This window comes from Botryllus schlosseri, chromosome 7 (genome assembly GCF_051294905.1).
Source record: "Botryllus schlosseri isolate E-star chromosome 7, Bs_hap1, whole genome shotgun sequence".
Taxonomy (NCBI): domain Eukaryota; kingdom Metazoa; phylum Chordata; class Ascidiacea; order Stolidobranchia; family Styelidae; genus Botryllus; species Botryllus schlosseri.
Window position 1 is genome coordinate 15027332 of NC_137242.1, and position 72089 is coordinate 15099420.

Genomic DNA, 72089 nt, shown 5'->3' on the forward strand with positions numbered 1-72089 from the left:
CAGTACATTATCTACAACAAGTTGAAGACAGAATTTTATGTTCTCTGCATCTTATTCTCATATGACTCTACTTGAAACGGGCGCCAATCGTTATTTCACAATTCTTACTCAACATTGGGGCTCCGCCGCCATAGCCATGGGCTTATATATACCATGTTATCGTGGGTTGTAGCTAGAATCAGTACCAAAACAGCAATTCGTCCCCCAGTCAAAACGTTGGTCTTTGGCCCCCATAGGGTGGTATTTTAAAAGACTGAATTTCGTCAATAATATTGATAATTGCATTATATTACTATTAATTTTTCATCACCTCTCAGCACCCGATGGTGAGATTTACCTGTGGAGCTGGGGGCACTTAATTCATAATTATAATGTCTCGTATCTTGTTATAATTACTTTAATGCATGTTGTTAATTCGTGACCTCCGGTCTGTTACATTATCAAAAGATATTGTTGTATGCAGAACGTAGCAGACTGAAAGAAAAACTTTTGTGAGACGCACACACAAATTGTCATGTCTTTAATGCTCTGTGCGTGCTCGGGTGGCATCTGCATAGTGGGCTCAGATTGGAAGGATCGGACTATTAGTCACGCCCACCCAGTGCGGCTATTGACAATGGACACATACCCTAAGTTTCGACCTATAGTTCTTTCTTTAGTAGCACACTTCGTTAAGTCGCGTGTTGGTCGAAACTGCATATGTCTTTTGGTGAGTCGTGGCACGATATTGACTGTAACATAAATGCCTAAAATTACTATAAATTAAGGTTGCATTTAAAACAAAAAGCAATTTAAGGCAAACATGTATGAAACAAGGCCCTTATTTAAAACATGCTTTTGAGCCATTACGTCACGAATATTCATTTGGGACGTCATAGTGGATTGACATTGACAATTGAAAATATATAGGGTAAATATAGTTCCTTGGACGAAATATCTATAGTATAACTGTGGAACAGACCGTTTTGAGGGTTCCAACCATCCTATATCGATGAACGTCGGCGAAATCAGGTGGTAATTGTCCGTAGGCTCATACAAAATGTTTTTTGGAAAGTATTTACACAATTATGGCATAATTTTACAACTTAAAAAACACAATTTAGGTTTTTTGAATGCTATTGTTAAAAACACTGTTTGAAACATGTTTCAAACAGAGTGTTTCAAACAACTATTTGTTTCAAATGCAACCCTACTATAAATTATGTATGCTTTCTTTCTTGAAGGGGAGACGTATGCATTTCAAAATCAAGCTATCTAGAGAGAATTTTCAACATAATTAAATCTCTCGAAAATACTCTATAAGTTATGTCTGTTTACGAAATACTTTTGAGTACCGTTCGTGCTCGTTCCCCACCCTATTGGGAAATTTGGGGTGCGGCAGTCTAGGATCTGGCAAGAATGTAAATCGTTGAGTGCGATAAATCGTCCTTTATAAAAATGGGCAATTGGTACATTATGACGTAACAAGAAAATGACGCATCTTTTTAAAGGAAGTCTGTTATCTCATCAGACCTTTTCAGCGCAATCCATATATTGTCTTCCAATATAACTTCTAAGATGTAAAATGAATGTAATCGTGAGTAATCGTGATTACTTTTCCAATGTAATCGTAATCGTAATCGACTACTTCCTGATTTTGCTGTAATCGTAATCGTAATCGCGTCATTCAGAAGTAATCGTAATCGCAATCGATTACATTCACAAAGCAATCACCCCATGTCTGCTTCTGATGTGTAGGCTATTAATCTCATGGCCAAATATCTTCAAATACAGGAGCAGAAAAACTATAAATATAATATAAATATATTAACGAATGTGTCTTGGTGATTGAAATGTCGGAACGCCGAACGGCCCATGTTGTTACATCGTTGGAGCGTACCACTACGGTACTTGGTACCTTGACGTGGCCTTAATAACATGGTTTAGCGACCAAAGATGTAACTAACAGATTGCCAATGGCTGCCTCGTTGCCATAACTACTTGCTTAGTTAGCGAAATATCAAGGTGCGACTTTTCAATCTATTAGCCTACTATTCCCCTGATGCGCGATTAGTTTGTTGCGTCAATGGTTCTAACAAATTCGAGCTCCAATCACTTCATCTGCGGTCAATTTATTTGTGATAGGACAATGGAGGATCAGCAAAACACGCAATCATTGAGTGATTCCTCATTCTCACATGTCACCCCAGCGTGTCGAGAACAATCCGAATATATGCAATATCAGCTATTTTATCAACACCGTTACTTGGTGACTTGAAATTGACTCGCAAATTTTGCTCCGAGTCACGAGTCACATTTCTGAAAGTCAAGACAATTTTGAAAAGTGATTCGAGTCAAGTCAAGCCATACGAAAAAAGTGACTCGAGTCAAGCCATGACTCGAGTCATCCGAACACTTGACACCTCATCCCGGGAAGGCGAGAAAGGGCACACTAAGTTCAGAACTATTTGGGAATGGAACAAAAAATCGTTATTCGCAGAGACAAAAACGCAAACGCGAAACCGTGGTATGTTGGCTACGGTACATGAATCATGGTTACACGAAGAATATAATTCACATATTTTTGATCGCACCATTGTATGCCTTATTCTGAACCAAATGGCCCCAGATCCATCCCAACCCGTTCTTCAGAGAAAGCCGAATGATGATAATTAAAAAATAATGAATCTAATTCCCGCATCGACTGAGTACGCCGCATAAAGGCTAAAAACAATGGGAGGGGCCAATTGACTGCTATTATTGTTATAGCTAGCTTTGTTGTACTGGTTTTTCGTCCAGAACCCATTTTCAGAAGTTTCCATGGCTAGCCCCCTCCATATTTTAAATTTAAGGATTGTACTCTAGAGACGAAGGGTAAATGCGTTTGTTTTTTGTGATATTTCGTTTGCACCACTGAAATAATTGGGCGTGGGGCATGCGAAGAAACTGAAAGGCTAACAGGTCTGCACCAGCATTTCGCTCTCCATGCAATTCCAGTGCGTTGGGCGCCTATCAAGTCGTTCGTCTGTTAATCTAAGATATGACGGAGCAATTTAAGCTGGACGCTGTACTACATTACGTTATATCGAAGGTTTATTAGAAACGCATGTTTCGGTGGTAGCTAGGTAGCCTGTTTACAACGAAATAGCCAGGGATAATTTTAATTTGTACAACGAATACACAATAAAGGTATGTGTGTAAAAAGGTGTTGCAATCGTAAACCCATCCCGAATTACTCTATAGATTTAATGATATTACAATCTCGGAGCGTGCGTTTAATGTGGAAGAAATCTACGAACGCATCCTCTAAGTACGAGGCCTAGTGCTAATAGACTATACGGTTACCAACTTACCATACGTCCAAGGATATGTCCTTCTTTTTCAGGAAATTGAAAATGTCCTCCGACGACGCCTAAATGTCTTCTTTTTTGGCAATACGTCCTCCTTAACTGCTTTTACAGCTAAGATAACGGACAGGTTCAACGGAAAATCAACGTAAATAACGTGAAATAGCTAATATACGGACAACGGACATTCGAGCAGGTCAGTCGGGAATCGGGAGCCGAATGAAAGTGACGGTTTTTGTTCAGTTTCCAGTTTCGATCAACTAACAATTATGATTTCGTAAAAGTGTCCTCCTAGGCTCCTTTATCGGTATTGTAACCCTAAAACAGAGAAGATCTAGGCTACTCTAGTAGACCGAGTGGATGAAAAGGCCGAATTTTGATCCAACTAGCTGTGCGGGAATCAAGAACTGGGCATGAGACGGTGTCCGGCGCCATGATAATTTCGCTGTGAGCGGCCATAATCGAAAACACTTTTTCATGGCTTGCCATGATGATATATTTGTGACTGGCGACAGATTTTTCATTGGCCAGTGATGCGAGTGGCCACAAGAAAGCTGTCGCCCCTATTGATTTTTAAGTCAAATCCACAAGATTGCGATATAATGAAAAAGATACGAGGGTGCCGAAAGGACTTTCAGTAGCACAGTCTTTAGATCTGTTGTCCACCTTGGACTATTGAATGTAAATAAGGCGTGTGCGGTGTGCACTTTTGATTTATGAAAGGATAAACAAAGGGAGCTACATGTGTCGATTTGTCAGATTGTGGTCCGGGCTGACTAGTATGGATTCAGTATAAATTTCATGTATTCGATTGTAGGGGAGATGTGGTACCGATGGATCAAAAATTGCAAAATGATCTCTGGCACTCACATCTTCAGCCGAAAATAGCGGATCTTTTGCTGTCTCAACACTTCGATACAAGCTCTACCTATCGCGGACATTTTCATGAATATCCGCCCTATCAAAAAATATTTATAAGCGTTTAAAATTTGTTGCTCGAACGTGTCATCGGTCCCCACCCGGTGGGTCCAAAGGCACACGGCCATGGGACCTATGAGAAATACTCTCAAAAACTGAAATTTGTTAACTTATTTTGTTGTGCAGTATAAGCTAAGCTACAGCAAGCTAATGAAGAATGTTTCGTCGCGACCTTCAAGAATAAAATAGATTTTATCAACTCAAATGTTGGCATAAAATCATGTTTTGATTTACGCCTAAACTTACAAAATTAATGCCACATACATATTACCCGCAAATCGACATTTCGACTTTCAAATACCTCGTAATAGCGATAAAACACCACAGGTAACTATGATTTACAGCCTATATATATGTAGGCGAGTTTCCGTTGTTAAGTGATTAGTTCGTTCGTCTGTTTTGCTTGATTTGGCTATGGTACCATAGGTCCCCCAACCCATAAATATTGCAATTGACTTGAAAATAGCCCACTCGAGGATGGTATTGATTCAAAAAATATGTGCCATTATATACCCTGATACAAGCCCTATATACTTCACATCAAAAATTATGGCGCGTTTGTTAGTCTGATAGGTGATATAGAAAAATGAAAATGTCGATCCAAATTTACTTTACACCCGGTAAAACGTAAATCATTCGTCACAGACCCCATAACTCACGCAGGTCGAATTTTTTGCATGTGAGGAAAGATTCTGTCAGCATCTAATTGTAGACAAATTCACGGAGTGTAATCAGGAAATTATCATGGAGAATTTTTCAAGTATTTTCGGTCCCAGTGATCCATCGGTACCACATCTCCCCTATATGGAAATGTGTAGAACTATAGATGCTATTCCACAATACAGGTTCGGCATACTTGATACAGCGATGCATTTTCTCGTATTCCGTCCTGATCACATGGTTGCTGTTCTTCGAGGACGCGCGACGCGCGGTTTTGATCCCGAAGTGCAGTAGCCTAGTCGTTGAAATTTGTGTAACCGCAGAGGAACTGATGCATAATAACCTGGCAATTCGAAAAATGTATCTTGAAATTTGAAAAATGGATAGAAGCTATTTTGAGTCCACCGCGACGACTTGTGGTGAATTCTTGCAACTTTTATTGTAATAAGCATTTTTAAGTGTTAGGCAGAGGGGATCTATAAGGTTGTAGGAGATGAAGACTCGAAAAAAAAAATGAGCAGTTGGAAATGGAGAAAAAATGGTTGGAAACCGCTGTACTCAACCATAATTGTGAAAGGTAGCACCCAATTTTCCAGATAATTTTACAAATATGTTGAACAACCCTGAGTCGTCTACCGCAGCGGCGAGGTAGCATAGTAGTATAAATCCACAGCTGCAACACCAATGGGTTTGATGGTCCGAGTCTGACCGAGATAGACTCTAGAATTCCTTATTAAGTGTTGCCTCCTCCTCGCCATCTCATCCGTGTAAGCGGCGTCTTATAAAGCCTAGAAGTGGGTCATGCTACAAGTCGGCAGCTACGGAATAAAAATAAGAAAATTGGTCTGATGTAGCCTAAATGACCATAGTATAGTCGATAAACACCATGAAAAACAACAACAACACACAAATATATTAGAAATTTTATATCGCAATTTCAAAATGCAAGTAGTTAGACGCTTGTCCATAACGAGATAAAACATATAATTTTAAATAGGTTTTGCTTAATTAGACGCTTGGGAGTATTTTCCTGCATGGTGTCGTAATAGAAAGTTCGTGGTCTGGTGCAAGTGTTTGAATTTAAAAGTATACTACAACTCGTTTCGTATAAGTTACATAATACGGTATATGGACACTTTTAAAGTAGGGTTACCATACGTCCTCTTTTAAGAGGACTTGTCCTCTTTTTTGACTTTTTTGAAAGTGTCCTCGGAGGACGCCCTTTTGTCTTCTTTTTTGAGAATTTAGGTCAAATTTATAGCGAAATGCGACTGATATGCCGTAAATCAGCACCGGAGGGACCGAGAAACGAATGTTCCCTCTAAGCTGCGCACGTGCGCAAATGCGCAGTGCTGACACGGTCTCTGCGCACAAAAATCTAAGTTGCGCACAAAAAATCCCAAGTGATGACCTTTTTTTTAGTTGTTACGTACTGTTTTCCAAGGGTCTGCGCAGGGAGTTGGTGAGTGTGTGCAGACTCGTCCAAAATTAGAGGGAACATTGCGAGAAACGTATTCCGGGCTCTGAGTGAGAAAGTTGACCTTTTTTTTAGTCAACCACCTAGCAATGTGGAGAGAAAAACGATATTTTGAGCTCTGAGCGGAAAGTTGACCTTTTTTTTAGTCAACCGATCACAAAGTGGGAAAAATTCACCGATTTTTGAGAACTCTTCTCCGGTTTTGCAAGTCTCAAATTTCTGAAAAAGTGTCCTATTTTTAGATTTCCAAAATATGGTATGGTAACCACTAACCAGTGGTGACTTTTGGGGTGGGCGAGGTGGACGGTCGACCGCCCCCCCTGGTCGAAGGGCCCCCCGTCTTTTGTTTTCGTGCTTTTTTCAAGGGTTGTAGCGAATAGACGTAGAAATCCTTGTACCAATCAAGAAGATGATTCAGTTCAGATTAGTCAATTATCAAATCTCCGCATTTGCTATTAAACTTCCATATAGTAGGGTGGTCGAATACGGACACCTTTGAACAAGGTTGTGGTTTTCGTTGTTGTTTTGTTCGAGTTACGTGGATTTATCTTGTGACACGCGTTGTTCATGACTGCTGCAAGTGTCTGTCGCGCGTAGCGCCGCTCCATCGAAGTATTTGTAATTATTTTATTATTTTAAAATATGTTCCAAAATGGGGTAAATCGGACACTAGGTGGGGTGAAACGGACACGCCATGAAAAGTACAATATGTAATTATCTGGTGAATAGCCTACTTTACACTTGACAACTGGCACGACCTTCATAACTATCAGCCCACCCAATGAGAGGAAAATAATCTGCGTATCCATATTTTCTAGGGATGGTGTGAACCTCTCAAAGGTTCAGGTTCGTGTGAACGCGAACCTTTTTGAAAGGTTCTGTGTGAACACGAACGTGAACCTCGTGATATCACGTGACGTCATATTGCTAATTCCAACCCGATCTTCCAATGAAGTGATAGCCTATATTAATGTACACGATGCCTAGCGAAGACTCGGTCCACATAATGCCACAATGCTGAAGTACATATCGGCGTTTTTAACGTCGCTAAATGTATCAACCGCGGTAATCAAATGATATAATAATTGCATAAAATCAATGCACCCCGTCGCTTTGCCAACAATTTCTACTAGGACTTCCCACGGAATATAAGCTTACGCCTCAACGGTCTTAGCCAGACCGGACGGTGTGTTCGGAGTCTGAGTATTGCTACATTGATATTGAGCAGAGTGTACAACGGGTTTCTATTCTCGCTACCGATACCACAAACAACAACAAGTTATGCAGCAGTAGCAAGCACCTTAATCGCACGGATTTGGTTTTAATGCTACAGTAAAGATATGAAGTCAAGATTGACCCCGTACGCCCGTTCGATTTTTTACATCAGAAGACGATATGAATGTCATTGATTGGTTGAATAAGCATCATTCGCTGACTACGTATATATCGCTCGTGATGTTGTGTGATTGCGGGTCAAGCTCACAGCAGAGAGTCACTAAATATTCACAAACGGAAAGCTGGTTATTCCAAGAAGATTTTTGCAACAAAGCAAGTAAAACTTTTAAGGTTGTCGAGGTGCATGGTGCATGCTCGTTTAGCGTTGATTTTTATGCTGCCAGCACCATGCCTGAAGTGACCCGCAGTTGAAATGCAATAGAGTTGAGTCAAAGATCTTATAATGGAGTGAAAATTACAATTTACCAAAAGGTTCACAGTGCAGAACCTACCAAGGTCCTGTTGTGAACGCGAACCTCTAAATTTCCGAGGTTCACACACAGAACGCGAACGTGAACCTCACGTTCACACCATCCCTAATATTTTCCCATCTCCTGTTTACCTATTGAAGAATCAGTCAAACGATGGAAATTGCATGCTCTAAGCAAGTCGGAATGCATTTGAATGTCAAAACTTGATAACTTCAGTAAAACTGCGATAACAAAAATAACATAAAAATATCTCTGAATATATAGATACATAAATAAATAAATAGAACTACTAAAAATGAACATTGTAATGCCGCTGAGCACTAAAGCATAGAACTAAAGCAGTAAACAATCAAGTAGAATATCTGCAAGTTTTAAGAGCCAATCATGAGTAGTAGAGATAACTTCAAAGAGAACTATATAAAATGCTAATATAAATAAAATAATAATCCGAAACATTTATAGAAACCATATACCAAGTGTTGACCTGTAATAGAGAAAGAACAAACATTTTAATTATAGAAGCAAATAGGCTTGTTGCTTATGCACAATTGTCACCCATAAATGTTACTACACCTCTACCATAGACACCAGCACGTATATCATGGTACCATGCGTCACAAATTTGACATTGAATCCCACCCTCATTCTCCTCATCCTCATAAAAATTACCACCACATGTACCACAATTGTTTTCTGAACTTACACTTGAGGTAACTGCATTGATACTAGCGCAACGATTTTTCTCAACTTGCTTGACTGGCTGAACTGGTTTTGTTGATTGAGCCTTCTCCAAGGCACTAGGCTCATTTCTGTAAGTCTGACCTGTCAGTACTCGAATTCCTGTCTCAATTGACTTCTTTCTTGTTTTTCTTTTCTGAGTGGACACTGCAAATGGTAATATATTCTGAAACGAACTCGCTGCTGCATTTTCATGGTCCAAAGAACGAGATGAGTTGGTGTTGACATCTCTACAGAAGCTCGTTGAAATGGTGGAACTACAGCATGCGTCTTCAGTCGGCATAGGATCAGAGCTTCGGATCAGTACATCAGTTGTTTTTGATGGCTCATATGCGACGTCAGGAATTACTGATTTTTCAAGAGGAAAGAGCCCAGTTGATTTAAAAGACTGTACAGCATTCCTCATTGTGGCCACTTTCATGTACGACTTGCAGAACAACTCTGGAAAATCCAGCCTTGAAATACCCATTCCGGAATTATTTCGTAGGTGCATTCTAGCAGCCTCCTTGTAGTAGTCTTTGAGCGGTTTAAAATGGATTTTATCAAGCGGCTGAAGATAATGACTGGTATGCGGAGGAAGACTTACAATTTCTACATTGTTCTCCGCAGCATACGCAAGAGCTTTTCCACATCTTGTATGCGACCCATGGCCATCAAGAATCAGCAATGTTTTGCCAGACACATTTTGTTTATGCATCACAAAATGAACCATCCACTCATAAAACAAATCACGATTTATGTAGCCAGTTTCACTGTATTTTACAATTGTAGAAGGAGGCATGCCACGTTCCAAGCGAGAATTGGGTCTCTTCCCCTTGAATATTACCATTGGTGGAACGTAGTGACCAGCTGCATTTACTGCCATTGGCACAGTTTGCAGTTGGCCCCGCTCTCCACTTGTTATTTGGCTACAGTACCGGGAACCTTTACAACCAACAACATTTTTCACGCCAGGAATCAAACTCAGTCCTGTTTCGTCAGCATTATATATCCGTTCTGGATTCCCTAGAATCGCATATTTCGTCATTAATTCTTGAATTAATTTGAAAAACTTGTCCACAATTGGCTTGTTCAAGTGGATGGCCCTTTGAATAGATACGGCTTGTGGCTTTCTGATTGTCAGAGTGTCCTTGTGTCGTCCGCGAAATCCCCTCCACCAACCCAATCCAGCCATCTTTTTGCCAGTGGAGAAATTATGTGGAATATGATTTTCTTCAACAAATTCAAAAGCCAATTTTCCTATGTCTTCAACAGTAAGTGGGAAACCTCGTCTCTCAAATTCTAAAATATGAGTCAAAAGTTTTGACTCATTAGCCTCCCCCAACAAACAAGACCTGCCTAGCTTTTTCGAACCTGACTTTTTTGTCAAATCTCCTGACAAGTGGCGGGTTAAAGTTGTCCTTGCTATGTTAAAACTTCTAGCTGCTGCCTTAATTTTTGATCCTCTGGAAACCTCATCTATTGCCTTTTTCATATCATTTTCATCCCAACTCGCTCTATTACTCTTTCTTTTAAAATTTCGCGGCATTTTAGCATAAACGTATAAAGATATCTGTAACATGGGGTAATATGGACACATGTAAAATGGCTTCAAATTACAATTGAATACAGCTACCAAATAACACCAATAACATCCTTTATGTATGTTATTATTCAGGTAACAAGTCTAAATTTGTTACAGCAATCCGCCATATAATTCGACGACATTTGGAAGATGTGGGCCCCAAATGAAGTTTCACCCCCTCTACCAGTCACATCTAGCTGCAACAGATACATCACATATTTAAAATTGATGAACTGGCGGTAAACCTCATCCAACGCCCAAGTCGAATTTATAATCTACACTGCTCCGGCTTGAATTACACCGAAAACACGAATATGGTCGCAATCACATACATAATTCGGCATACAGGTCCGGATTGCACGGCTATTCTACAGATATGTCACTCTTCCTCCCCGGCGAAAGCGTCAACAGTCGCTAATGCGACCAACACACAGCTAAATCGATACCTTGTCACGACAATCATGAAGTGTGTAGGAAGTTGAAGTTGGTAGGCGATTGCATACTTATATGGCCCCCCCGGAAGTCCCGCCCAGGGCCCCCCAATTGTAGGGCCACCACTGATGGTAACCCTACTTTTAAACAAACTTCGTTAAATTCCGACATTGCTATGAAGGACGTATAGTTTAATAGAGGCTAGCAAACAGCAAAGTCGCATTTCTTTCGAAGGAGACCGATAAATCCCAATTAGGTTAGTGGTCTTTAACACGACTTTGCGAGCTTGTAGCAGAAACTTCAATACACAATGCATCAATGCCCGAGTAACTATAACGTAGTTCAATTGTCATGGCAACTTTTTTCTTTTGAAAGTTTGCAGTGAGCGTTATAATTTTTTAGTGTGCTATACGACAGAGATGAGCGGATTTGAAATTTCTATGTCCTAATCCAATCCAAATACGAACCTTCAAATCCTAATCCAAATCCCAATCCATAACATTTTGATATTCAAGTCCATGTCCATTCCTAATCCGATTCCAACTGGAAATTCAGAAAAAAAGGACTAATTTATTATACAATGGAGGGATTCGAAAATTTTCTTTCACAACCAACGATTCACTTGATTCAAGATAACCTAGTAACCATAAGTACATTAATAACTGATCTGAATAAAGTTTGTCGCCATTCGCCAAACAACATTTCAATCTCCCAGAAAATAGGTAATTCCAATCCAAATCCTAAGCCGTCCTGAAAAAAAGTCTAAGCCAAATCCGATAAAATTTCACAAATCCTGTTTTTTCAAAACCTAATCCTAATCCATGCTCATCTCTGCTATACGAGCTAAACAAGTTTGGGAAACAATGATTTGAACCATGGAGTGATGGACCAGTTTTCCATGATTTGAACACACAGTATCGATACGCCCAGGAAGGTGAAGCGATATGTGTATTGTATTTCCCAGGACTGTGACGTCACCGACGCCATATGCAGATGTTCACAGTGAGATTTTTAAATACCCGTCTGTGCTCGCCAGAGATGAGCATGGATTAGGATTAGGTTTTGAAAAAACAGGATTTGTGAAATTTTGTCGGATTTGGATTGGATTTGGATTATACATTTTTTTCAGAACGGATTAGGATTTGGATTGGATTTACAAATTTTCTGGGAGATTGAAATGTCGTGTGGCGAATTGCGACAAACTTTATTCAGATCAGTTATTAATGTACTTATGGTTACTAAGCTATCTTGAATCAAGTGAATCGTTGGTTGTGAAAGAAAATTTTCGAATCCCTCCATTGCATGAATTAGTATTTTTTCTGAATTTCCAGTTGGAATCGGATTAGGATTGGACATGGACTAGAATCTGAAAAAGGTATGGATTAGGATTTGGATTTGGATTTGAAGGTTCGGATTTGGATTGGATTAGGACATAGAAATATCAAATCCGCTCATCTCTGGTGCTCGCACCATCACTATCGGCCCAGTGCAACAAATGAATTTGTCAACCTCTGTAAGAGGGATATCTAGATGTCGCCGCTTTCTGACACCAGACGAACGAGAGGAAAAATATTAGTCAGGGCTGATTTAACGTATCGTCATTATGACGGACAAATATAGCAACTGCCTAAAGAGAAACGTCGGGATATTCATAATTCCAATAAACCGAAAGGGAGCATATAGGTTTCGGGCTCCGTGTAATAATATAGCGTTAATGAACTATCACAACTTCGAAAGTGAATATTTTTTTGGCATATTCGCAGCGGATGAATATCGATCTCAGCTGATACATGCAATGATCGGAATGTGACCCGTCAAACATCACCGGTAAGGTCTGCTGCGTCCGTGTCCGTGCGGTCATATATGTTTATTAGATTACCACTAGCATATAGTGCGGCTTTGGCGAAGAAAGCAAATTTCCCGCGGAAAGGATCGTTTGTATCTTGGAAGACAGGAATATTCCATGAATTGGAGGTTGTCAGAATAAGGTACAGTGATAGCTCAAGTAGTATATTAGACCTCTATGGGCTCTATCTATTATGTGTAACGCCGGTTGCTTACGGTACTGTTTTTCTATACCGGTACCGTACCCAAAGTTGTTATCACACAATTTTAGGAAGCGTCCAATTTTAAGGGCACAAACTTCTTAAAGTTCCGACAGTGCAATTAAACGATACTTGGCACGTTGGCAGTGTAATAAAGGCTATAGCAAACAGTAAAGTCGTATTTCTTTTGAAGTATTCCGAACAATCACAGTGATGTTACTACCGTATGCTCTTTAACAGGACTTCGTGTGATTCGCCATGCAGGCTTCAATAGAACCACGTATATGAATTTATATTATCGAAAATGCAGCAAGAAATGAATTTTCCAATAATAGATTTGAGTTACAGACATTTTTCATTATTAAATTTTATTTTATTCTGATTTTTGAAGGCTCATTGTTTGAAGTTTTACCGGTCCTATAACAGTGTTGCGATGACTCAAATCAACTTTTTCGTATGACTTGACTCGAGTAACTTTGTTCCAAAATGACTTGACTGGACGTTTCAGGAATGTGGATTGACTCGTGATTCAGGTCAATTTTAAGTGATCAAGTAATTGGTGTCAACCAAATTGCTGTATCTCTTGCGTGTCCGGATTGTTTGTGATGCGTTTGTGCAACCTATGTGAGCAATCAGTCATTTAATGAATGCCTTTACGTGAGTCTTACCGTTCCTCCATTGTTATATCACAAATCGAATCAACACAAACGAAGGGATCAGAGCTTAAAGTAGCCTATCTGTTGTTGTAAACTAGTAATAAATTAATATTATGTTTCAGGCAGTGGTTTGCATTGACTTGACGATTGATTGACGATCACGAGGACATCCTAGCATTGCTGTCGCAGTTGTGACAGTGGGAAGGTGGGCTTTGACCTTGCTTTTTGTTTCCCCGGTGTTCACTATTCAGTATTAATGAAATTTAGATTGAATTGAGCTGCTCAAGTATTTGAATATTTGACTGGCGGTACTATACTTGAATATTCTCATTTTGCCCTCAGCAATGTAAGTTAGATTTGATTTTGACTCTAGTTCACCGAACTTTATTGATATGTTCGGCTCATGGCGGAACTTGATTATATCAAGTCCATTTTGATCGACAACGCATGTCCAGATTATGTAATGTACTTGAATGATCTATTATGAAGAAAATTTTGCAATTTGGAAACACGGACTAGGCAAATCCCCTGTGTATGTACGATCAACAGTACAATGGTGATATTATATCCTTCACACTCGAGTGGTGTTTATGACCAAGACCTTTATGCCTCAGACCCACAACTATGGACGTCCTGCTCTTCAAAAGAGTAATATTACATGTAATTCCAATGCCACTGTGATAGTCCGTATTTGTGACGCACATCTGCAGTTGTCTGAACAGGTGAAATGTCATAGGTAGTCCGTATCTAAGCACTTCTACTCCTCGAAGCACTCCCAGTAGAATTCGCCGGCTCGTACTACTTCAAGTGCATTTTACACTACCTCTACTACTGGAGTCTTCAGTTTTTTAGGCATATTTATCTTTTTACTTATTTGTAAATCACAATTTTTACTTTTACTGGAGTAGAAATTTACGGCGTTACTTCTACTTGTCTATTTCGGCCACCTTTGGAAAGATCATGTGTACAATTTGATAGTTCAATCAATCAACCTATCGATCGTTCTGCATTTGTACGGCGGCGTAGAGAAGTTGGAGATTCTGGTTCCTATAACCAGGTCACAGCGTTCAATTCATCAATCGGTCAACATCTAGTGAACTATCTGGTCTGTGCCAGGAATTACAATGATGGCATGTTTTTACTGTGATTGCCAAATTTAGAGCTGAATTTCATTTACCTGTATTGGGGTCAATGATGATAAAATTGAACAACCTGATTTATGCCGTCAGAAGGTGTTTCTTTACAATCATAAAATCTCCTATTAATATATACAGCAAATCGTCTGTTCAAGGTCTTCCGTATATTGCATTTCTTTGTTATGCCTACCGGTATAGCTGATTTACGTTCTTTATATTATTACATTGTTACATCATACTTAGCCATATTATCTCCAGATAAGAGGCACACAATAAGTCTTCGACTTAGTAAATAATGCTACAAGGAATGTAGTCCTGAAAGCTATTACCGTACCTCCATTTGAATTAAGACAAGTTTGGCGAGTTTGAGTATGTCCTGTCTTTCAATCGTTTTTTACCCACACTGAGACAGTAACGGAGTTTCAGATATAAAAACATTTGGGTGCTTGAGTAAGTTGCCTAGGCTTTCAGTGCTGCGATATAAATCTGGTTGAAGAATGCAACCTATTGTGATAATACGGCCGTAAACCAAACTTTACGCTGATTGGTCGAAAGACAATAATAGCCTTGACGAAGACGCAGCAACGGTTGACGCTGCATTTACCTAAGCCGATACTGCACCGCTGCACATGCCACCGGCAAATTCATTGCAGAGGGCTACGCTACATTGTTGTCAGATTATTGTGTGGTGGAACTAGGCTTGAAGTCCTGCCTCCTTACCATTCCCATGCCTTCTTCAACTTTGTGTTGGAAGGAAATCCATGGAAAGATCTACTCTTCCCCATTTCATTGCCATTCGTCACACCACATTTATAAACACAGCAGTATTTTAACATTATATCGTCGCAGTGGAATCAAAGTGACTTATGTCCAGTTTTCAAATTTGGAAGGTTCATTATTAAAACTTGAAAATAATCAAGTTTTTTAAAAAATTTCATTCTTTTTCGGCCATATCATGGCCATGGTTATGTCTGTTTCATTAATTCAAAGTTATTCAGGGCCAATATATGACTGAGAGAAGATGAAAACCTTACGTTAAGTCAATTTTCTCAAAATGTGTAAAATGGACATAAGTCACTTTGATTCCACTGCGACGATATGTGTTATACTGAATATTTCCTTTCTCAATTCTATAATCGATGAAGAAATAACCATTTAACTGTAATATTGTCGTTTTTGTGCTGTCTACACGTCTACAGAAATATATCATAGTGGCAACTTAGCTGAGGTAAATGCATCGTCAACTGTTGCTATACGCTGTCGTCAAGACCATTGTCTTTGGTTTACGGATGTATTGTAATGTGCATGCTCTTTCATCATTATTATGACCGTGCACTGTGCACCTTCAAAAGAAAGATGTATGAGTTATTTCGAGGGGACTAGCAACTCAAAAACATAAATTTCGAATGGCTACCCCCATAATCATGAAATTTTCACAGTTGCAAATGTCACTATGCTATAAACAAAAAAACAAAAAATTTCATTCTACCCAGCTGATTGTGGATTTTTGCATCAACACGGGGAATGAAAATCTCGATATTGTGAAGCCCCTTTTCCGATCTAACGCCTTCTTTAGGAAGTACTAGGACAGTGCTGTGCTATGCTAAAATTTCAAGGATTATGCATCTCATCTCGGTGAAATTTCATTTCGAAATTTGAAAATTCCAAAAAATCCCAATTTTTTCATAAATTTGCTATTAATTAAATAGTATATTCATATTGAAATGAACCCGAATATTTTCGGCTGACACTCGTCATGGGTAATCGTCAGCAACTAGTAGAGAATTGGAAAGAACATTGTATATCAGTGGTTCTTAACCTGGGGGTAATTACCCCCAAAGGGGTAATTTACCAATTTCTGGGGGGTAATTCAAATCTTTATACTTATAAACGCCGCACTGAAGTATTTTCAAACGTACATATGAATGTATAGGCTAACATATGTTTTTGCGAGCTTGTGTATATTTCGTTTCACTGAACACAGCACCATGCCTGCTGTGATATTATGGTAACCATTAGGGATTATGAATAACAGGTCCGAATGTAGTTTAGTATAGTGCTAGGTAAGTCCAATTTATTTTGCAGTAGTGCGGATCCAATAGTGTTGCGCATGCTGAAAAATTGAAAAAGAACAAGGGGCGTGTAAGTTTATCTTTACACCTATAATGCAGTAACAATATCGTAGAAATATAGTTGTTAGGATTGAAAAGTGTAGTGGTGGTCTAGTCTAGTCGGTAAAATTGAGTCTGAAATCATCAAAAAGCCTTCGAAGAAACGAGGAGAAGATTTCGGAACATTTTGGGTTCGTCTTAAAAAATGAAAAACCAATCTTTGTCATAATGGCATTGAACCTTCTGATTGAATTTCCTTCAACTTATTGCCGTGAAGGAGGATTTTCTGCAATGGTATACCTATCAAAACAAAATGAGTTTGTGATTGACAATTACATATTACATGAGAGATGCTGTCTATTATCATCCTCTCTAGATTTGCCTAGATTGCCTAGATTTGACCACTAGTGGATAACACGAAAACAGCATCAGTATTCGCATTGACTAGATATTTTCACAGTGTAGATCTCAGTGTACATTATGACGTCATATTTGTCATATTTTTGAAAAGGGGTAATTGCATCCCGTCATTTTCTTCTTGGGGGTAACGACATGAAAAAGGTTAAGAACCACTGTTGTATATCAACAATCGTATCACAAAATATGACGTCACCAGCATGAAGGAGAGAGCGTTCAATGTACTATTTTTAGGTGATACACGAACTCCTTTTGTTGACAGAGTTTTGGTTGGTGTATTTTGATAAAAGTTGATTCCAAGGCACACAAATGGAATTGTGAGCGGCCTCGTCCTACGATTCGAAATCGGTCGTCTCGATAATTATTCGCACTAATCGGATTATCCAACAGATGTTTGCCGATGGCAGAATTGATGGCCTTTGATCGATCAGCATCAATCTTAAGTGGATGAGTTAAGGGTGAGCTTTTCACTGAGCGTGTTCTGATAAATCTGGGGACATGTTGGTTTATGCGGTCCTGCAGACGTCTTGACGTTCTTCTGTCAACAAAAGGAGTTCGTGTATCACCTAACAATAGTACATTGAACGCTCTCTCCTTCATGCTGGTGACGTCATATTTTGTGATGCGATTGTTGATATACAATGTTCTTTCCAATTCTCTACTAGTTGCTGACGATTACCCCTGACGAGTGTCAGCCGAAAATATTCGGGTTCATTTCAATATGAATATACTATTTAATTGTATATTGAAGTTCTGTACCTCCAAGAAGCTCTTCAAATTTGCTATTAGTTTACTCTGACGTTCTGTACCTCTTGACATGATAAAAACTGTTAGCATAGCACAGGTCTGAATCTCAGCTTTTCAAAAAAAAACCTTGAGTGACACATTTACGACAAATATTTCATACAAATTTTCGGTTTACCGTGATGCGACGTAACAAAATTTTACAATTGAGAAAACAACTAACAAACATTTGAAGCGTAAAAAGTCAATGGACAAGTGTTGCCAATGTAATGATAAGAATGAGTGTCGAAATGCTAGAATAACAATTTAACACATTTTTAGCCGCAGATAATATAGATCGATATATTTTATAACGGTCAAACAGGCGCTGCACTATAAAAATGATGTGGTCTGAAATTAAAGCGCAGATCAAAAAAATTTTGACTGCAACCCTTTTCTTCAGAAAGCCACGGTAATGGAGCTGCAATTAAATGAATTTTGCGTAGGACCTTTCCGTTGCCGCGGTTGTGCGTCATTTCTTAGCCCATTGCGAAATTTATGGCGCAATATCTCCACTGTCACACTTGCTCGTCGCAACCTTTGTATTGTAGCTCAATTTCTTTATGTAGTATGTGGAAAGCGTATGATACTCACTTTGCATCCACATGATACTGCTGCATGGGTTGGGGACTCTCAACGCCACTTGCAACATATGCATTATCACCATGCTGCCAATGCTCAGTTGTACACTACAGGTACCCTGCTGTGCAAATGCCATCTGTTCTAATGGGAAAGTAACATAGATGTATAATTAGTATATTAACGAATGCACAATTCACAAGAATGATATAACGAAGGTGTGCCGGTTGTGCCTCATTATTATTGATATGCAAACTGATAGTATTATTGTGTTGCATACGGTACAGTTCTTCGTCATATCCATTGGCCAAGAACGTACTCGGTGGCTGTGACTTCATTCGTTTAATTCCCCTTAGAGGCCTGTTTCTAATATGTATGGTGAATTTGAATTTGTCCTTGAGAATGTTCAATCGTGGCTAGTGTCAGATCATAAGACATTAGGGTAGCGCAGCACGGTACCGCTATCGTACAACCGAGCCTCGACCAGTGCGACGGTGAAGATATCGCGCCATGAATTTTGCAACTGGTTAAGAAACGATGACGCCCAGCCGCGAAAGCTGGAGCGGAAAGGTCGTATGCAAATTTCATTGAATTCCAGCTACATTACGGTGGCTTTCTCAAGAAAATGGCTACGGCCAAAATCTTTTTTCGATCTGTGCTTCCATTCAAGAGCATCATTTCTTTTGCGCAGTGCCCTTTTAAGCCTTTTCCGTTGCTTTGAAACATGTATTTTGATATAATTTTACAATGTACTTGTACATATTTGTTTTCTTTTCAATCTGCATTATTGTAAAATTTGATTGGTAAAGATTGATGGTGGTTAGTTCTCATTTGTTCAAACTCTTCAGTGGGGCAGACCTCTTCTTCCAAAAATAGTCCTCTTTTGCCTTGAATATATAGTATTACCCATAAAAATACTTGCTCACAAAATAGATTGAGCCGGGGATTTGTAGCATTTGTTATTAAGTTTCGCCAAGATATAGCCTATTCGGGGCGTACAGCAATGCTGATTGACTCGCATTCAATTATTGATATTACAGCACAAAGTGAGAGCGCAGCACAAAGCCTGTAACTGACCCATAAAGAATTGGAGATCTTCGCCAGCACAACATGGCACTTCAACCCTTTCGGAGTACTCAGGTAGGTTTTTACTCTACTTGCACTTCCACTTATACTTGACAGTTTTTATGGCAAACCTACTTATGCCTTTCGCCTTTAATTCTGTAAGTAGAAACTGGTTTTGGGGTATGTTTCTGTCACCTTTATATGTGCAAATGTAACTGGGCTAAATAGCCCCTCCATCGCAGTAACTGAAGTCATTTTCGAAAATCACATCTACTTGTAGTGTCGTTGGTCTTACCCTTAGGTCATGTCACTAAGATGCACTTTACAATTTCTGAAGTACAAACTGGGGATGGTGTGAACGTTGGGTTCATGTTCTGTGTGTGACACTCTGAAATTTGGAGGTTTGTGTTGGAATATTCAGCTTTCCGATATGAATCTATAGTGACTTAGTAGTGTTATTATAGCATTCGATTGTTCCCGTTAATACATTAGAAGAGCTTCTTGGAGGTACAGAACTTCAATATACAATTAAATAGTATATTCATTTCAATATGAATATACTATTTAATTGGTAATACATTAGGTGACGTTTAAAAAGTCAGCTAGTCAGTTAGTTATCATGTACATTAATATATTACTTTACAGAAATGTAGGGTTGGAATTAGCAATATGACGTCGAACCAGAACCTTTCAGAGATTGCACCATCTCTAGTAGAAACCTCTGAAGAACTGCTCCTAGTATGCATTCCCTTGACCAAATTTAGTGTGAAACTACTTGAATAGTTTGACATGTATTCTAGATCGCTACTTGTACTTGTGCTTGAATAGAAATTTATGACATGACTTCTACATCTACTTGAGTATCAACGCTGATCTATAAACACAATCTAGGCGTATACATTCTAATTCGTGACTTGCGAATTTTTAAAGCAAGGGCCTCTAATACAAAAGGAGTAAACGCCCAACCTTCAAACTACCCAAGCGGACATTATTTTCCCAAAAAACTAACATCGTGGGGTCTGCCTCCATGATTCTATTTGTAGTACGACTACAAGCAGCACCTGGTGTTTTGCAATGGGTAAACTGTAATTTTTTTTAGAGGTAGCCTACTTGAATATGTAGCGGAAGTAGACAAAACCCATACCATCGTCTCTGAAACGGTAGAAGTAGGCCTACTTCAACATTGGCCAGTGGTCTCCTCTTGACACTGAAGATACTCTTTTGCATACCCAAAATGTCTTTTCGTCATTTAATTTGAGATAAATGAGTGTGACAGTTATCAGGCTCTTTGCTTATGCCAAAACCCTTCTCTTCATCTTCACACCGGGCTTGGAAAAGAGTTTGCCAGTCATCAGGCTCTTTGACACCAGAACGTGTCTTCACTTCTTGACACCGGGCTTGAAAAAGAGTGTGACAGTGTTAGGCTCTTTGACACCAGAACGTGTCTCTTCCTCTTGACACCGGGCTTGGAAAAGAGTTTGGCAGTTATCAGGCTCTTTGACACCAGAACGTGTCTCCTCTTCTTGACACCGGGCTTGGAAAAGAGTTTGGCAGTTATCAGGCTCTTTGACACCAGAACGTGTCTTCTCTTCTTGACACCGGGCTTGGAAAAGAGTTTGACAGTTATCAGGCTCTTTGACACCAGAACGTGTCTCTTCCTCTTGACACCGGGCTTGGAAAAGAGTTTGGCAGTTATCAGGCTCTTTGACACCAGAACGTGTCTCCTCTTCTTGACACCGGGCTTGGAAAAGAGTTTGGCAGTTATCAGGCTCTTTGACACCAGAACGTGTCTTCTCTTCTTGACACCGGGCTTGGAAAAGAGTTTGGCAGTTATCAGGCTCTTTGACACCAGAACGTGTCTTCTCTTCTTGACACCGGGCTTGGAAAAGAGTTTGACAGTGATCAGGCTCTTGGACACCAGAACGTGTCTCCTCTTCTCGACACCGGGCTTGGAAAAGAGTTTGGCAGTTATCAGGCTCTTTGACACCAGAACGTGTCTCCTCTTCTTGACACCGGGCTTGGAAAAGAGTTTGGCAGTTATCAGGCTCTTTGACACCAGAACGTGTCTTCTCTTCTTGACACCGGGCTTGGAAAAGAGTTTGACAGTGATCAGGCTCTTTGACACCAGAACGTGTCTCCTCTTCTCGACACCGGGCTTGGAAATGAGTTTGGCAGTTATCAGGCTCTTTGACACCAAAACGTGTCTCTGCTTCTTGGCACCGGGGTTGTAAAAGAGCTTAGTTATCACACTCTTTGACACCAAAAGTGTCTTTCTTGGAACTTGGTAGTACTATACGTCAGGCATATAAGCTAATAATCCTCATAAAGACAACTTTTGCTGCTGTAGTTAATTTTTCAGCACTGTAACGAAGACTGTGAATACCGTGTCAAGTTGAAGACTGGTAGGATTGGTGTGCCTAGGAGGAAATTCTAGAAGGTCCTCAGGAAAAAGACACGAAGATTCCTGGACTAGTATAAAAGGCTCACTGGCATACAATTTGGGTAGGACAAATTCATGGCAGGTTTACACTTTGTTACCCACGGTTTATTTTTCATAACTATGTGATATAGCTGATTGATTCAACAGTTGGCCATGATTTCACTAAGAACAACTTTGACTTTAGTGAACGCTCAATAGTCGACCATTTTGTTGTAAAGATTGAAATTGGTGAAGATAGTCTTGTGTATATTGATTTTATTTCATTTAATCATGAATGCTACTTGTATTTGAAATTGGATTACTGTCTCCTATCACGGGCTCACTACTTATATTCCCTACTGCATTTAGAAAGATGGTACTAGAAGAGATCTCTTCGTTAGAATGGATCACGATCCAGTAACTAGGAGTTCAAAAGACCATTTCAGACAACCATACCAAGTCCCAAGACATGGCTAAAGGTGCACGAGTTAGGAGTCTCCACTCTTCAGGTGCTGCATGAAAAATTCGTTATCTACTGCCACCATTCAAACGATATTGCGTCATCTGTGCTTTGTAGCACTGCATGTCAAGTTATCCTTTTTCCAATTAGTAAATTATTCCAGTCCAGTGGGACTGCTTTGAGCAAAGGTGGTCAGTAATGAAGTATACTCAAGTAGATTGTTCGTGATGATTTATGCATACTTTCACTACTATATGATCCACTTACTTTTTAGGCTTTGTATTTTGTGAAGTAGAAAAAAGTTTTAGGATATGTTTCTATCACATTCACGTGTTAGATTGTGAAATAGCCCCTAATTCACGGTAACTTAATGACTGAATCTACTATTTGAAGCTACCTGAGTACTTTTCCGCAGTTCATTTGCAATTTTCACCCGAAGTTGTCTCAGCAGTTCTGAGAATTTGCTGCTTCGACATGTAATTATATAGAAATTTGATGTGTTACTACTTGAGTACTCTTAGAACTACTTAGACCACTATATATTACTATCCATTCACATTTACACTGGTCAATTTCCCGTATTTTGCTTATACCAAGACATCACTGGGATAGCATGGAGGGGTGGTGCATGAGTTAGAAAGCTATATCTGCACTTCTTTGTCCAGCGGCATATGCACATCATGCACTCATGGTATGCATATGCAGTTAAGCACAGATCGTGTGTATGTGTATCATGAGTCGGTGTATATGCTACAAAAAACATCAGGGACAAAAACACTACGTCCTTCCCTTTTCTTGCTAATTTCTTGCTTGTTTGTTGTGTACAATGACCATAGTTCCACTTTGTTAACCACTTTGGAAATGCTGATTTAGATTATCTCTATTGTATGCGCTGGAACACTGGACACATAAGCATTTTACTCTGCCTTGTCGGAATTGATCCTGTATCTAATTTTAACTGTTTCCCCGACCTCAATGGCAATGAAGTGGATTTATTTGTCTTCCCATGGCTGATTAAAAAAAATATGGCCACCATTCTACGCGATGAAGCCTAATTTGTTTTTACTGTGGTGCAGCATTCGGCAAGATTTTGCCAACATTTATCCACTTCTGTGATATCGAACGGTGATTCAAACATTGACTTCCAGCTTGGCGATTGCATGCAATTGACCGGACGGGAGAAACGTACAAACAAGAACTATGGACTACGCTTCCCCTCATCCACAGGTATCTCAAGACTCGATAGATAGCATTTTACAACCATGTAAAGAAACTGCTTCCATTCAGGGGAGACAAGTAGTTGACCGGCATCTTTCTCATTCGGTTTGATTTTTAGTTTTGATTTGGGATGTCTGTAATCCATAGAAATAGGATGTTATTCATCTTGTCACCGAATGGTCGTGTAGGTTCTTTTCCTATTGATTCTTGCAAGTTCTTGAGTTTTATATTTTAACAATTCTGTGTTCTGTACCAGCATCACAAAGTATCACTTGCCCTGACCTTGTCGCCAATCGCGTATCCTCTGATGCACACTTATTCAACTAGATAATTCTAGTTGTCTAATTTCACTAAATTAGAGCAAAATGCCAGCAATCGTCGCTGGCCTGATTTATCGCACCTCCAACAAGCCTCGTTCCGATGGCTTGAAGAATCGCATCTGGAATAGGCCCAGTGCGCACTATACCATCGCTGGCCTGCACACGATACCATCGTTGGCCTACACAATCGTGTGTGCAATAGGCCTGTTACAAAATTCATCATCACTAACCTAACGATCGCGTCTCGTGCCTTGAATGCTTTGGCTCTCGATTGTGATTAAAGATTGGCATCGCGAAACTCAATGATATCGAATATTCGCAAGCATTTGCGACGCATGCGTACATGCGTGCTTGATTTCCGCCAATACTTAAACATAACCATCAGAAGATCTGTCTCAAGGTTGGAGTTACCGTACTAAAGATGTCAATTTCAATTGGCCGAAATGTGGCGATTGTCATCTCCTGCTGTGTCGGTATATGATATCTGATGCGCCGGCCGGAACTATCGCGTTTTCTGAGATTGTGATGTCAGACTGGCTCAGACATTGAACATGGACGGAATTGATTAAAATACATACTGATCGTGAACAGACAGCGGCGTAATTGATTTTGATTAACGCTAATACTAAAACAGAACATCAGAAAAATGTCTTGCAGGCACTTGATATCGAAACTTCTGGCTCCTCTGAAATCAGAGTGACTAATGAATATAGAGTCCAGCATGTAAAGACTTTCCATTTGTGAGAATAGTTCCTGTAACTTGAGTTTATTAGCCGTCGCAACAGATGCGTATTCGTTTGCTCTCGAGGCGAGTAATTGGAATTTCCTGATTGTCGGCGCGCGTGTTGGCAAATATGTTGCGGGAGATTGCTCGCTAATTGACTGCATAGTCGGACTCGCTAGTAATCCTATAGTAGTGTGCTGTGTCGAGTATTACGTGCGAGTCCGTTACACAAGGATGCTGATCCGATCGATCTATTATCGGCATTGGTGGACGTACTTGACCATAATATAGTGATGCTACCTTGGTATATTTGAAATCAATTCAGCAAGCGGCCGGCTGGCTGCGCGCCTGCTTAATACTATCGTAATTTTGTCACCATATACAAGCGACAGGTGATATTGAACGCTTGCAGGTCGGCTCAGTTGTCAATTCTGCCACATTTTGACATCACCCCCTTGTGACGTCATCAATCCCGCATACCTAGGGAAAATCAGAGTTCAGCGCCTATGATCACTCTCCTGTTTGTTTACTTGATCACGTGCAGCATGGGACTGATCCATTCCAAATCCACATCTTCACTGCTTGGAAGAAATATCTATCCATCCGCGACGTCAATCTTGACAACCTACAACAAAGCTCGTCTGTGACGGTAACGCCTGCGCGTGATGTGTCCATTTCAGATTATTTTCGCTTCACATTTTCTCATTCTCAGTTACTTTTTTAGTATTTTGTTGTGAAGCGTATTTAGATGCATATTAGCGACGCGTTTTCATCTTGTTTGCAAAGTAACTTGTGCTGAACTGCCGGCACAAATTCAACCCCTGCCTGTGTCTTATCATTACATTTAGATATGGGTCGTTTTTGGTATGAAAACTATCTAAACAGGGTTTGTATATTTTGCAATATTTGCAAATTCAAGAGAGTATTAAAACTTTCTTTTGCTTATTGGATATCACTTCGACAAGTAATGGATGACCGGGCTGTCTGCCGGGCCGGTCTGTCCATGAATAATTAGGTTTGTTTTCTGGATAGTTGTTTTAAGAATTTGATGGCGATAGTAATGAATCACCAGATTAGATGTTTTTTAATTAGTCAGGGATATATATTGGCAAAAGAACCTGATTGTCCCACACGGCATAGTTATGTCGTCCGACCTTTCAGATCAATATCACCCTAAACATTCTATGGAGTCAGCTGTGACAGATTTTGAGTTGAAGAGCGGACTTTTGACTAATTATAAAGGTTATTGTATTGTCTTTTTAAATGACTACTCTCAGAAGCTGCGTCTTTTCAGCAGTGGACAATTTGGCCTATCTGTCGTCAATGACCAGGACTTTGCTGCTATGGCGTCGAGGAAGAGTTCTACGACACGAGTACAAAAAAGTTCGAGAACCCATTTTCTAAGGTAAATACTTCCTATATTATTTTTCATGCTTAATTTCTGGCGCGACAGCCCGATCTCAAGGCCCACACAGTTTGAAAGGTTTCAACTACCAAACATCACAGTAATCCAAAGCAAGATAGACGTAATTCGGATAACGAGTGTGATTTCAGATTGGCCACTCCAGTTTCAATTATTTCAGTGCTGTGCTTATAAAAAAACGATTTGCGCGTGTCTTAAATAGATTCGTTCTCTGTATGCGTGGAATTAGAGTATTTATATTTTATCTACACATATAGTAGAAGCGTGTTTGAAGCTAACGTGGTTATGATGCTGTCAGCATTGTGTGTCCTGGAACTGAACCAAAAGTGGAATTAGTAATTCTATAAGCAGATCACTGCTCACAGATTTAAATTTCAATCATGTTCTAAGAATCTCGACAACAGACTTTCATCTCTATAGTTTTGACAAATTGGTTATTGAGGTTGACCAGCCTATGAACTCTCGCCATTGTTTCTGGCGCGTGTACGATATCATCATAGCAATGTTTAGTTTGTTTTAAATAAGCATATATATTATCTTCATGTCCTCACTATATAATCAAATACCAGCAATATTGCGTTTTGGTTTATAATCCCAATTTTATATAGTGCGGCTTGCGAATGAATTCAGATGTTGAATGCGGCCCGCGAGCTCAAAAGTTTGCCCACCCCTGATGTAAACTATTAATGTCTTGATGTAAGCTTTTAATGACGATCATTATTTATGACAGTTCTGGCTGCTGCATCGACAACTTCAGTAGGATACAGAGAACAGCAATGGCTACTACTAATTTGTTATGAAAATGACACATTCGAGAACTCACTCCAGTGTAACTGTATAGGGTAGTAAATGTTGAAGAGATAACGATTTAGACGTGGTAATACGCCGTGTTTAATATCTATTTTAACATTTATAAACCGATCTGCTGTGCAAAATTTGTCATTTTACTGCAAGTAATCAACAACTTGGGAGGCTCAATAAGATTGAAATGGGAATGCGGACCAGTAGAGTAAAAATGTTCCCTGTTACTATTGGCACCGTAGCTCAGCGGTAACACTGGCGATTCCAGCTGGCTGTACCCCAGAATCCAGCCACTAGGGAGCAAAACCAGGGCCGGTCCCAAGCGTGGGCAAAAGAGCACGGGTGTGCCACGAATGGCTAAAATCCGTTTCTTGGATTTTCTACCACCTCCAAATTTTGCTACTGTTAATACATAGACAGTACTTCAATAAATGTATCTTGAAATAGTCTATGTAGGACATTGTATTAGGGTTACCATGTCCTCTTTTAAGAGGATTTGTCCTCTTTTTTGACCTTTTTGAAAGTGTCCTCGGAGGACGCCCTTTTGTCCTCTTTTTTGAAAATTTAGGTCACATTTAGAGCAAAATGCGAGTGATATGCCGTAAATTAGCACAGAAGTGACGCTCCGGCGGGTATTTCGGAGTGAAAACGGTGATTTGAGCTCTGAGCAAAAAGATGACCTTTTTTTTAATTCACCGATTTTTGAGAATTGGGTGGGGGACCTATGGTACCATAGCCGAATCAAGTAAAATAGATGGACCGACTAATCACTTAACAACAGAAACTCGCCTACATATATATAGGCTGTAAATCATAGTTACCTGCGGTGTTTTATCGCTATTACGAGGTATTTGAAAGTCAAAATGTCGATTTTCGGGTAATATGTTTGTGGCATTAATGTTGTAAGTTTAGGCGTAAATCAAAACATGATTTTATGCCAACATTTGAGTTCATATAATCTATTTTATTCTTGAAGGTCGCGAAGAAACATTCTTCATTGGCTTGCTGTAGCTCAGCTTATAGTACACAACAAAACAAGTTAACAAATTTGAGTTTTTCAGCGTATGTCTCATAGCATAAGTCCCATGGTCATGTGCCTTTGGACCCACCGGGTGAGGACCGATGACACGTTCGAGCAACAAATTTTAAACGTTTATAAATATTTTTTGAAAAGGCGGATATTCATGTAAATGTCCGCGATAGGTAGAGCTTGTATCGAAGTGTTGAACCAGCAAAAGATCTGCTATTCTCGGCTGAAGATTTAAGGGCCAGAGATCATTTTGTAATTTTTGATCCATCGGTACCACATCTCCCCTATATTCTACATAAGATTGTATTTAGTACAGTATGTATATTTAGTTTTCTCCAGTTTCACTATTGAGAATATCCATCTAGCATCCTATAGGCCGGGCTTTGGAGCCGGAGCCGTGCATTTTTAGCAGAGGGGGTTCTATGAACAGTAGCTCCGGCTGTGATGTATTTCATAAGATGCTATTCTATTACTCATGCCTGAATTCACATAATTTTACGATAATTGTTCAAAAAATTAAGAATTGTTGCTTCTTTGGCCCCACCTTTTCTAACTAACCAGTACCCTGTTTACACATAGGCGCCAAACCTGGGTAGGCTGGATATGCCGCGCGCACTCCGCAACTACTGTATCACAGGTAGGGTAGCGTTTGATTTTTTTGAAAGTGTCCTCGCAGAACGCCCTTTTTCGAGAATTTAGAACAAATTTACGGCCAAATTCGACTGATATACCATAAATCAGCACCGAAGTAGCGCTCCGGCGGATATTTCGGGAGCCGAGCCGGTAAGTTGACTTTTTTTCATATAATGCGAAAGAAAAAATTTGCCATTTTTTCAGGATTTTCCTCCAGTTTTGCAATTCTGAAAAAGCGTCCTCTTTTTAGATTTCCAAAATATGGTAACCCTAATTATAGGTATACTCTCCTAGTCGTAATCAGCACAACAATAGGCAATTGTGTGGTGAATGAAAGCCATGCATGTCACAAAACGGGATTGATGCTCATGTGAGATGAGCAATATACCTAATTAGTAATGAGAAGAATATATAGGCGACGCCATAGGATATAACTATGACCATGCTGCACATGTTGATTTAGAGGCGTACATGCCGCAAGCCGAGAAACATTGTCTCCTTTCTGGATTGGAGGAGCAAATGCACGTTCTTCGTTAATAGTTTTTTTCAACCGTAGCGCCAAATTGGATAGTGTGTTGTCGTCTGCTCCAAAGCCCTGATCCTAGGGTCGTCGATGATATTGATGACAATGCAAGACTATTATGACCTTATTGACGACACCACATATTATTATTAATCATTTAGAGACGGCTCTTGCTTCTGTGTAATTTATTTTTTAGACGCAACGAAGTGCCGAGTCAACCAAAGCCAGGAAAAGCAAGGAAGCTGACCACCAGTATGGCGACAGCAGAAGACAGCTATGGACGGATTCTGAGCCTAATTTTGAAAAACTGCTTCTGGCATCCGATTTGCTTGATAAGAAAGGGTCACGGTGACCCGGGAGATCTTTCATTTTAGCCGGGTTTACACTTTGGTCTCCACGGTGACTCGCATTCACCGACTTTACGATACTTCCAGTTGTGCCCCGGACTTGTTCGTATAACTGGTCTTTAATATCAAGCGAATCGATTGAATAAAGAAAAGCATTATGGCTACTAGTGGACTTCATTTTGAGGAGGGGGGACGATCCATAATTTTGCTTCATTGTAGGGATGATTCTGGATGTAATACTACCCGAGTGTTTTGTCGAGATCTGGTACGAATAGAGGGGTTGTAATCACGACTTTGGAGCAGTTGCAAATTTTAAACTGCTCCAGCTTCAGAGATTTCTTCCATCATGAATTAGCTCCAGCTCCGGAGCACATTGATAAAGCACTGCTCCGGCAACTGGTTCGGTTGTAGTCGTCGCAAGGAACCCTTGTATCGTGGAATATGCAAAGTACTGTGACGTGATAATTACTTCTTGCCGTCTGTCTATGACGTCATATCCGCACGAAAACGCACTTTACTCCGCGCCGTAAACAGTAGCGTGACGTCTTACAGGTACTGCGCTCGTTAATATCAAGCCACACAGTCCAATTTAGGGTGGATTGCACAGATGCCGATTGAAAAGTAATCACTGATTGCCTTAATCGGCGATAATTTAATCAGCGAGCAAGGTCACCTGGTGACTCTGTGGTACAGATACGGATTCGCCTGTGAGTTAACTCATCGCGGATTACTGACGCAAATCGACGCAAATGACGTACGTTAGTAATCAGCTGTTTTCGGTCGGTGGCGATATCAACTGTGTCGTCATAAGGGAGAGATGCGGTCTTCATAGATATGTATGTTTAGTTGATGTCATGTGCGTATAGCAGCTAACTAAACTGTTGCTATTGCACAGTGTAAGGTTATGAACGGCAGAACAAACGTTTTGAGGTTATGAAAAGAGGTATTGTAGGAATAGCGTACCAAAATCATCGTCTTATACTGGTATCGCTATGCCAGAAACTCTACTACAAATTTCGTATATTGCAGGACATTTATCTCATTACTCAGGGATATCTAGAACTAAATGGATACTTCATCATCATCATTGGTTTATTAGCAATTTTATCAGTTCAATACACCACAAAAATGCGATACAATGAAAAGACAGGAAGATGTCGAAGCGACAAGTAGTCTAGTCCGTTTATTGGTGCATTAGTCATGATAGCCGCTTCACCAATGTGAAGATATACAAATTGAGTTCATACAAAACGTCTGTGTAGATTCTGTAGCACACACATTTGCATACGATTTTGATTTCTCCATACCAATGACAATTGGCTCTGCAGGAGTGTAGAAGTAAATTTCAGCCATTGCAAGGATCTAACTGTTGTGCAAATATGCAATGTGACGATGTTATCATATAATAAGTCGTATGCATACATGTGCTCAAGTGCTGTACAAATAGTAATGCATTTATGTTACAATTTTGCAATGCAAAGTTGTCTGCTGTTACCCAGTTGAGTAATCTTGTTTGTTGACAGCCATAGCCCAGTTTATCAAGAATTTGGTCAACCATAAAATTCATTACAACCTGTTTTATAGAGAGCTACATTAATATAGTGCAATATCGACTCAGAATAACAATGGATCCATACCTCAATGTTCTTGCTAGCCTCCAGATGTTAGAGAGCCTAGCAGAAGAGAGAGTGCCAAGAAGATTGGTCAAAGACAGAGCAAATCCATTGGAATATACCTTGGAGGTTAGCAACACAGATAACGTGACGGCACAACCGAGCACGACTTCAGCGCAGACAGATTGTTCAAAATCACTTCTCTGGAATGTCTTGAGTATTTCATCTCGTGTTTGAACACCAATAACCAGACATTCAATTCCTCGTCATTTTTATTACGAGATCCAGTAGCCTATGCTGTAGTCAGAATTGGACAACTAGAAAATCAGCTTTTCAAAATTAGACCATAATTATAATTATGGCTACACATATTTTTCCAAATTAGAATAGAATTATAAATACAGTAGATATTTTTCAATTAAATTAGAATAGGGATTACTGAATATGTGAAAATTGAATCTGCACAACTCGCTTAGTATTGTACAGTTCTACTGTAGAATTTTCAGCAAAACCAGAAATTAGGTTAGAATTATATTACCGGCATTTTGCACTTACTATTCTAATTATACAGCCAATTAACTAGTTGTCCAAGTCTGGTTTTTGTGCTATTTCGATTCGTTGCTGTATTTTCTCAATTTTGCAGTTCTTTTTCCAGTTTCTGCCTTTCAATTTCCAGTTTCTGGTACTTGACATGCATCTGTAATTCAAAATATTTCATTCTGATATCATGCTGTTCCTTTGCCATTTCCAGGACGCTCATTTCTGAACACCACATTTTGATCACCAACATTATAGTTAAATTATGATTTTTTTCATCAACACACCTGGTATTTCCAATCTTGGAATTCTGGCTCTCTTTTTCGAGACAATTGGCGTTGAGCTTTTTGTGTTCTCTGTTTCATCTTGTATATCTGAATGTAGTAATGAATAAACTGTGGGTTGCATCACGATCATTGTATGCTAATGCTAACACTTACTGGTCTTGTGTTCCATCCTGAAGTCTGTCGAGGGAACTGAAGGAAGCGTCACATCGCTATCAACAACGAAAAGGGCAGCAATTTCATTTGCTGCAAGAAAACTATGGTTAACAACAGTTGTATTGATTCAATAGAGTTCAAGTTCAATAGAGCAATGTTGATGTCAATCAAAACAACCCGCAATGCTCTATTTGAAGTATTCGTGTGGCTATGTTAGTACCAACATGATTCATATGGATTTCAAATTAGTATCTCAACTTACCATCGCTGTTGTGACATGAAGAACCAGCCTCTGTGTTCACATCCTCGTCGATGATGAAGGTGCAAACTGAATCTTGGGAATATGCATCTGAGTAAACATTTCATTTAAAAATTTTGGTTAGAAATACATTAGAAAAGTTTATCTTAACCTCGCGAAACATAGGAAGGATGGATGACTAAAATCATGACTTGACTCGAGTCAAAATTACCTGTTTGGAATAGGATGAATGGATTTGACTCGAGTCACTGCTTCAATATGACATACGGTATGAGAAATCCTGACTCGAAGTCAAATCTTCAAGTCAATTTGCATTGCAAGCCTAACAATAATATGGCCAACGATACTGCTCAGGCATCTGCACAGTAGCAAAGCCAGACTGTTGCAAAATAAAATTGGATGCAAGTTCCTCTGCTGTTGGTTGTAACATATTAAAAAAGTTTATGTCCTAAATGCACTCACCATTGTTCGTGTGACTATCGAATACGCTATCGTAGTCATACCGATGTTTCAGACATTCAATTTGAGATGGAATAAGGTCTGAAAAGTGATAATAAATATACCAGTGCTATGAAAATCAATTGCAGATTGGTCAAGGAGCGGTTCAGATTAGGAATTTGCCGAGTAGTGTTCCACATGTGTCGTTTTCGTATAGCTGATGACGTGCAGCAATCTCTGGATTTGGTTTGTTTGTTGGGAATTACAAAAAGACAATAAATCCACGTTTTTCATGATCATCAAAATTTGTTTATTCAGTTCAAAACTAGCGTTAAAACGTGAGTATGAAGCACGCAGAGAGTCACGATAAACACAGATGGAAACAATACATCTCCTACTGCGAATTTTAAAGAATTGCCAGTAAAATTACCTATCGAAAACCTTTTCCAAGGAGTTCGTCAACTGGAGGTGGGCCAGTTTTGGCCCGTTTGACGCGCCGTGATGCATATAACTTTTTTGCTTTTCGTTTCAAATTTTTCAATACATTCTGGATTTGGCCAGTTGTACGGCTGCACGCGCAGGACCAGTTTTCATAGCTGCATATTTCTTACTGATTACATCTCAGGCCGCATCTTTTTGTTTTGTTGTTTTTCCATCAGTCTTTTTGTCTTCCTTGGTTTCAATATATTCTTCTATCAATTCAATTATTCTAAACTTTTCCTGTCTGTTGCAATTTTCCGTCCTCGTATTTTATTTCCAAAGTATATTATCGAATTCAGTACAGTCTGTAAAAAAATGTCATACCGGTAATCACAGCATAAGGTACTATCGGTTGTGGTAGGCCCACGCCCATAATATGCGCCAACAGTTGTAGTAGTGTCTGAGTAGAATATTTTCAGCTAATACCGCAACTGCACGCCAGAGCATCCAGTTAACACCATCTGAATACCAAATACTAGTGTACCTATAGCCAGCCCAGACCGCAGTCGACGCGAAGCACACAGCCGATTAACTTTCTAGACACCTCGCTCGGCGGATAACATTTGGCCGATTAAAATTCGCCGATTAGTGGCAGATCGGCATCTGTGCCACGGAAGCCAGCCGATTACTGACGTTTAATCGGCGATTAGGGATTAATCGACATCTGTGCAATCCACCCTTGAAGACCGATATTATTAACGGTTTGAAAGATGCTACTCAAGTCTATTTAACCAACATTCCTCAAGCTAGGTCAAAGCTATCGAAATTGAAAGCGATTGACGAAGCTGACAGGACAGCTGGAAGTCTACCAATCGGTGTGAATCCGCCCTCATTTTATGGCGACATACTTTCTTTCCCGTCTTTCTGGGAGGCGTTTGAACCACTTGTTCATAACAACCAATCGGTCAGTAAATTTTACAAAATGACTTATTTGAAGGCTGCTATGAAGGGATCGGCGTCTGGTGTTCTAAACGGCTTTCCGTCTAATGCGACTAATTATGAGCCGGCGATTGCTGCGGTACTGCAACGATTCGGCAGGACGCAAGCAATTGTTCGCAGTCACATTAAAGATCTGCTTGAAGGGAACCGGGTAGATTTCGAACTCGACAAAGTGCGAGGTATGCTAGACCGGGCTAATGCAAAGAGGTCAATACTGACTCAAAATAACATCACCTGGGATCAAATGTTCACTCAGATATTGGAATCGCAGCTGCCTCAGAAATTACTCGAGCGTTGGATGCGTAAAATCAGCCCATTGATAGAGTCCAACGAAATAGCTTCGTCCGATCTAATGTTTGAGTTCATTGCAACAGAATTGGCGACTATGGACACTCTGAAGAGGTCTAGCTCCAAGCAATCGGAGAAGCAACCGAAGACGAAGCAGCAGACCTCCAACAACACCGATAAGTATTGTTCTGCTCAGTCTTTGGTAACTCAATCGATGTCGTCTCTCTGCGCATATTGCAGCAAGTCTCATCCGTTACTGGATTGTAGAGAATTTCTGAAATTGACCCCTGCTCAACGAATGTCTCGTTTGTTAACGAATCCGGGAAAGGTGTGTTTCAGGTGTCTCGCATCGCAGGGTGAGTCTGGACATCCTAAGCAGTTCTATCAGTGCAAAGCTCGGTGCGAGGTCGAAGGATGTGGGAAGGCTCATCACCGACTACTGCATGTCACGGAATCGTCGAATGCGAAAACAATGGTATCCACTGCTAGGCGATCAGCAGCGTCGGACTCCGAAATTGATACCTTGCTCCCCACCGCACTCGCGCAAATCTCAAACCAGGGTAAGACTAGGCGTGTTCGCATTGCTTTCGATTCGTTGTCGGAGAAGTCCTTTATAACCCGGAACGCCGCTAATTACTTGCAGCTACCGCCTATTCGAAGCCAACAAATGAACATTAGTGGATTTGGCGGTAGTTCAACCTCTAGTTCAATGGATCTAGTTACATTCAATCTGGAACCATTACATTCAGAACCGAGAGGCTGTATTGAAGTTCAAGCGTTCGTTCAAGATGGTGTCATTTGCACGCCCTTAGATAACGTCACTTTACGTTGCGATCAGGTTAGACACCTTGACGGATTGCCGCTGGCTGACCCTCTCCCAAGGGACGACGGTACGGTAGATATACTATTGGGAGGACGTTATTATTTCTCGCTGATGCAAGGATCGGTTATTAGTCCTGAAATCCCCGAATCTGGACCATTTGCAATTGAAACTATGTTCGGTTGGGTATTGGCTGGACCATGTAGTCGTAATTCCTCAGTTAATCGTTCTTCTAATTGTTTACTTACCAGAAGCTCGTCAAAAGTACAGCGCTCTGAATTGGATCCTTGGCAACTGTTGGACAACAAACTCGAACGATTCTGGAAGCAAGACTGCATTGGGCTTACAGATAAGGATTTGGTTCATACTTCTGACGAGGTTGATGCGATTGCACAATTCAATGATTCAGTGTCGTTCGATGGGGATAAGTATTGCGTGTCGTTACCATTTAAACGCGACGCAATAGAGTTGCAGCCAAATTTCGCGCAGGCATATTCCCGATTGCTAACAACAGAAAAAGTTCTAAAGAAAAACCCTGACAAATTTGCTAAATACGATCAGGCAATCATGGAATACGTGGACAACGGTTTCGCTCGGAAATTGTCGCAAGCGGAATTGGATAAGATTAGTACGATTACTCATTACTATGTCCCGCATCATCCGGTTTTTCGTGAAGCGAGTTGTTCCACGAAATTGCGAATTGTTTTCGACGCAAGCGCTAAAAATGGCTGTGGGTATTCGCTAAATGATTGCGTTTTGAAGGGCCCAAATTTGCTACCCGACATAGGAGCTGTGCTGCTACGATTTCGCACTCATAAAATTGCTTTGAGCGGTGACATTCGGAAAATGTTTTGCCAGACTGCTATTAATCCGGATCATCAGCGTTTCCAATTATACCTTTGGCGCAATTGCGAATCGCGTAGAGCGCCAGACGTCTACGTTATGGAGAGAGTAATGTTCGGAGTCTCGTCAAGTCCTTTTCTCGCTATTCAAACAATCCGCCATCATTCTAATACTGCGCCGATTATTGATAAATTTGGTCGCGACTTGGGCGATGAAATCGTTCGCAATATGTACGTCGATGACATTCATGTAGGTGGAAATAGCGTTGAAGAGGTTGTCTGCAAGCAAAAAAACTTGGTTGAGTTTTTCAATGACGGTGGATGGTCCTTGGTCAAATTTGCGTCCAATAATCGAGAAGTCATGGATTGCATTCCCGAGGAAGCTCGGTTACCGAATTGCGTTCTCGATCTCGATGATGCCAACAATGGCGAGGCCTCGTCTCTCGGTTTGAAATGGCACACGACGCAGGATGTCATGTATTGTAATGTAAAACCCAAACTGCTTGAGCAGGATAAAATCGTGACAAAACGATCTATTTTGAGTAAGCTCAGTCAAATCTACGACGTGTTTGGATTTTTTTCAGCATTCGTTATCACAGCAAAGATTTTGATGCAAGAATTGTGGAAACGAAAACTCGATTGGAACGATCCGGTTGACGACACACTCGCCAAGAAGTATCGACAATGGACCGACGAGCTGTCGCTTCTGGAGTCCATCAAAATTCCACGGTACCTTTTTTGTCGAATACGTTCTCCAAATTCCATGCAGCTTCATGGTTTTGCTGATGCCTCCGAAAGTGCTTATGGGGCTGTAGTCTACATTAGAGCTGAAGATGACGTAGGCAATATTCAGACCCAGTATTTGATCGCTAAAACGAGAGTGGCCCCATTGAAATCGACATCTGTTGCGCGACTCGAGCTAATGGCAGCCCACTGTCTAGCTAAATTAACTAGATACGTTTTGGATGCGCTGAGTTCTGAAATTTGTATTGATAGAGTCTATTTGTGGCTCGACTCCGAGATAGCTCTGGCATGGATTGCCAAGCCAAGTTCACATTGGAAAACGTTTGTGAGGAACAGAGTTCAGGAAATTCATGATCTCGTATCCCCACACGCTTGGAGACATTGTCCAGGCATCGAAAATCCAGCAGACTACCATAGCCGCGGCATGGCGCTTCAGGAGTTGAAGAGTTGTTCGTCCTATTGGCACGGACCGGGCTGGCTGAGGTCTGAAGAGTCGGACTGGCCTGTGAAATCGCACCTAGAACAATCGAATCCGCAAGTCGACACAGAAACCGCAACTCCTCGCGTGTTGGTGAACATCACACAGCCACCAGTTCCTTTTTATGTTGATCGCTACGGTAACTATTCCAAAATTGTTCGTATTACAGCGAGAATTTTGCGTTGGCGGCATCGTGATTACATGAAAATGGACCCAGAGTGCAACAATCGATTCGTTGGACCAAATGAGTTCAGGAAGGTGGAATACTTCCTTTTACGTCAGATTCAACGCTCAAGATTTAGCAGCGAATTCGAAAATCTCGACAAAGGTAAGAATGTGTCGAATAAATCAAAAATTAAAGACATGGATCCCAGAGTAGACCTCGAAAATAAGCTAATCGTTGCCGGTGATCGGTTGAGTTTGTGTGATTTGCCAGAGTTCACGAGTTCTCCGATTATTCTTCCCGCCAAGGAGCCGTTAGTGGAAAAACTCATTCTACATGTCCACGAAAGCAACTCTCATTCTCCTCAGGACACAACCATCGCTATTCTTCGTGAGCGCTTCCTTATTATTCATATCAGGAGCGAGGTAAGAAGGGGATTGCGAAATTGTATCGTTTGTCGACATTGGAACACGAAACCACTCCAACAGAAAATGGGTATTCTTCCAAAGGAACGCATTTGCGCTTCTCCGGCATTTTCTGAAGTCGGGTTGGATTTCACGGGGCCAATTTATATTAAAGTAGGTGACGACGCAATGCAAAAGGCGTATATTTGTTTGTTCACTTGCCCCCACAGTAGAATGATTCATTTGGAATTGACCAACGATATGTCCACGGAGGAATTCATCGGTGCTCTGCAACGAATGATAAACAGGCGTGGCTGGTGTCGAGAGATTATATGCGACAATCAACTGACTTTCAAAAAGGCTGAACGTATAATTCAGATTTCGACACGCGCGTCCTTCAAAAAGCGGTCAGACAATGAAGCTCTACAAAAATTCCTTACCGACAACGGGATAACGTGGAAATACATTGCCGAACGCGCTCCACACCGCGGTGCCTTTTACGAGAGGATGAACAGATCCATTAAAGAACCTCTCAGAAAGATTCTGGGTAAGGCAAAGTTGAACTTCACTGAACTATACACCATTTTGACAGATATCGAGTGTGCGATGAACCAGCGGCCGTTGACGTATCTCGGTTCCGATCCGAGAAACCCACAAGCAATCACTCCAGCTCATTTGGCAATTGGTCGGCCACTGCGACATATCCCGAATTTTCCGTCCAAAGCGAGTGTCAACGTCTCGAAGCGATTTCGCTATCTCCAAACGCTGTTGCGGCATTTCTGGGCGAGATGGTCGAAGGAATATCTCCCGACGTTGATCAAGAGAAAGAAATGGGCTTTCGAACATTCTGTTCCAAACGTCGGAGACATTTGTTTAATCGCAGACGACGGATACGCGCGCTCGAATTGGAAGGTCGGCAGAATCGTGCATGCTTTCAAGGGCAAAGATAGCCTCGTGAGAACATTCAAATTGAAAACCGCTCGCGGATATCTTACGCGACCTATACAAAAACTCCATTTACTGGAGAAAGACTATTCGGTTGACTATGACCAGTCAAAGGGGGGTGGATGTTAGCGCGCGCGTACGGCTTTGCAGTGCCTCGTGATATCTTGGTGTATTTAATTTAATTGTCTCGTGTTTGATCATCATCATCATTATCAGTCTCGTTTTCTCTCCCTATATATTCAATTGCTAGACTCGTTTTCGTTGGTTACTTTGCTGAACAGACGGTTGGAAGATTCTTGGGATAAAGCATCGTTGTAAATCCTACGTTGTGCCTACTTTGTGCCTTATATTTATGCGTACTGCGTGCTGCCATTTGTGCTGTTCACGTTCTACTAAGCGTTAATTTGGATTAAAAGGTTGCTTGATTTACACCGGCCTTACATTCTACCGTCGAGATTAGACAGGCTTCTGCGCCTTAGTCGCCACACGCTCATTTCGTGTGCCGCGCAGAAACAGTTGTTAACCATAGTTTTCTTGCAGCAAATGAAATTGCTGCCTTTTCGTTGCTGATGGCGATGTGACGCTTCCTTCAGTTCCCTCGACAGACTTCAGGATGGAACACCAGACCGGTAAGTGTTAGCATACAATGATGGTGATGCAATCCACAGTTTATTCATTACTACATTTAGATATGCAAGATGAAACAGAGAACACAAAAAGCTCAACGGCAATTGTCTTGAAAAAGAGAGCCAGGTGTGTTGCTGAAAAATCATATTTTAACTATAATTTTGGTGATCAAAATGTGGTGTTCAGAAATGAGCGTCCTGGAAATGGCAAAGGAGCAGCATGATATCAGAATGAAAAATTTTGAATTACAGATGCATATCAAGTACCAGAAACTGGAAATGGAAAAAGAACTGCAAAATTGAGAAAATACAGCAACAAATCGAAATAGCACAAAAACCAGACTTGGACAACTAGTTAATTGGCTGTATAATTAGAATAGTAAGTGCAAAATGCCAGTGCAAAATGCCAGTGGCAAAATGCCACTGGCATTTTGCACTAACTTAGTTTCTGGTTTTGCTGAAAATTCTACAGTAGAACTCTACAATACTTAGTAGAGTTGTGCAGATTTCCAAATTTTCACATATTCAGTAATCCCTATTTTGATTTAATTCAAAAATAACTACTGTGTCTATAATTCTATTCCAATTTGGAAAATATGCAGCCATAATTATCATCATAGTCTAATAATTTTGAAAAGCTGATTTTCTAGTTGTCCAATTCTGACTACAGCATAGGTTACTGGATCTCGTAATAAAAATAATTGACGAGGAATTGGAATGTGTGGTTATTGGTGTTCAAACACGAGATGAAATACTCGAGACATTGTAGAGAAGTGATTTTAAACAATCTGTCTGCGCTGAAGTCATGCTCGGTTGTGCCGTCACGTTATCGGTGTCGCTAACCTCCAGGGTATATTCCAATGGATTTGCTCTGTCTTTGACCAATCTTCTTGGTACTATCTATTCTGCTAGGCTCTTTAACATCTGGAGGGTAGCAAGAACATTTAGGTATGGATCCATTGTTATTCTCAGTCGCTATTGCACTATATTAATGTAGCTCTCTATAAAACAGGTTGTATTGAATTTTATGGTTGACCAAATTCTTGATAAACTGAAGTGAGATTTGGCTGTCAACAAACAAGATTACTCAACTGGGTAACAGCAGATAACTTTGCATTGCAAAATTGTAACATAAATGCATTACTGTTTGTACAGCACTTGAGCACATTGCACAACAGTTAGATCCTTGCAATGGCTGAAATTTACTTCTACACTCCTGCAGAGCCAATTGCCATTGGTATGGAGAAATCAAAATCGTATGCAAATGTGTGTGCATGAACTCAATTTGTATATCTTCACATTGGTGAAGCGGCTAATGCACCAATAAACGGAAAATAAAATTATATCTGAAAAGTATCTATCTAGTTCTAGATATCCCTGAGTAATGAGATAAATGTCCTGCAATATACGAAATTTGTGGTAGAGTTTCTGGCATAGCAATACCGGTATAAGACGATGATTTTGGTACGCTATTCCTACAATACCTCTTTTCATAACCTCAAAACGTTTGTTCTGACGCGTTCATAACCTTACACTGTGCAGTATCAACAGTTTAGTTAGCTGCTACACTCACGTGACATCAATTAAACATACATATCTATGAAGAGCGCATCTCTCCCTTATGACGACACAGTTCATATCGCCACCGACCGAAAACAGCTGATTGCTAGCGTACGTCATTTGCGTCGATTTGCGTCAGTAATCCGCGATAAGATAACTCACAGGCGAATCCGTATCTGTACCACAGAGTCACCAGGTGACCTTGCTCGCTGATTAAATTATCGCCGATTAAGGCAATCGGTGATTACTTTTCAATCGGCATCTGTGCAATCCACCCCAAGTCGCCATCTTCCAATAGATCAATTTTGCCATCTACGTAGGATTTCAAATCCGTCATGGACGTCTCGACCGATTTCACGAACACCTCAATTTCTTCGATAGAGTTTGAAGTTGTGTACTTGAGTTCGAGTGCCTGCAATAGTTCGAGAAGATCTTTATTCATTCGCTTAAATCGCTTACCGATGACACTGGGCAGATCGGAGTCCCCGTTAGAGCTGGCTTTGTCCGCTTCCTGGCGCATTGTTTCGAGCTGAAGGAGAAATCTTTTCTCAGCTGCTTCTTGCTGAATGAGGAACCTTTTCTCCGCGGCCTCTTGCTGTTGCTTCATTAGTGTAAACATCACCATAAGGTCGCTGGGCTTATCGGTCTGAATGGAAAATGGATCGGGCGCAGCTGAGGATTGATCTAGCACCGGTGAATCTGGCGATTGCGTTCTGGATGTCTCCAAATTGTCGGGCTTACACTCCCAAGCTTTCTTCAGTCTTTCCGACAGCGCGGCCTTGTTCCCCGTGGTTGGTAGTTCGAGAGCAGCAAGTTCTATACGCATCTCTTCAACGGTCATCTTGGCGACAGTCTTGAACGAAGGAGCTAATCGAACTTTCTCGTCAGTCGGAGAGTGTTGCAGTGGCATTCTGATATTAATCGTTTGTCTTCAAAGATCAGGGCAGTTAATTGTGATTGCTGAATTGGTGCAATCGAAAGTACTCTGACGATGAAACGAACCAAATCTCCGTTGAATAATACGGAGAGGATTACTTTGTCTTGCTTGTAATATGTAGCAAACGTTAATTGCAGACGTTGTAAATTGTTTCTGCGCGGCACACGAAATGAGCGTGTGGCGACTAAGGCGCAGAAGCCTGTCTAATCTCGACGGTAGAATGTAAGGCCGGTGTAAATCAAGCAACCTTTTAATCCAAATTAACGCTTAGTAGAACGTGAACAGCACAAATGGCAGCACGCAGTACGCATAAATATAAGGCACAAAGTAGGCACAACGTAGGATTTACAACGATGCTTTATCCCAAGAATCTTCCAACCGTCTGTTCAGCAAAGTAACCAACGAAAACGAGTCTAGCAATTGAATATATAGGGAGAGAAAACGAGACTGATAATGATGATGATGATCAAACACGAGACAATTAAATTAAATACACCAAGATATCACGAGGCACTGCAAAGCCGTACGCGCGCGCTAACAACAACAGTTGTATTGATTCAATAGAGTTCAAATTCAATAGAGCAATGTTAATGTATATCAAAACAACCCGCAATGTTCTATTTGAAGTATTCGTGTGGCTATGTTAGTACCAACACTATTCATATGGATTTCAAATTAGTACCTCAACTTACCATCGCTGTTGTGACATGAAGAACCAGCCTCTGTGTTCACATCCTCGTCGATGATGAAGGTGCAAACTGAATCTTCGGAATATGCATCTGAATAAACATTTTATTTAAAAATTTTGGTTAGCGAAATACATTAGATAAGTTACTTTCAAATGATTTTTTTCACGGTTTATCTTAACCCCGCGAAACATAGGAAGGATGGAGGACTAAAATCATGACTTGACTCGAGTTGTAATAGGATGAATGGATTTGACTCGATTCACTGCTTCAATATGACATACGATAGGAGAAATCCTGACTCGAAGTCAAATCTTCAAGTCAAGTTGCAAGCCTAACAATAATAATGGCCAACGATACTGCTCAGGCACCTGCACACGCACAGTAGCAAAGCCTGACTGTTGCAAGTTAAAATTGGATGCAAGTTCCTCTGCCGTTGGTTGTAACATATTAAAAAAGTTGATGTCCTAAATGCACTCACCATTGTTCATGTGACTATCGAATACGCAATCGTAGTCATACCGATGTTTCAAACATTCAATTTGAGATGGAATAAGGTCTGAAAAGTGATAATAAATATACCAGTGCTATAAAAATCAATTTCAGATTAGGAATTTGCCGAGCAGTGTTCCCCATGTGTCGTTTTCGTATAGCTGATGACGTGCAGCAGTCTCTGGCTATGGTTAGTTTGTTGGGAATTACAAAAAGACCATAAATCCATGGTTTTCATGATCATCAAAATTTGTCTATTCAGTTCAAAACGAGCGTTAAAACGCGAGTATGAAGCACGCAGAGAGTCACGATAAACAGGGATGGAAACAATACATCTCCTACTGCGAATTTTAAAGAATTGCCAGCAAAATTACCTATCAAAAACCTTTTCCAAGGAGTTCGTCAACTGGAGGTGGGCCAGTTTTGGCCCGTTCGACGCGTCGTGATGCATATATCTTTTTTGCTTTTCGTTTCAAATTTTTCAATACATTCTGGATTTGGCCAGTTGTACGGCTACACGCGCAGGACTAGTATTCATAGCTGCATATTTCTTACTCATTACATCTCAGGCCGCATCTTTTGTTTTGCCATCAGTCTTTTTGTCTTCCTTGGTTTCAATATATTCTTCTATCAATTCAATTATTCTAAACTCTTCTTGTCTATTGCAATTTTCCGTCCTCGTATTTTATTACCAAAGTATACTATCGAATTCTGTACAGTGTACACTGTACACTGTACACACAGTCTGTAAAAAATGTCATACCGGTAATCATAGCATAAGGTACTATCGGCTGTGGTAGGCCCACGCCCATAATATGCGCCAACAGTTGTAGTAGGTCTGAGTACAATATTTTCAGCTAATACCGCAACTGCACGTCAGAGCATGCAGTTAACACCATCTCAATACCAAATACTAGTGTACCTATAGCCAGCCCGGACCGCAGTCAACGCGAAGCACACAGCCGATTAACTTTCTAGACACCTCTCTCGGCGGATAACATTTGGTCGATTAAAATTCACCGATCAGTGGCAGATCGGCATCTGTGCCACGGAAGCCAGCCGATTACTGACGTTTAATCGGCGATTAGGAATTAATCGACATTGTGCAATCCACCCTAGGGTGGATTGCACAGATGCCGATTGAAAAGTAATCACCGATTGCCTTAATCGGCGATAATTTAATCAGCGAGCAAGGTCACCTGGTGACTCTGTGGTACAGATACGGATTCGCCTGTGAGTTATCTTATCGCGGATTACTGACGCAAATCGACGCAAATGACGTACGCTAGCAATCAGCTGTTTTCGGTCGGTGGCGATATGAACTGTGTCGTCATAAGGGAGAGATGCGCTCTTCATAGATATGTATGTTTAATTGATGTCACGTGAGTGTAGCAGCTAACTAAACTGTTGATACTGCACAGTGTAAGGTTATGAACGCGTCAGAACAAACGTTTTGAGGTTATGAAAAGAGGTATTGTAGGAATAGCGTACCAAAATCATCGTCTTATACCGGTATTGCTATGCCAGAAACTCTACCACAAATTTCGTATATTGCAGGACATTTATCTCATTACTCAGGGATATCTAGAACTAGATAGATACTTTTCAGATATAATTTTATTTTCCGTTTATTGGTGCATTAGCCGCTTCACCAATGTGAAGATATACAAATTGAGTTCATGCACACACATTTGCATACGATTTTGATTTCTCCATACCAATGGCAATTGGCTCTGCAGGAGTGTAGAAGTAAATTTCAGCCATTGCAAGGATCTAACTGTTGTGCAATGTGCTCAAGTGCTGTACAAACAGTAATGCATTTATGTTACAATTTTGCAATGCAAAGTTATCTGCTGTTACCCAGTTGAGTAATCTTGTTTGTTGACAGCCAAATCTCACTTCAGTTTATCAAGAATTTGGTCAACCATAAAATTCAATACAACCTGTTTTATAGAGAGCTACATTAATATAGTGCAATAGCGACTGAGAATAACAATGGATCCATACCTAAATGTTCTTGCTACCTTCCAGATGTTAAAGAGCCTAGCAGAATAGATAGTACCAAGAAGATTGGTCAAAGACAGAGCAAATCCATTGGAATATACCCTGGAGGTTAGCGACACCGATAACGTGACGGCACAACCGAGCATGACTTCAGCGCAGACAGATTGTTTAAAATCACTTCTCTACAATGTCTCGAGTATTTCATCTCGTGTTTGAACACCAATAACCACACATTCCAATTCCTCGTCAATTATTTTTATTACGAGATCCAGTAACCTATGCTGTAGTCAGAATTGGACAACTAGAAAATCAGCTTTTCAAAATTATTAGACTATGATGATAATTATGGCTGCATATTTTCCAAATTGGAATAGAATTATAGACACAGTAGTTATTTTTGAATTAAATCAAAATAGGGATTACTGAATATGTGAAAATTTGGAAATCTGCACAACTCTACTAAGTATTGTAGAGTTCTACTGTAGAATTTTCAGCAAAACCAGAAACTAAGTTAGTGCAAAATGCCAGTGGCATTTTGCCACTGGCATTTTGCACTGGCATTTTGCACTTACTATTCTAATTATACAGCCAATTAACTAGTTGTCCAAGTCTGGTTTTTGTGCTATTTCGATTTGTTGCTGTATTTTCTCAATTTTGCAGTTCTTTTTCCATTTCCAGTTTCTGGTACTTGATATGCATCTGTAATTCAAAATTTTTCATTCTGATATCATGCTGCTCCTTTGCCATTTCCAGGACGCTCATTTCTGAACACCACATTTTGATCACCAAAATTATAGTTAAAATATGATTTTTCAGCAACACACCTGGCTCTCTTTTTCAAGACAATTGCCGTTGAGCTTTTTGTGTTCTCTGTTTCATCTTGCATATCTAAATGTAGTAATGAATAAACTGTGGATTGCATCACCATCATTGTATGCTAACACTTACCGGTCTGGTGTTCCATCCTGAAGTCTGTCGAGGGAACTGAAGGAAGCGTCACATCGCCATCAGCAACGAAAAGGCAGCAATTTCATTTGCTGCAAGAAAACTATGGTTAACAACAGTTGTATTGATTCAATAGAGTTCAAATTCAATAGAGCAATGTTAATGTATATCAAAACAACCCGCAATGTTCTATTTGAAGTATTCGTGTGGCTATGTTAGTACCAACACTATTCATATGGATTTCAAATTAGTACCTCAACTTACCATCGCTGTTGTGACATGAAGAACCAGCCTCTGTGTTCACATCCTCGTCGATGATGAAGGTGCAAACTGAATCTTCGGAATATGCATCTGAATAAACATTTTATTTAAAAATTTTGGTTAGCGAAATACATTAGATAAGTTACTTTCAAATGATTTTTTTCACGGTTTATCTTAACCCCGCGAAACATAGGAAGGATGGAGGACTAAAATCATGACTTGACTCGAGTTGTAATAGGATGAATGGATTTGACTCGATTCACTGCTTCAATATGACATACGATAGGAGAAATCCTGACTCGAAGTCAAATCTTCAAGTCAAGTTGCAAGCCTAACAATAATAATGGCCAACGATACTGCTCAGGCACCTGCACACGCACAGTAGCAAAGCCTGACTGTTGCAAGTTAAAATTGGATGCAAGTTCCTCTGCCGTTGGTTGTAACATATTAAAAAAGTTGATGTCCTAAATGCACTCACCATTGTTCATGTGACTATCGAATACGCAATCGTAGTCATACCGATGTTTCAAACATTCAATTTGAGATGGAATAAGGTCTGAAAAGTGATAATAAATATACCAGTGCTATAAAAATCAATTTCAGATTAGGAATTTGCCGAGCAGTGTTCCCCATGTGTCGTTTTCGTATAGCTGATGACGTGCAGCAGTCTCTGGCTATGGTTAGTTTGTTGGGAATTACAAAAAGACCATAAATCCATGGTTTTCATGATCATCAAAATTTGTCTATTCAGTTCAAAACGAGCGTTAAAACGCGAGTATGAAGCACGCAGAGAGTCACGATAAACAGGGATGGAAACAATACATCTCCTACTGCGAATTTTAAAGAATTGCCAGCAAAATTACCTATCAAAAACCTTTTCCAAGGAGTTCGTCAACTGGAGGTGGGCCAGTTTTGGCCCGTTCGACGCGTCGTGATGCATATATCTTTTTTGCTTTTCGTTTCAAATTTTTCAATACATTCTGGATTTGGCCAGTTGTACGGCTACACGCGCAGGACTAGTATTCATAGCTGCATATTTCTTACTCATTACATCTCAGGCCGCATCTTTTGTTTTGCCATCAGTCTTTTTGTCTTCCTTGGTTTCAATATATTCTTCTATCAATTCAATTATTCTAAACTCTTCTTGTCTATTGCAATTTTCCGTCCTCGTATTTTATTACCAAAGTATACTATCGAATTCTGTACAGTGTACACTGTACACTGTACACACAGTCTGTAAAAAATGTCATACCGGTAATCATAGCATAAGGTACTATCGGCTGTGGTAGGCCCACGCCCATAATATGCGCCAACAGTTGTAGTAGGTCTGAGTACAATATTTTCAGCTAATACCGCAACTGCACGTCAGAGCATGCAGTTAACACCATCTCAATACCAAATACTAGTGTACCTATAGCCAGCCCGGACCGCAGTCAACGCGAAGCACACAGCCGATTAACTCTTTCGACGCCGCGTATCCCCATATGTTCGCTAGAGATTGTCTTCAAAACGCCGCGTATCCCCATATGTTCGCTAAATCGAGAGAGCGTATTTTTGTCTCGAAAATCTGACATGCCGTTTTCCGTTCATGGCAGTCGGGGCATTGTGCGGTAATGAATTCGAAATTCAAGACTTGCTACTAAGAGGCAATTTCGTTGGATTACCTGTACGGAATAGTAACTTCATTCGATATATATTTCCACGACGGTAACGATTTTCAACAGATGTCAATACCTAATGACATTTTACATCATTATCACCAATCTTTAGCGACACATCGCGCGTTAAGTTAATATACGGATCTACTAAAGCCACCAAGTCAGTACATGTACTGCGACAACACAGACTTCACACCAATATATACGTATTTATTCAAGTTTTTCAAACGTAAAATTGCGTCGGGAGATGACGAGGACTCAACGGAGACAAATAATGATGTTTTTGTGCAGATCGTTGCTTGTAATCGTACACAAATGGGCTCCGTCGGCATGTTACTGCGCCTGAAAAACAAACTTGAGTACCGGTACTAGCAAAAGTCAAATTTTCGAGCCATTATTGTGGATTTGACGTCACAATGATAATCTTGAAGCATCTACGGCCGAAGATCATGTCGGCAGCAGTATTTCACGACGGTTCTGAACCTCCGCGTTGCCATTGAGAAGGAATTAACGATTTAAGGATAATATATTATCAATATATAATATAATAAAAATATTCTGTGAAATTTACAACGTCACAGCTAATCTATAAGTACCATAGAAACACCAACAAAATCCATACCTTGGCAGCAGCGCGCCTGAAATCAGCCAAACTTCAGTTCGTACCGAAGCCTGTCCTAGCAACACGACAGGATCAATCAAGGCACGTTACGCATCATTAGATAGATATCGTTCGCGGCTACAATACGGACGTAGGTACGTCTCGGTAGCTAAGGTAGCGACGAAGTTACGATCGGTTGAAATTGGGGTTATTTGGTGAAAATCGCGGCGTTTTGAAGACAATCGTCAAATTTAGCTCGGCGTCGAAAGAGTTAACTTTCTAGACACCTCTCTCGGCGGATAACATTTGGTCGATTAAAATTCACCGATCAGTGGCAGATCGGCATCTGTGCCACGGAAGCCAGCCGATTACTGACGTTTAATCGGCGATTAGGAATTAATCGACATCTGTGCAATCCACCCTAAGTGTCTTGGTGTGCGGCATGCCCGACTCCAAATCGAAATGTGCTGCAAGGTCACGTTTTAATTCTCTGGCGTCGCTTGTGTATTCGTCTCATTACTAATTAGGTAAATTGTTTAACCCACATAAGCATCAATCCCGTTTTGTAACATGCATGGTTTTTATTATTTTTTCGAACCACATAATTGGCCATCGTTGTGCTGAAAACGACATTGCGGGTATACCCATAATAAACTATAATTACGGAGTAAGCGCGGCAAATCCAGCCACCCAGGTTTGGTGCCTATGTGTGAACATAATTACTGGTTAGTTCGAAAATGTGGTGCCAACGAGGCAACAATTCTTGATATTGTGAACGATTATCGTAAAATTATGTGCATCGAACCATCAGTAAAAGCACAAACATCTTATGAAATACATCAGAGCCGGAGCTACCGTTCAAACAACCGGCTCCGCTGAAAATGCACGGCTCCTTGCTCCGGCTCCAAAGCCCTGCGTAGAACGATACAAAGGTATGGATAAATAAGATATTTCCTTGTAAGGTTATGTCCAGAGGTGGTCAGTAACGAAGTACCTCTACTTTTTCGAAGTACTCAAGTAGTTTTCCTCTACTTCTGGTACTTACCCAAGTAGATCAAATTTTCGCTACTTTTACTTCTACTTCGTAATATATTGTGATCTACTAACTTACTTTTCGCTATTTTCAGTTTGTCAAGTAGAAGTAGTTCAATCTTCCAATCAGGAAGATAGTCTAAGGAATGTCGGGGCTGTTTTCACGGAGTATCAACATTTAATTTTCATAAAAGTTTAGTAAGGCCCAGAATTTTCGTCGCGCTTCGTGCGCAGTGCTGGATACGGAGTGACCAGTACGATTTCCCGAAAGTATCGGTGAATATAGTTGAGGTAGAGGGTTGGCGTGGTTCCGTTCACACCAAATTGTCGCCCTTCGTCCATATCAAATAATTCATCACAGTATAAATGGCTCATCATAACGTTTGAAACTGATGTTTCGCAATCTAGCATGTTCATGGCGTGTCCAAATCTGGAAAAGTGGATTCTGTCTTTTTTTTTTTAGTTTTAAAGCTGTTTAGCATACCACCTTAAAAACTTTCTAGACTGTCGTCTCCAAGTAGAGACTTATGAAGAATGTGATTGGAGTAGGCTGACTCTGGATCTCCTCTCTCAACTGGTACGAAACAAGAACTCCAAGTGGACGAATATCTTATTAAAATACCGTTGAAAAATTGCTGGTAATATCCTGGTGAGACCAAATACTCCAGTAAATAAAACAATAAATGAACAGACCACCAACAACAACAAAACAAAGCTGGCTACTCTCACCTCGTCGCTCACGTAAATGAACAATTTGAACATACGTGCGCTCCAAAGTAGTATAAGTGGCGAGTGAGCCATAAAGCAAATAATATCCACTGTGACATAGCAGGCCCTGTGACGAACTGTGAACTGCCAAAGCAAATACATAGAGTCACAATGACTGATGAGCGGTGGTAATGAATATTAACAAAATGTAAAAATACACAGGGTGGTTGTACGAATATGAACTTACGAATATTATGTTCGTAGGTTCTACTTACAGTACAAAACCTCACTCTCCTGACCAAGCCATTACAGTCAGGAAGCATGATTAGGATACAATAAAGGGCTGCCTTATCGACATAAGCACGTCGCAGGCAATTATTTTGCAAACACAAAATTGTGCAATATCAGGAGCACAAGTGTCTCCAAAGATGTGAGAAGTCATCTGTAGTCAGATCTGCTGCTGCCCATGGACATTCAAGTATTCAAAATCGACATAATGCCCAAATGAGCGATGAATTAGAAGTGAATTGACAATTAGGATGAGTAAAATTGGCATGAAATGCAGAAAAAATAGTGTCTCGTGACATTTTCAACAATAACAGAAGTCTTGTTATTGCAATCAAGGAAATTAACCTCAGTGGAATACACCTAATTTGTTCGAAGGGTTTTGTCACAACCCATAAAGAGTGGCCAAGTTATCATAAAGTAACTGCTGACTTCGTAATCCAGGTAACGCATAAGAACTTGTTACCAATAATACAGTAAAAATCATATACATCAATAATTGGGTGGACATTGGACACGTCCTTCAGGTATCATTGTGCATGTGCATTGTGCAACAATGTCTGCGCTTGGGAGTAGATTTTCAATAACGGGAAAGTGACAAGTAGCTAATACATCATGCAAGTTGATGCCTGTGCTTTACCCGATTCCTTTAACGGAAATGGGCACAAATTGAGGCTGGCGGAGAAGGAAGGCAGCGGTATTTATTAAATAAGTCAGCGGTTCACCACTGATAACCAATTGGTTTAGAAAAAAGAAAGTACACAGCCAGTTGGTAGCCCCATTGACAAGGAATGCACATGTAATAAAACCGGTAGAAGCTACCAGACAGGTGATTGTCACAAAAGGTGTAGACAGATGTACCAGACAACTTCTCTCGGCAATTGCAGGAGATAGATCCGTAACCGTGTTGTTCCCGGCAACAGAAATCGATTTAGGATATAACGAACATTTGTATGCGTCATGTAATAAAGTGCTTTGAGCACAGCCACATCCATGAATTTTGCAATGACAAGTGGATGGGTCATAATTGTGATCATGATCACAGAACAAACAATTACGGCGTAACAGACTCTCTTCTGCGTATCCATGACGTTGCTGAACTTGCATCTTTTGGATGTCTTCAAAGTTGAAGAGAGGATGAAGATCTTGACACAGGATACATGATGAACGTAGCTCCTTTTCAGCGACATATCGATGCATCGAGCTTGAATCCATCGATGTAGTATTCACCTCTATTGCAGATTTGCGCGGATTCTTTGAGTACTTCTTGTGCGGTACGCTTAGATCAACATCTTCGGGTTCGAGTGAACAATAAAATTCATAGTTGACCGGGCCAAATGGTGACCGAGTCAATGCTGTTTTCTTTTTGACATATTCAACGAAATCGTTGGAATTTGGATTAACACGGGCTTCATCCTGATGACTTCGAGGAGATGAAGGTGTAATAACAGGGTATTGAGCAGAATGTAGCAACTCAACTATTGTTAGTGGTAACAGTTGCAGAGTTCGTAGAACTATCAATGGACATTTCACAAGTGTGAAAGCCTCGATTAAATTTGGACGCATCAGCCGGCCCATTACGGGTGGCCGAGTTGTGAATATCAGAGGAAATCTTTTGTGGCACAGCCGGCCCATTATAGGCTTCTGAGTAACGGCAACTGAATGGCAAATCTGGTTGCACGGCCGGCCCATTACAGGGGACTGAGAATCGATAATATGATAGAATATGCCAAAATGTCCGGAATTTTGAAGGCTTCAAGCAGGCTCAAATTTTTTTTCGTAAATCAACATAAACAATATTATTTTCAAGCAGATTTATGCTATTCAAAATTGTTCTTCGCGCTGCGCGCGAGTTAATGCAAGGTATGATGATATTGGTATGGGCACCTGGCACTATACCTTCGCCCAAAATGCAATCAAAATAAATATAAATAACCATCACTTACTGAAATAAGTTTGATTGTAACCGTAATTATAAGATATACCGGTATATTCCTAGAGGTGGTTAAGGTCGATTGGATGCTGCGGTCACAGAGAGGGGTTCCAAATCTTGGGGTCGTTCGTCTTTATCTGGGGATCGCGATGATGTTGGACGTAATCAGCTTCCTAGGCCGTGAGATAAGTTTGGGCAAGCTGAATCTTTTTAGTAATCACTAATCAGCTTATCAAGTTTTGAGCTTTGCCACGGAACATTTTCAAATGGGAAATGAGGTCGCGACCATAAAAGGCTGGAAATCACCGGATGTGCAACCTGTTGGTGCATTTTATAGTAGCCTATTATATGGAAGAATCAATATTATAGACAGAATTCATACATAAAATTTCACAGCCAAATGCGTATAGTAAGTGCCCAACACGTAACATCGACTACCCTATGGTGGCCCCAAGATCAGTGCTTTTTTGGGCAGAAGGGGGGAAGGGAGAAATTTTTTTCGGACCTGATTAAAACACTTAAGCAGATAACCGCACCAACCTAACAGTATAGCAGGGCTCTCCTGGGTATTGACCAGAGGTGGTCAAAGTAGTCAAGAAAGCTACTCAAGTAGAAGTAGAAGTAGCGACGAAAAATTCTACTCAAGTACGAGTAGAAGTACTTCTTCCATAAGCCACCTAAAACTACTTGAAGTAGAAGTAGAATTGACTGATTTAAAATCTACTCAGTAAGTAGTTTTGAAAACAGTCTCAATTCGTTTGCATTAACTATCAAAAGCTGCAAATTGAACTATGCGGAAGGTACAGACAGCTTGATTCGTATTGATACATCCTACGAGGTATCAATTACACTGGTCAACAAATGAAAAAAAAAAATTTAGGCAGAACATCTGAGAGCCGTTTCTAGGGTTTTTGAGGTTGCTGATTACGAATATCACATTAGTTTTGTCAGATTGGCTCTCTGTCAGAAGATATTTACACCCCTAAAAAAGCCCAAAATTACTGTATTTTTCCTTAAATATTTCACTTGGTAGGAAGAAAATCGTAATTTTTTCCAATTTTATACTGCGCATAAATAGCTAATTGACTTTGAAGAACCCTCATGTCATTCTCAGTCATTCTATCAGTATTAACATGACATGATGCGAAATATTTGTTTGTCAAAAAGCAGTTTGTCAAGCCTCAAAATTGTACATTTGCACAACGGAAATTCATATTCTCCTGTATCAATTGGTCATTCTACCAAGATTTAAGAGGAGTATAAAACTCTAACATTTGTCCTTGGAAGGCTTAACTACAATACTCATGTGTGTCTCATTTCTTTTGACTGGTAAATGGATAATTTTCCGCTGTGTCAACAAAGTGGGTATACCTAGTAACACTATCAAACGGGAAGCTCAAATCTGGTATCTGGTATATTCGGATATCGATGAAAGATTCCAATTTCACATTAGGAAGGAGTTCACTGCATGAAATTTCTCCTGAGATGTAGTAAATGTAGTAAATAAAACTTTTTAGACAATCAGAAAGCACCCAACTACAAACAGTTGGTCCGAAAATTCGTATCTGCATATCGAAAACTTGAGCTCAAACATGAGCCTAAAAGTTCACTTCCTATTCAGTCATATTTCCTGATCATCTTGTTGATTGATTAGTAAGGGGATAGGTTCTACCGAGACACCAGAACAACAAATGAAAGATATCAGGACAGATGAGTTGAACAATTGAAGATAATATGTCAGACCATTGCCGCACATTTTCGAGAAACTACACTAAATAGCTTACAGGTGAAAATCGTACAAAAAAATTATGATATAAAATATAACAATATTATTGTATTCCAACTGGTTTTTTCAAATTTACAATAGGTGGTTGACGTAAAACTGATTGAATTAATGCCACGTTATTCGAGTATCCAGGTAAATACTTATATGCATGACTGAAGTTTATTTATGTACATGATATCCGTGAAAGTCTGTCACTATGATAAATCTTATACCCTAAATATAGTGCTGTTGCTGTATCTTGATTTAAAAGAGTCTTCTGTGTATAAAAATATTAAGTAGATTGAATTTCTAAACTTTATTGCACGACTGAGCCGATTTTATATCTCGTCATTACCGCGAAAATAGGAGATTTTGGTCAAAATAGCCCCATGGGTTATCTCCACAACAAGAGCCAATTTGAAAAAAAACTAAGGTCATATTCGGAATCAGTGCCCTTCAGAACCCCCAAATCCACTCTTACTTTGTCTGCCTAAAAATATGTGTTGACCAGTGTCATCGACGTAAGGAGGGTTATTTCGCATCATGGGATGCAAATTATAGTATTGATATGAAAATGCGATACTAACCCTTTGTTTACTAGTAGACCCCGATGTATAGAACATCATGGCATGACACCCTACCCCATAATCTAAGGCCCCAAGTTCAGGCGAAGAGCAATACGGAGAAGTTGTATCGGATACGGTTTCAACACTTTGAACGATTATTATACGTTAATAACAAATATTGTGAATCGTAAAATTTATATTTAGTGCACTGAAAGTAATTAGAACTAAACGTATGATACTCTGAATAGAAAGTGAAATACAAATACCATACAGCTTCAAAGCTGATCTGCCAAAACACGTACGCGCACCAAAATTTCTGGGCTTTTCCTGACTTTTATGAATAATAAATGTTGGTAGGCCTACTCCGTGAACACAGCCCCGAAATTCCTCAGGCTATCTTTCGTATTGGGAGATTAAACTACATCTACTTGACAAACTGAAAATAGCGAAAAGTAAGTAGATCACAAGATATTACGAAGTAGAAGTAGATGCAGAGAAAATCAGTTCTACTTGAGTAAGTACCAGAATTAGAGGAAAACTACTTGAGTACTTCCAAAAAGTAGAAGTACTTCGTTACTGACCACCTCTGGTATTGACTCGATGGAATGTCTCGTCAAGACTGTCTTTCGCAGCCAGAACAGTTCGGGGAGTATCTCCACTCAAACATTTTGTAAAGTAGGCATCGGCAGCGTGGAAGTCCCTTGCTAGACCGGCCAAAATATTGTCAGTGACTTGCATATCGAAGCCTCTGACAGTAATCGCCTTATAGGTATTAGGGTCTCTTCTTGGACCAAAAGTAATAAGATTGACTCGCGCATCGAAGTCTTTTACTGTAGATGGAGGATCCATAACGAAGTTAATGGAATACACTCAATTTTTCAACCTTTGTCGTCTCCAAGTAGAGAATGTGATTGGAGTAGGCTGACTCTGGATCTCCTCTCTCAACTGGTACGAAACAAGAACTCCAAGTGGACGAATATCTTATTAAAATACCGTTGAAAAATTGCTGGTAATATCCTGGTATGACCAAATACTCCAGTAAATAAAACAATAAATGAACAGACCAACAAGGCTGGCTACTCTCACCACGTCGCTCACGTAAATGATCACTAGTGCGTTCCAAAGCAGCATAAGTGGCGAGTGAGCCATAAAGAAAATAATATCCACCGTGACATAGACTAAAAGCATAAAATACATGTTCTGCTTTTAGAAGTAGTATTTATATTTCACTTTCAATTCCGACTATCATATACTTTGAGTTATAATTAATATCAGTTCATTTGTTTGAATAACATGTTGAAGTATAAAAGCAAGTGTAGTAATGCCTTTAATTTCTGGAAATATAGCTACACAGTATGGCATTTTTACGGTCCACGATATTTTTTTTTATTAGCGTTTACTAATCGCGCAAAGTGTGTACACCGTATCCTATGCAACTTCTCCGTATTGCTCTTCGACTAAACTACGGGCCTTATAATATAGGAAATGGCGCCATACCATGCTATTCTCTAAAACGTGCTGTTCGAGAAAACAGAGGATTAGCATCGCATTTCGATATCAATACTATCATTTTCATCCCATGATGTGGACGAATAGCCTACTTATGCTATCGAAAATTGGATACCTGCTGCTATGCATCAATATGAATCAAGCTCGTCACTTATCGCATAGCTCAATTTGCACTTTTTTACAATCCATGTGAACGAATTAGGATCGTTTTCATAACTACTTACTTACTCGAGTACTTTTAAAGTCTGTCAATTCTACTTCTACTTCAAGTAGTTTTAGGTTGCTTATGGAAGAAGTACTTCTACTCGTACTTGAGTAGATTTTTTTCGTCGCCACTTCTACTTCTACTTGAGTAGATGTCTTGACTACTTTGACCACCTCTGGTTATGTCATATGCCACGTATAAGAAAAAAAGATTTTGATCGAAGTGGCTTTTACAACATCGAAGTAGCCGCTCTGAGTATACTCCGTTAGGACACATTCTGTTGAATACCACTCTTAGGAAGCGCACTTCAAGACGGCATAAAGCATTCATTTGAATTATTACCTTGCCGCACCCCGTGAAAAAGTTTAGAGTTTTTATGGCAAGCGGTCCGCGCCATTGGTCATTGATTTACGTGTGAGCTAAGCTCAAGTGGAGTAATAGATAGGATCAGACACCAAATCGCAGCAAATATTAAACTCATTTTAAGTTCAAGAAAATTAGTTCTCACAGACGCTTCGTGCCCCCTTCAGATGTTTTCTCACCGCAGTTTGAGAACCCCTGGTCAACAGTGTTGGGCTCAAGTCACTACCTTCGAGTCACGAGTTCTTTCGAGTCATTGCACATTTTGACTCCAGTCAAGTCAAGTCAATCGATTTTCGAAGGTGACTCGAGTCAAGTCAAGTCACTCGATTTTTGGAGGTGACTCGAGTCAAGTCAAGTCAAGTCACGAGTCAAGTCACAATTCAAGTCAAGTTGCATTTTCGAAGTATGAGGGATGATTACGTCATTGCATTTTGCTGGGTGTCTGAATACAGATTGAGTGATCATTGATTCTGAACCAATGAACTAATACAGAGTTAAATATACACGCAAGAAGGCGCTGTATCGCTCACATATACGTAGAACTGCTAAACTACGTAAGTAATTGCATAGTCTTAGTTTATAGTTACCAACCAAAATAGAGAATAGAGAATAGAGAATCGTATTGATAAGATGCAATACATTACCCACTTACAAATTGACATGATACAATTCGAGCCTGCGCCAATGATTGATGACTATAAACTATATTCGAATTCAATTTCAATAAAACAAGAGGTTTGGTTAAGGTTAGAACAGACAACAGAAATATACATTTTACTACTCTACTACACTAGTTTACGACATTGTAAGATATAAGCTTCGACCACTTCGTTTGCGGTCAATTTATTTGTGAAGGAACAATAGAGGCACGGTGAAACGCACGATCATTGAATGATTAGTAGCTCTCACGGGTTACACGAGCGTTTCGCGAGCAATCCGACCATGTGTAAGATACAATGATTTTTATCGACACCGATTACTTGATGACTTGAAATTGACTCGTGCAATATTCAAGAAGGTGTAGCTAGATGTTAGACGACAGTTGCGATGCGAAACTTGGATTTATCTGAAGCTCGTCTGATCGTCTATATTTCCAAGTGAAATTTAATGCCCTGTAGGTTAGAGTCAAAGGTTAAATTGAGGGGGAATTTGGTAAATGGTCTAAAATCAGTTAGGCGTTACACGATTTAGACTGCGGATTGCTCAAAAACATATTAAAATATTTTGGAAAATAAGATCTTGAATGAAAGTTTGGTTCAAGGAGACTCCGCTCATAGCTGTTTGATTTTGGTTTTGAGACTGTAAAGTGGTGAAATTGCAGTTTCAAGAGCACACTTCATTTGCACATGGAAATGCAGCAGCAGTATAGGGTGTATTCGGACATCGATTCTGGGGTGTGTGTGGACATCATGTCTTGGGTGTGTTAGGACTGTGTTGCCATTCGAACATCGTGTCTGGGGTGAGTTCGGACTGTTTTGCCCCTCGGACATCGTGTCTGGGGTGTATTCGGGCATCATGTCTTGGGTGCATTCAGACAGTTTTGCAACTCGGACATTGAGCCGAGGGTGTGTTCGGAATGTGTTGCCATTCGGACATCGTGTCTAGGGCGTGTTCGGACATCATGTCAGGGGTGTGTTAGGACTGTGTTGCCACTCGGACATCGTGTCTGAGAGGGGTGTTCAAACATCATGCCTGGCGTGTGTTAGGACTGTGCTGTCACTCTGACATAATGTCTAGGATATGTTTGTGTTGCGCCAGACATGACTCAGACCTGATATCTGCGCACTAATTTTATCCGGACATGCTCCGGAGCTGACGATACCCTCCCACTAAATATCCCCAGACATGGTCCGAACCGGATATATGCGCGCTTAATGGACACATATATGCGTCAGACGTGATACCCGCGTCCTAAACGACGCGTTTTTGCTGATATCTGCGATAGCTGGGTATATCCACAGTAGTGGTAGCTGAGTATATCCACATTCACAGTAGAGATAGCTGAGTACATCCACAGCTATCACTTGGAAATGCAGTCTGGTACGGGTAAACGTCGGGAGTGAATGGTAGCTCGTCGCTTCAATCAGTACCCAAGAAGTAGCCCTTGGCTGCAAAAAGGTCATCATTTTGTGAGGGTATGCAAAGTCCTGTGACGTGATAATTACTTCATTTCATCTGTCGATGACGTCATATCCGCACGAGAACGCAATTTACTCCATGCCGTTACATGTACATTGTACACATGATACAGCATTAAAACAGTGACGCGATGTTACTGCGCTCGTTAATATCAAGCCATACAGTCCAACTTAGTATTGAAATGGTGCTATTTGTTCAGATGTAGGGCCTAACTGTAGAAATGGCATGTCGCCCCCTTATCAGCAGAAATCCACTTTTACCAAATATACCCAATGGCTTCGAGTTCTATATTGGCGCGCTCGTCACCAGTCCGTCCCTCGATCAAGTTTGGTGGATCATGGAAGGTTCCCCTTCAAACGAATCGAATAAACTCGAAATTAGTGCCACTGACAATCTGTTAGCGAATCAATATTTGAGGACTTAATTCAATGTCGTGCACTGTACAAGTCTTGATCGACTTGTTGGTACGAGCCGGCGACACAAACTGAAATATGTCATACAACCGGTATTATTAGAAAGCTATAGGCCTACTGTCGCTTTTAGTTGGGAAATGTCGATATATTTCTAGACATTGCAACAGGGCCACCAAGATCGCCCTGTATTACGAAAATAACAACAACCTATCAGGTTTATGTTGTACCACAAGAGGGTGCCTCATGTCGAATTTCACGTCGTAACGCAGAGGCGCTTCTACTGTCTTTTTAATCACGAACCGCAACGTCACCGGGTTTCACGCTACATAAAATAACAGAAAAGTTTTGTCATACCTATTTTTTTCGCGGCAACCCCGAGCATTCGAAATGGCGTTCCCATGGTGCCGCAGTACCCCGGCCGATACACATTGGTCTTACGTCACAACGCTGAAATGTCGACATGCAATTTTGCATTGGTCTGTACGTTTTCTTGCTATGCTCATGCTCAAGCAACATTTTACTTTGCTGGTATCGACAGCGTTGCAAAACTAGGACTAGCGCAGAGATAGCTGGACATGTGAGCTATATAGATCGGCGGCTCGTTGCCGTTGTGTTTCCTGGAGACATCAGCGGCTCCCCGGAGGTCGACACAAATACTTAACCCATACATATATCTTGCGCATCATTGGTCGCAGGTAATTAGGCCAGATCAGTAATCAACTTGTGACTGCAGTGACGTACGACTGGGGATGTTGAAGTTCGAAAACGGAACCCCGTTTTTCTGAAATACCAATTTCATCTGCAATATTTACAAGCTCATTTCGGTTAAAGCGATCACTCGCGCGGTTGAGTTTCGAACAATTACGAGAATAACAGTTCCGTGTAAGGTGAGGCCTCGCATTTCTTGATTCTGGTATCGGAATGGGGACTGGGAACACTCATTTGAGATAGATATATTCATTACAATTTCGTTTCTAGTGGCAATTATATTTATTGGTTTTCTTGTTGAAACACTCTGTTGATGCCCAATTCATATTGTTTACCATTATTCTATATTGATGTATTACATGTGTAATTGTGTATTGCGGTAGCTTTTCACGACTCAGAGAAGGCTTACAGCAGGGGTCGGCAACCTTTTGCTAGTCGCGGGCCAAACTTCGGGTGTACAACCTTTTGGCGGGCCGGATGTTTTCTTAGTACTATATTTTACGCTCACTTCGGTATATTATCCTACATTGCTGCAATCTCAATCATACCAATCCGAAGACACATGTATTTACACTTCAACGACACAGAATAATTGTGACAATTAACGCAGCTTGCTTTGTGAAAGGTTTTCTACTTCTGGTAACAAGTCAGATGAAACAAGAATCAGACCCTATTCAAAATGGACGTCCGAAATACGTGATATTAGCTTGCTCTTCGTGGATTTCATTGTTCAAAACTATTGTTCACATGCGTACGTGCTTCCAAAAATCGATGCAATTTCTTGCATTGCTGGTCAAGCTGGGATAAAGACCAATTTCAATAACGTACTCTTTGTCAAAGTCATGCAGCGATATGCTCTTTATATGAAATTTGTCGTTCAATTCAACTGCATCGCATTTCAGAAAGGCCCATTTGAAATTTTCAGGCAATGGTATTGGCGTCCACATTAAACAGAGTACTGAATAGTCAGAATTCATTATGTAGAGAAGGAATGTCGGAAAAGCGGGTGAATATTCAGTAGTTAAATTTCGTATCACAGTTATAAATGTAATGTTGGTACTAGGTTTTCTCTCCACCAGTATAGGAAAGTGAGCATAATTTTCTTTGTACTGTTGACATTTCCAGAGTCACAGATTTGTTTTGAATGCGCCTTAACATCTCATGTATGTAGTTGTTTTCCCCCTAAAGTTGCAAGTTCAATTTGTTCAAATGTGACGTTAAATGTACCATAAAGCAAGATGAGATACCCATTTTCGATTACAAGATTTCGAGTCGGCGATATTTATATTTTCGAGGAAAGTTGCTATTTCATTTCTCAGTTCATATACTCGTGTAAGCATAGCTGCTCGACACAATCAGCGAACATGACAGATATAGGCCTACATGACATCGCCATATTTATTCGCTGCTTCTAGTAATATCTGGCGTAACTGATTCAGTTGATGAGACAAAAATCATATTAACAGTTTTCCCCATTGTGGCCAAAACACTATTCAGGTTTTTTTGTCTTGGCACACAATGCCTTCTGGAAAATCAAACCATAGACAGGCTAACTAACATACGGAGGCTAGTTATCTATAATTGAATAGTTTTAGATTCCGTCATTGCGTCTGAGATGCTCCAAGCGTTTTTGAAGCAAAGGAAGAACACCTTTATTGTCACACCCCGTTAGAGTGATTAGCCCTTTAAAAAGCATGGAGCACCTTCGGTTGCGAGATACACCCGATTGATAAGCAGTAAAGCACTGATCCAGTCTAGTTTATCTCCATCTCTTACTTCAACCACCTTCGTTTTATGGCGTAACAATAGACTAATACGATGAATAAGCTACTATTATATCGTAGCAATGCCGCATTTTTTTCATGCAGCGCTGCACTGCAGATTGAAACTTATTATGAAGCGGCGGACCGTATTCTTGTGATAACTAATTATTATGTCGCGGGCCGGACGATTTCGCTTGGCGGGCCGGGTCCGGCCCGCGGGCCGTAGGTTGCCGACCCTTGGCTTACAGTTTATCGTAAATGTGCAGATTAATAAAGGTTAGGAAACACCGACCTAGACATGATATATCTGGATATCTCTGAACATGCGAAAACGTTACTGTTTACAGAGCCGTATCTTTCCAGCCACTAAGGACCGAAATCATAATGTTATCTTATCTGGAGCACGCTGATCGTCCAATTCAAAATCGTTAATCTTGGCAACCTACGTCGCTGGATGAAAGGGTTCACAAACAATTCGGGATAATTCATCCTCTCGCAAAATTTTAACCAGCTTTACGCGACGCGATTAGCATTCTCCCGCACCAGGTTCCTTTGTGATCTCCCCTTTAGTGTCTTAATTGTGCACATGCAATTAGTGTGTGTTATCAAACGTCTGGTTCAGTCTGACTCGGATTTATTGTCGAAACGCAGATCACACAAAGTCAACGATTTCTGAGCGGCCTTATCAAGCGTTGTTGCGACATGATAGAGGAGACGCAAAGCAGCACTAATTTTACAGATATGAATGTGATGTGAAGAATGATAATTCGCTTTGTACTGTTACGATGCTGTTATGCGAAAGCCAGGATGCAAGAAAGCAGGAGAGTATATAAGAATGATCCGAGTTGACACTGTCTGTACAAATACAGTTGGAAGTGGACTTCAGCATCTGACGATATATTCGACTGCAAGGCAACATGATTTTTCCATGCGAAATCGGTGGGACGACCTATTACCACACGGAGACTGCGCATTATTACCCAATGGAATACGCACGTGCATACGATGGGAGAATGCTAGCGGAAGAGGTTCCGCGTTACGAGCAAGCTGCATCTACGCAATACGCGCCGGCTCGTGTAGATGTGAGCTTGCACGGACGCATTCGTAAGGCGGAGGCATCAGCGGCGAAGAAATCTGTTTGTTCAGATTACATGTCACGAGAATACAGGGATCATGTAGCCGTTTACACCGATGGATCCAAGACGCGAAAAGGAACTGGGTGCGCATTCTCTATCCCTGACGCTGGGGTTGAATGCGCGTTTAGAAGCTCAGATAATAATGCAGGGAGTTGGGATGCTGAAGTAGAAGCAATATCACAGGCATTGGTATGGATTTTAAGAAACGGAACTGATCATAAATATGCGATCTTTTCAGACTGCATTGGAGCAATCAAGGCTATCAGCTATACGCAGAACGCCAAGAATGCAACCATTGCATTTATAATGGACGCCATTCGTCAACTGAGGGACGGAAACGTAAACGTGGTCTTGGTGTGGATACCGTCACATTGTGGCATCCCTGGTAATGAAGCAGTTGATATTCTTGCCCGACGAATGGCAAATGCGCCTGCCGTATGATTTCGGAGATATTCCGATGAATTCAGCTGAGGTAAGTGTAGTAGGCTAGATGTGTGCACTGTGCAAACTATCAATATAGTTAGACTGCTATTTTCAAGTATACTATTAATAGTTCTAGTTGTAGATTTGAAAAGTCAGTAGGTCTAGTTTTAGTTCTAGTTATAGATTTAAAAATATAAGTTATTTTAGTTGTAGTTCTATAGTTGCGCATTTAAAGACGAGAACTTGGTTGCTGAGCAACTAGAAAACATGCGTCCATCGTTTGATGTGAATCGTAATACCGGTGTTCTGCTGGGCGGTGATGAAATTTTTCTGAGCTCAAAAGAAATATGAAGTCGATGCTTCAAATGTGTCCGTGAGCAGTGATGAATGTTCATTCTGCAAATTGAAATTAACTAGGACGTAGGCCTACATGAAATCTCGAATGAGCCATGACATGATGAGCGTCTACGTGGTTTAGCACTGGATAACGTCGATCACAACTTATTGACGTGTTTGCCAAGCAAAAATCTACAAAATGCAGTTTCTTTTACAGGCAATTTCGTAAATCAGATCAGGGATTAATTCCTGCAGCTTCAAAGTCGTGTGCCTATAGAGTTCCTTTTCTGATTATATTGGTATGGTTTATAAGTCTTTTCGCAAACTAAGCTAGCACTGATGTGTAGCCTAATATTTCAATTTTACATACTCCTCCAGTCAGTACAACCTAGTATACTCCTCTTATGAAGTGCTTGTTCATTGTTATTTTTGAGCTTATTCACTTGAGTAATATTAGAGTGCTATGCCCAGATAAGACAGGCCATAGGCCTACTCCCAGCACCTGGCTGAAACCTTGACGTGGTGTGCTGGCTTGATTACTAATGTCAGCCGATATCTTTCCAGATTTGTGGTCGAATATAGCCTGATGTATTTCGCCACAATATTATGTCACGCTACATCCCTACATCCTCATCATAGGTAGCTCTTGACACGTGCTATATATAGTTATCTGCGTCACTTTCGACATGCGCCACAGTGAACTGGGTCACTATGGTTTTCAAATGCGACAAGTTTGGTATTGCAATTTTGCCCGGTATACGTAGAATGTTTATAGTAAGTAATGCATGCACAGTTAATGACTAGCAGGAAAATTGTGTTCAAGGGATCTTGAGACCACCACTGCTGGACAAGTGAATGTGAGCACCAAATAACAACCCTGATCGATACTTCCCTGTAGGTGTGCCATAATGAGCTCCACTCATGTAGCCTACGCGATGGATCTATTTTACACGATATGGGGTTTGACGTTGCCTTCGATAGCTCGATTGGTAAAGCGGTGCATGGCCTGTAGAAGTAGTTTGTCAAGTAGAAGTAGTTTAATCCCCCAATACGAAAGATAGCCCGAGGAATTTCGGGGCTGTTTTCACGGAGTACCAACATTTAATATTCATAAAAGTCAAGTAAAGCCCAAAAATTATGTTGCGCTTTGTGCACAGTATAGTTATGGAATGACAATTGTGGTTTCACGAAAGTATCAGTGAATATAATTTAGGTACCGGATTGCTTGGTTCCGCTCACACCTCATTGTCGCCCATATCAAATATTTCATTACAGTAAATATGGCCCCGCACCATAACTTTTGAAACTACCGTTTCACAATCTAGCAATTACATATCATATCGTCATCTAGCAGCCCATATGGCGTGTCTTGCTAATCCGGAAAATCTGTCTTTTTTCAACGTAACACCTGTTTTAGCAGATCACCTTTGAAGTTTTGTGAACAAAAGACGTGAAATGTATTTCCAGCTTTTTAGAAGTGGGGTATTTCACTGTTAATTCCGAGTATCATACTTTGAGTTCTAATTAGTTTCAGTTCTTTTGTCTGCAGAGTGCAGAACATACATATTGAAGCACAAAAGAAAGTGCAGTAATTCCTCTACTTTCCGAAAATAAGGCTACATCAAATATAAATTTCACGATCCACCATATTTGTTATTAACGTATACTAATCGCCCAAAGTGTTGAAACCGCATCGGATACAACTTCTCCGTATTGTTCTTCGCCTAAACTTGGGACCTTATAATATGGGGCAGGGCGCCATGCCATGATATTCTCTAAATCGGGGTCTTCTAGTAAAATGGTTATAGTATCGCATTTTCATACCAATACCATAATTTGCATCCCGTGATGCGAAAGAATGCTTTCTGTCGAAAATTGATACCTTCTGGGATGCATCGATACGAATCAAGCACCCCGCACTATCCGCATAGCTAAATTTGCAGCTTTTGACAGCCCATGCGAACGAATTAAGGCTGTTTTCAAAACTACTTACTTACTTCAGTAGATTTAAAGTCAGTCAATTCTACTTCTACTTGAAGTAGTTTCAGGTTGCTTATGGAAGAAGTAATTATACTCGTACTTGAGTAGATTTTTCCTCGCTACTTCTACTTCTACCTGAGTAGCTTTCTTGGCTACTTTGACCATCTCTGCAACTAGATAAGTCTAATTGTGTAATTAAACTAATAAGAGCGAAATGCCTGTACTCTAATTCTAATCTACTTTGTGAAATGTGTCTATGCTCTAATCTTAATTCTAATCTAATTTCTGTATAGTGCGAAACGTGCCAAGCTTGCTGTACAGGTGTCGGCTACTACTGTACACACATTTGTTATTTTCTTGCTTCTGAGAAGGAGCTCAGATCTGATACGAACTGAATTCCAAGTTTTCGCGAATTCAGTAATTCCAACCTATACTTCGGAAAAGCCCGTACAGCTATAGGCCTACTTCTGATTCCAGAATAATTCGGAAAAAACTGTCTTTATAAATTTAATTGTAATGTAATTTGGAAAAGCTGAAGATATTCTGGTAGTTCGACATTGCCTGAGCTGTATCTCAAGTCGTGGAAGTATCATCGGCTAGTGCCAGAGTTAAAATTTGGATAATTCGGTAAACAAAGTATTTTCAACTCCAGATCCCTGGAGTCATCATCAGTAGGGCGATTTTTTTGACATGTCAAAATTAGGTCAAAATTGCAGCGTTACATCAAAAAATGTCAATTTTTTTCACGAAGTTAAAACTTTTTTGCAACCTGCATTTCGCTTGTATGGTAGAGTTTGCACTGTCGGTGAACTTATCATTTGACATTCTACAGCTTTTAGTCTACTTCATAGGCCTACCGTTGTAGACGGCCCATTGTCTGCTCATTGTGAATCATAAACATTCAAATGAAACATAGGTTGACATGGTGTTATGCTCAACGTACCGCAATATTCCAACTGAAGCAAGACAGCGTGGGCATTCCATGGTTCTTATATCAAAAAGCGCATGATGAAAAATTACGATGTAGAAACCATTGTCAGAATGAAGCAACACGGTTTGTCACCAGCAGCGTACTGTACAGTGTACACACAACTTCAATGTTGTCAGCCAACAACTGCTGCTGTTGAACGTTCTTTCTCCATTCTTGGCAAGCTACTTAGTAAGGAAAGACACTTTCTACGTGATTATGTAGGAAACTATCAGGGATATCTAGAATTCTAGTTCTAGATATCCCTGGAAAGTATCTTTCGTTACAAATTTTTTAAATTATTTCTACCATAATGCGTAATGTAACTACTGGAAATCTTCATAGGGCCAGATTTCATGAAAATATAGTATTTTTCGTGTAAAAATTTGTCAGTTTTTGATGCAAAGTTTTTTTTCAGGCTAAACTACTTCGCAAGGGCAGACAGTTCCAACCAGAAATGAAGATGAGTAGTACAATTCTAACATTATGTGGGAAAACACCTAATTTGCACACGCTAGGTAAAATTTAGTCAAAATTAAGTTTTTTCGGTCAAAAATCACCCTAGTCATCAGATGCAGCACCTTCAGCATGCATCTGCCCATTTAAAGTATCTACTTGTAGTTTTATGATTGCGACTTCATTTGTTTGTTTTTTTTCGTGAGGAGCGGAACGAACGAGAAAATACGAGAATTTCCTTCAGTAGGAAAGCAGAAAGAAGTGGTAGAGAAGCAGGTTATTTTCGTTTGCACCACTGAAATTCTTGTGCGATAGAGAGACCAGATTTATTTCCGCCTGCATCATCGAGATGTTTTGAAAATGGAGATGCGATAGTATAAGGTCATCTAGTCAGCACAAGCAATTGCATATCAGCGGCATCATTTTAATAATTATATTTATCAAATCGATACACCACAAGATTGCGATATCATGAAAAAATCAGGGGTTACCGAAACGATTTTGAGTGGTCTTTGATATCAGGCACCGCGCACCCACATGGCCTACATGGCTCGGCAACCTTGCGCAAGCAGCGTGCCAAAATGTCCAAAAAATGTCAAAATATCACCAACAATATTGGTCATATTAAGCGTTTGAAGCAAAGAATCCCAACAACCCGTCAATTGAAGCTGCAATCGGTTACGCCATTGAATCTTGAAGTATTGGTAGCGAAGGGTATAAATTTTAGTCGCTCTCGCACTATAGACGCTTTTTTGCATCATTTATTTTTAGTCGCGCTATGATCGATTTTTGTGGTTGGTTTGGTCGTTTCCAAGTCCGCAGTATTCGGTACCATATAGCCAATAAGTGACAGATACATCAATGATGTTACGATGCCATGGCCTGATGGTGAAAAATGTGACCACTGCCCACCGCTGTATATCATAAGTCAGTTTGATGTCACATTACGGTTGGTGTGGCACTATATAGATTTGTCTGCAAAGCTCCAAGGGTCGTTACTCCAGATATATCGGAATCGCTTACACGTAACCTACTAGACAGAGTAAAAGAATTTCTCCTTTCGTGAGACGAACACGATTCCAAATTCGCATTTCGACACTGGACTCATTATTTTCCTCTGCGGGTGTCATTTTGATACGTGGGGCTGAAGCTGGGACGCATTTACTATTCGGCACATGGACAGTGGTCATATCAATGCCGAACGTTTTGGCTAACATTTGGCCGTTATTTTATGCGTTATATCCGCCACTCATTCGGCAGCGCGCACACCGCACGCAGTCGCATGGTCGCATAATTTCCGAAATGTTATATCTAGATCGTGTCTCCTAGCGTGGAAATGCCCAGAGCCGAAATGCCGGTTCATATAGTCTACTATAGTCGCGCTCCCGCAAGATGCACTAAGGCGTCCGAACGCTTTCATATGATATTAGGTTGCCGTTCTCTCACAATTGCCGATACGGGTGGACTCATTTCTGCACATTATGCATATTGAAAAAATATTTTCTCTATATCCAGTTCCAGTGAATCGCGCCAAGCGCGGAAAATTTTCCCAGATAAATAAAATCTCCCACGAAAGACTATATTTTTTGTTGATTTTCGAAATAATTTGGGGTCTCCAACAGACATGGGGTAATCGTGATTAGTAATCGTAATCGATTACGACGATTACAGCATTTCCAAGTAATCGTAATCGTAATCGATTACTTCACATATCTAATCGATTTCTTTGTGAAAGAACGATTACTTTTCATCTGTGCTATGCCCATGACATAAACTGAACGAACATTCGTGAACAACGAAGAGTGTGATTTAAAACAGGTACATGTACCGTAGTACTGTGATAGTAAGAACACCCGCTGTGCATTATGTCAGGTTATCAACACACTGCAGACGCCACTGCCTCACAGCAGGATAATAACCACCACTCTGCCTAGTTTGGAATAGTAACGTATGTACTATGTATTGATCTTTGATGTTTACGTATAGGCTACACCGGACAAGGATTTGAAATTTTGTACTCGTCAAATCCAACACGACAATTTCAACATCGAAGCATTAAAAACCAATGACTGCTGATAAAAAATCATAACCGAGCCGTTATTTTCCGTTACTAGCATAACGGCAGCTCGGAATATCTTTATCAAGTGGATTGTAGGCAGAAGTTTATGTTTACCTTATCATATTCTTGCACGGCCCTACTTGAAACGGGCAACAACTGCTTTTTCGCAATTTGATACTCGGCATTTGAATCTGCCACTATAGCCATCCGCTTACACACGATGTTAGCGTGGATTGCAGCTAGAATCAGTACCGAAACAGCATTTCGCCGCCCGCTTCTCACAAATGGTTATCTTGGGCCCCCATAAGACGATCAATAAGCTTGTGGTGGGCGAAGTCCCTCAGACCTTTAACGACCGGGCTTTTCACTAGAACTGGAAACACGATTTGATGCGATATGGATTCGCTGTGTATTTGCTGTCAAGTCGCGCCAAGCGCGAATATTTCGGCACGTAATTGTATTGTATGTTGTTAATTCGTGACCTCCTCTCTGCTATATAGTCAAAAGATATTGGAGTCGCCCAAACGTAGCAGACGAAAAGAAAACTAAACGAAAAACTTTCGTGAGACGCACCCAGAAATTGTAATTTATACTCGTGGTTCATCATTTTCCTCAGTGGGTGCCCCCGGTAGCATTTGTTTTGAGGGGCAGAAATTGAGAAGACTATTCTTCGCGACCATCCAGCGCGGCTGTGGACAATGGACAAATACACAATGTTTCGGCCAATGTAGCATGTCTTGGTGTGTTGTGGCGCGGTATTGGCCGGCACCGAAATGCCTATTTCTGCGTAAATCATGCAATGGTATATTATGTCATATACATGAAATGACGTCATGATGTCTCATTTAAAAATAAAGACCTTCTCTCATGAGGCCTTTTCATCGCATTGTTGTCTTCCAATGATAACTTCTCAGAAGCAAAATAAATGTAATCGTGTATAATCGTGATTACTTTTCCAAAGTAATCGTAATCGTAATCGACTAATTGCTGATTTTGCTGTAATCGTAATCGCAATCGTAATCGCGTGATTCAGAAGTAATCGTGATCGCAATCGAATACATTCATGAAGTAATCACCCCATGTCTGGTCTCCAACGAGCTTTGTACATAAATAATGTTCTGTTTCACTTTTTGCAAAAATATATAACATATTGTGTGAATCAAATCATTTGGCGTGCCATGAAAAATCATCTCGCGTGCCACAAATGGCACGCGTGCCGGGGTTTGCCGACCCTGGCCTAGGCGATGTAAAAAGGAGACATGCACTCTGAATGAAAAGTTAAAAGAGTGATATAACAGGACAAGCGACAAAAAGAGGTGGTATTTGTCAGACGGCGAGATCGATATGTCAGGTCGAGGTCCAGTAAACTTTGAGGGTGACCGGCCTATAAGACAATTTAATCCGGCCCGCGAAGCAATTCTGGGCAAATGCAAAAGTGCTTGTATTATCTAGCAAAAAACAAAAGTTGAGATTGTAAGTAATGAATACTTGACGCAAATAATTCCTCAAGACAGCAAATGTCGAACATGTTCATGTTCAATGTTTATATATAGACCACATTATAATGATCCGGCGGCAGTGTTGAGTATACACGTTGCAGTCACCATTGACACCATATCCCGGGAAGGCAAAAAAGGGCACACTGAGTTCAGAACTATTTGGAAAAATTGAACAAAAAATTAAAATTGTTATTAGCAGAGACGAAAACTAAAATGCGAAACCGTTGTATGTATGCTATACGGTACATGAATAATATAATGACTACATGAAGAATATAATTCAAATATCTTTTGTCGCATCATTGCATACCTTATTCTGAACCAAATGGCGCCAAAGAAATCCGAATGATTATCGAAAAATAATGAATCAAATTCCATCGTCCGATACGCCTCATCAAGGATAAAACAAAGGGAGGGGCCAAGGCAAAAGCAAAATACAGCGAGAAATTTTTCAACAGACACAAAAAGGACACCCGCAAAACTTTGTCAGGACTTGACTCTCTCCTGCACCGAAAAAAGGTCATAAGGCTGTTTCGGAAATCATGAATTCGGATACCGGGAACAAGCTGTCAGACCCGATGGTCAGCGCAAATCACTTCAATTAATATTTTTGTAACTTAGGCCCTAATATTGCTTCTTCTATTACAAAATCTTTGTCGGTCAGGTCGTAAGTGAGACCGATATCCAAGTCAATTGTGCTCGAGCCTACGACCAAATGCGAAATAGCCATCTACAAACTGAAATCGCACAAGGCCGTCGGCTATGAACAAATCCCATCATGGATTTTAAAAATGATAAGCTTGCAGATCGGACAGTATATCGCCCATTTATACAACTTCATGATAGAGAATGGTGTCTACCCAAGCTATTTAAAAAGCCAGAGAAGTCCCGGTACACAAATCTGGTGATAGAAGTCATGTTACTTATTTAGTCACTTACTACTATTCGATATTCGTTCTCCCATGCATCGGGGTTGTATTCGAAAAATTGCTCCTCTTTGGCCTGTCCTCATTCCTCGCCAAAATGTCAGGCATTTCCGAAACTAACACCAAACCTCACATGCCCTCTTAATGGTGGCTGAACAGTAGCCTACTATGATATCTCAGAGAAGCG

The 72089-nt window shown here is 40.4% G+C and overlaps 2 protein-coding genes and 7 long non-coding RNA genes across 22 annotated transcripts; 4 read left to right on the forward strand and 5 right to left on the reverse strand.

The window, feature by feature from the left end:
- Positions 1 to 8261: 8261 nt before the first annotated feature.
- Positions 8262 to 11875, reverse strand: LOC145443244 (uncharacterized). The gene has a single exon (XM_080321234.1). It carries the CDS (start codon positions 10462 to 10464, stop codon positions 8686 to 8688), a length of 1779 nt encoding a protein of 592 aa, XP_080177360.1. The 5' UTR covers positions 10465 to 11875; the 3' UTR covers positions 8262 to 8685.
- Positions 11876 to 12403: 528 nt separating this feature from the next.
- Positions 12404 to 19684, forward strand: LOC145443245 (uncharacterized). Its single transcript, XR_013916358.1, has 3 exons — positions 12404 to 12869; positions 13705 to 13787; positions 19649 to 19684. It is a non-coding gene; the product is annotated as an uncharacterized LOC145443245 (long non-coding RNA).
- Positions 19685 to 24149: 4465 nt separating this feature from the next.
- On the forward strand, positions 24150 to 29735 carry LOC145443171 (uncharacterized). Of its 6 annotated transcripts, XR_013916327.1 has the most exons (5): positions 24150 to 25463; positions 26109 to 26219; positions 28648 to 28705; positions 28768 to 28851; positions 29421 to 29735. It is a non-coding gene; the product is annotated as an uncharacterized LOC145443171 (long non-coding RNA). The 6 variants fall into 6 exon arrangements; XR_013916324.1 differs by lacking the exon at positions 28768 to 28851 and having other exon boundaries at positions 24167 to 25463; positions 26112 to 26219; XR_013916323.1 differs by lacking the exon at positions 28768 to 28851 and having other exon boundaries at positions 24168 to 25472; positions 26112 to 26219.
- A 2291-nt stretch (positions 29736 to 32026) lies between these two features.
- On the reverse strand, positions 32027 to 32556 carry LOC145443173 (uncharacterized). The gene is made up of 3 exons (XR_013916328.1): positions 32424 to 32556; positions 32162 to 32251; positions 32027 to 32095 (listed from the first exon to the last, which is right to left on the reverse strand). It is a non-coding gene; the product is annotated as an uncharacterized LOC145443173 (long non-coding RNA).
- Positions 32557 to 34022: 1466 nt separating this feature from the next.
- LOC145442392 (uncharacterized) lies at positions 34023 to 39390 on the forward strand. 5 transcript variants are annotated; one of them, XM_080320290.1, is made up of 2 exons: positions 34023 to 38563; positions 38609 to 39390. In XM_080320290.1, the coding sequence occupies exons 1-2, from the start codon at positions 34261 to 34263 to the stop codon at positions 39088 to 39090; spliced, it is 4785 nt and encodes a 1594-aa protein (XP_080176416.1). In that variant the 5' UTR covers positions 34023 to 34260; the 3' UTR covers positions 39091 to 39390. The 5 variants fall into 5 exon arrangements, with proteins under 5 accessions (XP_080176416.1, XP_080176418.1, XP_080176419.1 ...); XM_080320292.1 differs by having other exon boundaries at positions 34023 to 38037; positions 38101 to 39390; XM_080320293.1 differs by having other exon boundaries at positions 34023 to 37777; positions 37886 to 39390.
- Positions 39391 to 39488: 98 nt separating this feature from the next.
- Positions 39489 to 40287, forward strand: LOC145442404 (uncharacterized). The gene is made up of 3 exons (XR_013916058.1): positions 39489 to 39590; positions 39651 to 39714; positions 39840 to 40287. It is a non-coding gene; the product is annotated as an uncharacterized LOC145442404 (long non-coding RNA).
- Positions 40288 to 42648: 2361 nt separating this feature from the next.
- On the reverse strand, positions 42649 to 44365 carry LOC145442406 (uncharacterized). The gene is made up of 3 exons (XR_013916059.1): positions 43637 to 44365; positions 43252 to 43329; positions 42649 to 42863 (listed from the first exon to the last, which is right to left on the reverse strand). It is a non-coding gene; the product is annotated as an uncharacterized LOC145442406 (long non-coding RNA).
- Positions 44366 to 45517: 1152 nt separating this feature from the next.
- Positions 45518 to 47923, reverse strand: LOC145442403 (uncharacterized). Of its 5 annotated transcripts, XR_013916053.1 has the most exons (6): positions 47336 to 47493; positions 46951 to 47028; positions 46476 to 46562; positions 46215 to 46303; positions 46091 to 46154; positions 45518 to 45965 (listed from the first exon to the last, which is right to left on the reverse strand). It is a non-coding gene; the product is annotated as an uncharacterized LOC145442403 (long non-coding RNA). The 5 variants fall into 5 exon arrangements; XR_013916056.1 differs by lacking the exons at positions 46951 to 47028; positions 47336 to 47493 and adding an exon at positions 47517 to 47923; XR_013916057.1 differs by lacking the exon at positions 46951 to 47028 and having other exon boundaries at positions 45518 to 46030; positions 47336 to 47499.
- Positions 47924 to 48319: 396 nt separating this feature from the next.
- Positions 48320 to 48890, reverse strand: LOC145442407 (uncharacterized). Its single transcript, XR_013916060.1, has 2 exons — positions 48753 to 48890; positions 48320 to 48472 (listed from the first exon to the last, which is right to left on the reverse strand). It is a non-coding gene; the product is annotated as an uncharacterized LOC145442407 (long non-coding RNA).
- Between the last annotated feature and the right edge of the window lie 23199 nt (positions 48891 to 72089).

Bases quoted from the DNA above. Each gene is read 5' to 3' on its own strand.
- LOC145443244 (XM_080321234.1), bottom strand. From the start codon at position 10,464: ATGTGTCCATATTACCCCATGTTACAGATATCTTTATACGTTTATGCT.
- LOC145442392 (XM_080320290.1), top strand. From the start codon at position 34,261: ATGACTTATTTGAAGGCTGCTATGAAGGGATCGGCGTCTGGTGTTCTA. The intron at 38,564-38,608 runs GTAAGGCAAAGT...CCATTTTGACAG, and splicing joins ACCTCTCAGAAAGATTCTGG to ATATCGAGTGTGCGATGAAC.